Here is a 63,797-nt window from a genome sequence, read left to right as displayed (position 1 = left end):
TCCTGCAGACCATCCTAATCTCTGACTCAGAGCTTCAGGAATTTATCCCAGGTTCACACAGCTCTAATCAGCACATCTAGGTCTTGAATCCAGAGCTGATTCCAAAGCCTGTTCTGTATGCCTGGCTCTAATATGTCCCCTGGTGCTGGAACAATCCTCTTTGGAGGGCCAGGAGGTGGAATAGGTCCCAGGCCCCTCTGCCTTTAGATGGGAACCACTGCCCTGTTTCTAGAGAGTTCAGGGAGGCAGTTTACTCTGTCGTAGGTTTGTGAACTCCATGGGCATTGTTGATAGTATCTAATGTTCTCAAAATGATACTGTGGTAATCAGGACACATTAACAGGTTGTATTGTGGGTTGCCCTGTGGAACTGAGAAAATAGAAATTCTGTATCTGCTCTGAAAGTGGGGCTGGAGAAGGAATCCCTACTATAAAAAGAGCATCAAATCACACCCTGAACAGGATTTGGCCTGAATCTAAGCCACATCTGTCAACTCAGCGTCACCCTGTGCTTACCAGGCTTGTACTTGCTTCCCATCTGAGTTACCCAATAGGAAAAGTGGAAGCACTTACAGAGAAGATGTGCTTTCCTCCATGGGTTTTCAAAGCTTTCCAAATAATCTGGGCCGATACTATCAGACTTCTTGTGTATGAGTTTTTAGTAACAGGATCAAAACTATCTTTGAGTATGTATACTTTTGCTTTTTAATCTGTAAAGGACTGTTAGAGGACAGTCTGAATTTTAACAATGATGAAAAATAGAAAAATCACCTGGTAAGGTTATTTCAGAATAAGTGTCCTGTGTGATTTCTACTTGTAACAGAAAACATCAATAAACAAATCTTACCTCACTAGAAAGTAAATTATTTATTCTGAAATCAGCCTCTTATTCCTATTTGTAAGGTCTATCCTGAAACAGCAGATGGTCTTTAAAATTACTGGGTTTTCTTTTGAATGATGTAATCACATTTTCTTGCTTGATTAACCTTTTTTTATCATCCTTGCTGTTCCTTGGATCTCATCCAAAGATGACAATATTTTGACACTAGGAGTTAGTTAAGCAGCCACAGCAAAAAGTAATTTTGCAACTAAAGGAGTCTCCAGTTGTCTTGGTCAACCGCGGTGCTATGGATCCTGACCACCTCCCTCAGTAGTGCTGTGACAGGACTTACTCTCACCTATTCCAGCATCATGAGGAATGTTCTGCCCCTCCAAATATGTAATTGGCTTTGGCAGGAGATAAACAATCCCCACTGACTTTAAACTGAATATACACTCAAATCCTACAGTGAGCCTCTTTAAAAATGTCTATTGTCTCTGATTTTGGCCTCAGTCAGCTTTTTAGGGTCACTTATAGTTTATCTCTTAGGGGAGTAGAGGTAAAGTTCATTAGGTATTGTAACTATAGCTATACAGTCTTATTCATTCAAGCCAAACTAAAAACCTAGGGACAGTGATCAGTCCTAGAAGTTTAATGTCTAATTTACTTGACATTTATGTATCGTTATGCAGGCCAACTGTGAGGGTATCTCCCTAGCTTGTGCCAAATTGGTAATGATACCCACCTGATGGTCAAATGACTCTGTCTACAGAGTGCTTACCACAGAATATATGCTCAATAAATGGTATCGGTTAATATTTTGCACACTTTGCAGAAATGTATTTTCAAAGCCTGAGTCAATAGGCACAAAGTATTTTATTATGCTCACCCTATACTGAAACAGCTGACAAGCCCTCACCTCTACTCTGTAGGAATGAGGAGACAGATGGTATTACAAAAGTCATAATTATAGCTAATTGTAGTTTTTTATATCTTTGTTTGCCTTTTTTTATGTTCAGAAGTTTAAATTTTTTATGACAATGAACTATTGAGTTTTTTTCTTAGATCTACAAATTCATTTCTCAGATATATTCACCAGAATTTGGTCTTAGTTCTTATGGCTTAAGTTTCCCCCCATTTAATTCTTTAATCCATCTAGTGAGAGTTAAGAATCTAAACCGATTTGTTCCAAATCACTAAAAACGGCAAACTGATTTGCCAGTTGTGAAAATTCCTCCTCTTCTCACCACTATTGTGGTGCCTTCTTTATCAGATGTTATTATGTTTAAATATATACAGTACGTATATAAGGTTCTACTTCTGATCTCATTATTTTGTCCATTGATCTGTCCATTCTTTTGTTACCTATACTTACTAGACCTGTGTTGTGTGTTTTAATATCAACTAGGGCAAAGTCTATTCATATGTTTCCTAGCTACTCTTATCTGTTTATTTTAGGATGAATTTTAGGATCATTACTAAATCAATAAAAAATACTAGAATTAGAATTTTGTTACACCTGTACATCAATTTAAACACGTGCATAAAACATTTACAACAAACTACCAAATATGTAACAATTCCCTTGACAAAAAATGTGTAGGTTCTTTTTCTATAATTTTTAAAGTATAAAATTGTGCTAATATATAAATGAAGACCTGAATACATTGAGAAATATACCATACAGTAAGAAGATAACAGTTTTTCCTAAATTAATTTATAGAAAATTAACTTTGTACATAAAATCCTTTTCTAAAAATAAAACGTTATTACGCTAACCATGCGCAGCTAGCTAATGCAGCCATTTTTAGGTAAATTACATTTCTATATTAAGAAGGCAAAAATAAAAACTCCTTATGTGCTTAAGTTTTAACCATTGACAATATATTCATTGACATTCTTATTCTAAAGGTAAAAATAAAAGACACAGCTCGTGTGTGCTATATGCAGTCAATGAGAATCTTGGTCTAAGTTGCCAAAATTGTTTGTAAAAAACTCGACCAATTAGGTATCTGTCACAGGTTGGGTTTCCAGAGAAACAGACTGAGATTCGTGAGCAGAAAGTTTATTAAGGAGTGGTGTTAGGATCCACCCTAGAAGAAGAAAGGAAAAGAAGCAAGATTATTAGAGAAGAGAGAGAAGTTGGACTATGACCTAGAGTCACTGAAGGCCTCAGCCAACCGCACAGGGAGTCCAAGGCTGTGAGGCCCTTCAGAGTTGTCTTGAGTTAGGATGAAGGACCGAATAGTTTTACTCCTATATCCATCAGTCTTTGGATGCCAGCTGCTATGGGAAGAGAGTACAACCTTGGCCAAATCAGCTTTCTGTAGCTGAGATACTTCCATAAGAGGGCAGGTAAATGAAGGAATCTGCCAGCTGCAATTCTAGAAGCAGTTCTAATGGGGGACATGGTCAGTGTCCCACAGTGTCCTCTATGGTATAAACTTAAAGTAGTCCTTATAATTTCCACATCATGCATCAGTGTATACTCAGTAAATGTAAATAGAAAAGTAGAAAATTCTTGAGAGAATTATTTTTAAATACACACAACCTAGTGTACTTCATGTCATAAACAGATAAGAAGTATAAAAGAAAGAATTCTATGATTCTCATTGTTATGACTTATCTGCCTTGTGGACATGAAAAACTAGGCTAGAAAAATTTGAATCTCATTTCTTTTGCTTTCCATCCCCTCTTTAGTGAAGCAGCAAAGTAAAAAAAAAAGCTAGGGGAAACAGCAAGGGACCAAGGTACACTATACATTCTTGAAGAGGGAACAGTTTGTTAATAGTAACCTAACCATATTTTTTTAAATAACCCATTTTTTCTCACTTTTATGAAATGAAGTTGGGGCATGAGGGGACAGAGCAGGTAGAGGTGGAAGGGAGGATGTGGGGATACAGAAGTATGCCTGCTGAGAAAGATTGCAGGGGAGGGGGACTGAAGGAAAATGACTGAACATCTATTTGTGCTCATCTCTGGGTCATGTGCTTGCATGCTGCCTGTTTCGCCTTCGCAGCCTTTGAGATAGATACTGCTATCCTCAATTTTCAGAGGGAGGATGTGAAGGGCAGAGAGGAGGTGTAACTAGTCAAGATTTCACAGACAGCAGTTAAACTGGAATTCAAAGTCAGCTATGTCTGCTTTCAATGCCTGTGTTTCTATTATGTGCTAGAAATATGAGGAATAGAATAAGATGAAACAGTTAGAAATTGCAGGACTCCCAGCCCTCCAGAGATAAACACCCTGAAACCTGTATGAGATGACCTCAACATTCCTCATTGTTATCTTTTACCCACATACCTCTGATTCTGAAGAAGACCACCCAGGACTTCCTTGCAGACCTGGGCTCGGTGCTAGGTGCCAGAAGGAGCCTACTGTGCCCCACTAGCACCTGGCTCATAGCAGCTGAACTCGGAAAATGCTTTAGGAGTTTTAACTCATACACATGGAGATTGTCATAGACCTATAAAATATTTTAGCCAACAAGAAGGAAAAAAAATGGCGTAGATGATAGAGGCTCTGTTCATCCCTCTAGCAACCAAATCAAAGTTGTGACGAAAACAAGGAGCAGCAACAAAGAAAAATTGCCTGGGATCTAGATGAACAAGCCATACAACTAGGGAAAAATCCAAGAAATCACCCTGCAATGGGCAGAATGTAGAACGGGGCGAGGACATGGGGCTGCCCAGTCTTCAGCTGCTGAAATGGAGGCTGCAGCAGCGGCACCAGCACCGGCACCGGCAGAAGCCTCTTAAAGGGGCCGCGTCTGAGAGCGGATTTTCACGGTGACAGACCTGCTTCCTCTGAGCACCAGTGCCAATTAGGCTGCACACAGGGGGCACCAGAAACTTACAGGGAGATATGGTTGGGGTGAGGGCCGAGATAAGACTTGCTCTGTACAGAATTACCAGTGGTATCCATTGTTCCCTGTTGAGCCCTCCTCCCAGGGCGTGGACACAGCGCCGTCAAAGCCAAGAGGTCATCAAACTGAATAACAGAGGTCGTTCAGCCCAGAGGAATCCCTGAAACTCTGCCTCCCTCAACTCGCAGCCCCACCTAAGCCACATCCAGGTTTACCCTCAGCAAGTCAGGCAGGTGCATCTTACTGAGCAGCGCCTAGGCTCACACTGGAGGCAGCTGGCCTCGTTTTCTGGTGTGGTCTTTTGAGGCAACTATAAGCACAGCATCTGTGGATTGCTTGCTGAACCTTAACAGGTGACCCCGGAGGGGTAGAGGCTTGGGCTAAATTTGGTCTGCTGCTGAACCCCTCTCAGGCCTGTGCCACTGGACATCTACTTCGCAAATCCATACTAATAAGACCGGGAGACTTAGGAGCTTTGCTTAGTCCATAGATACAGACACAGAAAGGCAGCCAAAATGGGAAGACAAAGAAGCAGAAACCATATGAAAGAACAGAACAGAGATCCAGATATAATGGAGTCAAGCAATCTAACAGCTTCAGAGTTCAAAACACTGGTTATAAAGATGCACAATGAACTTTTGGGAAGTATAGATAAATTCAGCGAGAACTTCAACAAAGAGATAAAAACCATAAAAATGGAAAAGGAAATTATAAAAGGGAACCAGTCAGAAATGAAGAACACATTATCTGAGACGAAAAGTATATTAAATGGAAAAAACCAAGTGAATAAAGAAGGTCAAATAACCTATCTAGAAGATGAGAAAGCCAAAGACAATCAGAATGGCAAGAAAAAAGATGCCAAGACTATAAAAATAATTTAAGGAGCATATGGGACACTATTAAAGGTCAAAATATCCATCAGATCGGCGTACCTGAAGGAAAACAAGATGTTGAATAGCTGTTTGAAGAAATAATGATGGAAAACTTCCCTAACCTGGTGAAGGAAATGGACATAAAACCCCAGGAAGCTGAGGAAATCCCCCAAACCAGAGATCCAAAGAGGCCCACACCAAGACACAGCATAATTAAAATGCTAAAGGTTAAATACAAAGAAAGAATATTAAAAAGCAGCAAGAGAAAAGCAGATAGTTACCTGCAAGGGAACACCCATAAGACTGGCAGCTGATTTCTCAAAAAACAAAAAAATAAAAAACAAAAAACAAACCCAAAACTATGCAGGACAGGACAGAAGGGCTTGGCACAAAATATTCAATGTGATGAAGACTCAGGATCTACAACCAAGAATACTTTATTCAGCAAAGCTATCATTTAGAGTTGAAGGACAGATAAAGAGCTTCCCAGACAGAAATAAGCTAAAGGAATTAGTCACCACCAAGCCAGTATTACAGGAAAAGTTGGAGGGACTTCTTTAAGAAGAAAAAAACATGTAACAAAAACAGGAATAAAGAATGGTAACAACTACATTCCTATCAATAAGTACCTCAAATAGAAAAAAAATTAAGTGTTCCAACTAAAAGACAGAGTGTATGAATAGATAGGAAAACAAGAGCCCTATATGTTGCCTATAAGAGACTCACTTCAGATTAAAAAATACACACAGACTAAAAGGAAGGGGACGGAAAAAGATATTGCTTTGATGGACCTAGAATATATTTAAGTTAGACAGAGAAAAATAAACACTATATGATTTCACTTATATGTGGACTCTAAGGAATAAAAAGAACAAACTAATCAAAAACAGACTCACTAATATACGGGACAATTTGGTGACGAACAGAGGGGAGAGGAGGCTGGGAGAATGTGGTGAGGGATTAAAGAAGTACAAATTAGTAGCTGATGGATGGTCATGGGAATAGGGAGCACGACATAGGGAATGCAGTTTGCATTAATATGTTAGCTAGGTGGAGGGTCAAGGAAGGAGGGAGCAATTGGGGAGATCGTTTTATGAACTATATAGATGTCTAACCAATGTACTGTATACTAATTAAAACTAATTAAAATAAATAAAACTAATTAAAATAAAGAAATTATCAAAAAACCAATTAGAAATTACCTCTCCATTTTAGCGTAACTCAGTTTTATCATTTAGTGGTTTAGTGAACATTTATTGAGTGCTTACCAGGCACTTTATTATTTATTGGGATTAAATAGAGATGAGTAAAATACAGTTTTAGACATAAAGATCTACTGAGCTTATCAGTCCCATTAATTTTCAGAGTGTTGCTCCTATACAAGTGTCAAAGTAACTGAAATAGTTATCCAATTAATTGCTTCGATGGCCTGATGGAGTTATCTAAGTGCTTGTCAAGCTGACATTTGAAAGACGTTAAAACATAGGGTATGCCATGAGGTGAATTTTTGGAGACGTGAGAAGAATGTGCTAACATGGACAGGCAACCCATTTTTCTAATGGAGGCAAAATAAAAGAATGTAACATAAGGGAAGTGAAAATATGAGGTGAAAGGGACATTCTTGAATTGTTCATTGACTTTAATGAAGAACCTAAAATGGTAAGTTAGATGCCATTCATTTTTTCTTTTGGTATAGGGTCCTGGTTACAAGCATGGACTTTGCTACTAAATACGCCCAAATTCTAGTCTTGTATACATGCAAGATGCCTGTGTTGGCAAGTGACTAATCTTGAGTATCTTCAATTTGAAGACAAGAATAATAAAAGTACCTATCTCATAGGATTGTTGTATGGATTACCTAAGATTCCAGCTTAAATAACAGCTTGACACTTAGTGCTTACCACTTATTAGCTCTTGTTAAGAATTAGTATTTTTTACTTGAAAACTTATTTAACTCTTTTATATTTAATATGGGAGGCTGTAGAGTCTGGTTAAGAAAACGGTCTCTAGAACCAAATTGCCTGAGTTCAAAACCAGACTCTGCCTTGTGCTGGCTGCGTGACTTTGGGCAAGTTACTTAGCCATGTTGTCCCTCAATTCCATTCTGCAAAGTGGAGATTATAACAGTTTCTACTCATAGTGTTGTTGTGAAACTTAAGTGAGTTCGTGTATGTAGAGCCTCTAGAAATAGCACCATGTAGGAAGAGCCATGAGACTATGAGCTGTCATCGTCCTCATCACCATCATCATCATCACTGCTTGGATTTTTAAAGACACATGCTCCTCTAGACCAGTTGACATTGCAAAACACACAAGCCCTCAGATATACACGAACCCATTGGTTTGTACTCCCCACAAACACACACACACACACACACACACACACACACACACACACACAACAACACAAACTACAGACAGTCTAAGATGCTGCAGACCATTCTTTGGGAGGACCAGCAATGTACTCTTTCCCTGCTGAATTTCCCTGGGAAAGGGTGCTAAATTCTGTAACAAAATCCAAAGGTAACAAATAGCCTGTGGCATAGCCAGCGTGGGACAAAAGTGGGACAAAGGGTAACTGGTGCCTTCCTTATCAGCTTAGTTTTCTTCCTTCTGCCATTTCCTCCCAACTCTGCCCCCAGGGCCTCTCCTGTGTCCTGTCCCTGATTTCAGTGAAATTGAGAAATGAGCCCTTGGTAACGTATGAACTCTAAGTAAGGTATTTACTGATAACTTCAGGTATGAAACCTCCCAGGGGCCTTTTCATTTTCTGCAGGAGAAACATCTGCCCAGCTAGAGCGGTGGGATGGTTCGCCTCTACCTGCTGCTCCTCTGGAGGTGCTGGGGTACACGTGCAGGGTGTACTCGACACAAACCACGTCCGCTCTTCTGGTCCCTTACCAGATTTTGAGTCAAATCAAGGGTTCCTGTTTTTAGCTTAGAAAGTGTTGTCATCAGGTATCTAGTCAGTCTCTTTGATTTTTTCTCCTGTAAGAAATTTTAAGACTTTGACAAAGATCCCTGAAAAGACTAGACTTCCTTGAGCGTGCTGGTGTCAGTAAAGGTGTCAGCTGAAAGAATGACCAGATGGAACTTGAAAATATCGTAGAAAAACAGCATTCTAAGCTGGGAAGCCGGAATTTCCTCCATAACATCCCTGATAAATGGTCTTCTAGCCTCCTGTGGCTATTTTGTTTTCAGGTTATTTCATTTATCCTGTCTTGGTCCTTCACCACCCCAACCTCCTCATCCCTCTGCCACATGACAGTCACTCAGGACTTGAGCTGAAAGGACAAAATGGACTTGAAATGGCCATACTGGGTTGCAGTGAGAATGAGTTAACAGGCCCTAACCCACTGCCCATGATTGGAAAGCTGAAGCAATGTAGGGGCAGTTAATAGAATATCTTGTGGACATGTGATCAAAGAAATAATATGACAAAAAAGGATGTTGCAGTTTTTTAAAAGAAGTTGTAAAGGATGGGCTGGAACTTTTCCAAGCCTTAGTTTTCCCATCTGTAAAATGGAGGGTGATTTCTAGGGTGCATATTGTTGTAAGGAATGAAAGGAGCTTAGGCCAGTGTTGGCATGGAGGTAGCTATAATTTTTCTTGTGTGGGGATTAAGACTGGAAGCAGAGATAACATCTAGGAAGCTCCTCCAGTAGTAATAATGACAAAAACAGTGATCAGGTACTCACTGTGCGCTGGGTGCTATTCTAAAAGCACTTTACAGAAAATCACACAGGTACCCCTCATAACAGTCCTATGAGGTAGGTACTGTTATCCCCATTTGTCATATTAGAAACTGAGGGACAGAGAGGATAAATGACTTGTATAAGTTACCACAGGCAGAATTCAAACATACAGTATGACTTCAAATCTGGCACTCCCCACCACCAGGCTATTCCACTACACGTGTCCCAGTGAAGACAGGAGGAGAGGTGTGATGGGAAAAAGAGAAAAGAAGGGAGGAGCAAAATCCCATCAGTGGGGTAGAGATGGCAACGTTCTAGCAAAGAGCCCTGGGTGAATGTATAAAATCTCAAATAACTCTGAGCTAGTGAGAAGGGCCAGGAGGAAAATGGCACAGCTGCCAAGATGGAGACATGTTTTGTTTTTGGATTACCATCCTTGCAATGTTTAAGAATTGATCAAAATCTGTTGGATCATTTTGGATCTACCAAAAAAAAATTTATTTTTGAAAAATAAGATTGTTTTTGCTTTTTGGACACTCAGAAGTGGTCATTCACCTGAAGCCTGTGTGATTAGTTCTGTGCATAGGTGAGCATTTCTCTCAAGTAGCACATATTTAAAGAGCTTAAGTGGCTTTTTTTCACACTCCATTTAATTTACACTAGTTTTACCTTCCTGTACAGATGGTCCGCTTTTCCTTGTCCTGTGCTTAATTCTCACTGAGCCAGAGAGTGTAAAATGCCCATGAGGATTCAGCAGAGTTAAAGAATACAGGAAGAGGAGTCAGATGGTGCTAATATTACAACAAAACTGCAGAGAATGGTTCCTAATGTTATGACACTATGCATAAAGCATTTGAAACATTTTTGCTGCATAGTTAATAAAATGGGAAGATACAAGTAATGTTAACTGAAAATAGAGTAGAAAACTGAATAATACATGCAGTATGATTTTCAAATGGTGAACTTTTAAAAGTATATATAAAGTATGTTTTATATATGTATAGAACATACTTTTTAAAAACCAGGAATTTATTTAAAAATAGTAGTAGTAGTTATTCCGGATGAGAGGACTTAGGGTGATTTTATTTTCTTCTTAAAATTCATCTTCATTTTTCTACACAGAGTACGTATTAATTTTACAATCAGAAAAATACCATACTTTTAAAAAAGAAATGTGAATTCAGATTCTCTTTTTCTTGTTAGGCATTAAGATCTGAATTAAAACTGCAGCTTCTGCTAAGCTTTTTGCCTAGCAAGGTGGTATTAGTCCCCAAGAATTCTGCAGTCTCCATGTTTAGTGGTATGTTTCGGAAAAATCTTAAGTGCAGGAAGAAGTGAGCCTCCTTGTCTTTCACCAGCTGTTAATTGTTTAGCAGCACTAAGTAGACTTGCTCTTCCTATTAAGTGGAAAAGTCGGCCTAGAGGGACAGAGCAAGGGGGTGGCGGTGAAGGAAGAACCTTCCCAAGAGCCTTCCTCTTCAGCATTTTTCAATGATGATTACTCCGGGGACTCAGCCAGCTGCAGCCTGCAGCTGTGTTTCCAGCTGTGCCTAGTGGGGCTGGATGGTGCATATGTCAAGGGCCCCAGTGGACATTTCCTGGGGCATGTAAACTAGCTAGTGAATATGATAGAGCTGTGGCTACACTGAAACTCTAGGGAATGGGCTTTCTGGACAGTTTTCAGAAAGTTGAAGTTCTATGTTCCAGGTGTCAGAAAAATCAAGTGAGCCAATGTACATAAAAATTGAAACCTACAAAGTAGTATATTGTTCTGTTTGTGTGAGATTACATTTCTCTCCTTAAGCTCTAAAACTTTAAAGCCTTAATTACCATTACTTTCATAAATAAAGTAGACACTTTCTTTTGCTTAGCATATTTTAAAATTCTGAAAACAACATTACAATGACCATAAAGAATGCTTTAGAACAAGAAAAGAATGACAACCACAAAGAGATTAACAACCTAATTCAAAAATGTGCAAAGTACCTGAATGGACATTTCCCCCAAGATATAAAAATAGCCAATAAGCACACAAGAAGATGCTCAACATCACTAATCATCACGGAGATGCAAAAACTACAATAAGATACTACTTCACATCTATTAGAATGGCTACTATAAAAAAAAATAAAATAAAAACAAAATAACAGGTGTTGGCAAGGATGTGGAAAAATTGGAACCTTTGTGCACTATTGGTGAGAAGGTAAAATGGTACAGCTGCTGTGGAAAATAGTATGGCAGTTCCTCAAAAAATTAAAAATAAAATTTCAGTACAATCCACCAAACTTTATTTCTGGGTATACATACAAAAAATATTGAAAGCAGGATCTTGGAGGGATATTTGTAAACACATGTTCATAGCAGTATTATTCACAATAGCTAAGATGTGGAAGCAAACCAGGTGTCATTGATAGATGAATGGATAAGCAAAGTGTGGTACATACATACAATAGACCATTATTCAGCCTTTAAAAAAAGAAGGAAATTTTACAATATGCTGTGACATGGGTGAACCTTGAGAGAATTATGCTAAGTGAAATAAACCAGTCATGAAAAGACATATACTATACGATTACACTTATATGAGGCACTTAGAGTTGTCAATTTATAGGAACAGAGAGTAGAATGATAGTTGCCAGGGCTGGGGATAAAAGGAGATGGGGAGTTACTGTTTAATGGGTATAGAGTTTCAATTTTGCCAGATGAAAGTTGTTCTGGAGATAGATGGTAGTGATGGGTGATGGTTGCACAATAATATGAAGGTAATTAATACCAGTAAATTGTATACTTAAAAATGGTTAAGGTGGTAACTTTTATGCTATGTATACTTTAGCGCAATAAAATAAAAAAGTCTCCGAAAACCTGAGAAATTATCCTATAAGCAATGTGTGTGTGTTTTAGTGCATGGGGTTTATAAAATCTATTTTGACGATTTATCTGTCCTTTTTGTTCCTTTTCTGATTCTTAGCTCTGTTCTATGCAAAGAATTCGAATAGCTGAGTCTAGATAGTTGAGTTCCTTTGGCGAATTTTTTGTAGGTTTCTTTGCCCTCATCCAGGTTCATAACATATAGAGACACTATGATGGAGTGGTTAAAATGTTAGGCTCTGGAGTCAGAAAAAGTCAGAAAGACCTGGATTTCAATCTGAACAATGTAAGTAATACCTCTGAGATCCTGAGAAGTTATGCAACCTTTCTAAGTCTCAGTTTATTCATCAGTGAAATGGAGATAATAAATTACCTTTGGAGTCTTTTGGGAGGATTAAAGACAAAATGCATATGTGATGATACAATGCACCATATCTGACACCGTTAAGAGCCAATGCATGTTATCATAATACTCAGAAGCCCCAGCAGGATGTTGAGAGGATTCATTCTTTCTCATTCTACTAGGGGATGAGTTGACCATATCAGCATAATATAGCTGGCTATCTTTGCAACTGGAGTAGGCATTATACCTAGAGCATTGCTTTATCGATTATTAGATAATATCAACAAAATGAGGATTTATAATGGATTGTATAAAAGAAATGATTTTTTCAATTAGAAATTTAGAAAACAAGCAAGTAGTAAATTTAGAAAACAAGCAAGTAGTAAAAACCTTATTTCACTTGAGTTTACCCTATAATCACAAAGTAGGCCTGAGTGAGCATATGGCTTCTTATAACAGCAGCGAAATAAAGTCTTTGATGATCTCGTTGTGCAAATTTGGTCTTCCCTAAAAGACCTGGAGATCAGATATTCAAAAGAGATACATCTAAACAACATTAATATTTACATTTGAAAGTCTTCTTTCTTAATTCCTTTTTATTTACCTATTGGATGAAGCTTTTACACCCACAGCCACCCATACACCCACCCTTCTGCCATCTCCCCACACACACATACACATTCATGGGTTTATGTATGTGTGAATGTGTGTGTATTCTCATTTTCCTTATGGTTTTTTTTTTTTCCCACAGAAGAAAAGAAACATGAAATCGCGGGATAACCTTCATGAACTCACCCTTGCATTTTGTACCAGGAAAGAGGTGTTTGGGGTTCCAGGTTGCAGGTCACTCTCCCTTTTATCTCCTTCACCTACTCTTGTCCCCACTCAGGCTTAAAGAGACTGTGAGAATGTCGTTGATTATAAAGTATCTTTCTCTCAAAAGAAGGTACATAGAAGAAAAAAGCACATAAGCTAGACAAATATGTATTGAAAACGTGACTAGGATTGAAAACATGTCCAAAGATTTGTACATGAATGTTTACAGCAGCATTAGTCATAATAGCCCCAAAGTTGACACAACCCAAATGTCCATCCCCTAATAAACAGGTAAATAAAATGTGGAGTATCCATTCAATGGAAAATATTTATGTTTTATATAAACATATTTAGTACATTCAACTCTGCTATTATACTTAAAACCCACCAAGCTGTACGCTTTGAAAGTGAATTTTATGGTATGTGAGGGAAAAACATAACTAGGTTCCGATAAAACTATTATATTTTTTACCATCATATCTACATATAATTTCACTATAGAGTTATAGCATTTTCATTAATAACTTGAAGTTTATTTACATAAAGCCAACTTTTTCTGCAAATATCTTTACTTTAGAAATCAGTTTTCCAGAGAAAGCAGGGAACATTAACAGCAAATTTGTTCAAACCCTCTTGGAAGATTATGGAAATGTTTGCACTGTCTATTCACATTCACCAGTTGAAACTTCTGAGGCAATGTTTGTTTTTTTGAACACTTAAAGCTTCCTGAAGTGGTGGAAGAATTCTTATTATTAAGTGTGATGCCAAAACAGCATTACACATTTGACATGAGGAATTAAAGAGAATGACTAATAAAGTTCTAGCAAAGCTACATCTAAATTCTACCGCTTGTTCTTAATAGTATGTGTGAATTTTGTTTTCCTATGCCCAATTTATTTATGCAGTGAATTACTTCCAGAAATTGAGAAACCGCAAGCAGTGATAAAATCCACTGTAAAAAAGAAGTTGAGTTTTTGATTGTTATTCCGTCTGATCTTCTTTGAGGATTAAAATGAACAATGTTATCAATATGCTGAAGTAAGGAATTAGGTTGAAATAATATTACAGGCTTTATGTTATGCAATGTTTTTAATCTTATATGTATGGCAATTGATAGGTCAGAGCTAGGGATCATATCTAAATTGTCAATAGAAAAAAATCCTACACAGAAAAAAAATTTACATCGTGTGATTAGATTTAGAGCTTATTTGGATCATACATTTAATTATACTAATTGAGAAAAAATAAATTCTAATCCATAAAACAGATTAGAAATGACCACACAAATCTCCTTAGCCTACCAACCAGTATTATTATTAGTTATTATCAGAAATTATCTATAATATTTAGTGAGCTAATCCACTTCTAGCTCCCCTAAGAACACAGCTTCGAGAAAACAAAAATAAATTAAGAAAGGTAGAGTCAGAGTCAATCCTTTGCAACCTGTTTTATAATGAAATGAGATGACTCCTCTCTGGGTCCAAACAGCTTTCTTTTCAGCTGATGTCACTAAAGGATTTTATGACCAGCAATGCCTGAGGGCTATTACTGGAAGTGAAGGGCAAAGAGACCCTACTTTCCAGGGATAGCTACCTTATGACTAGAGACTTCTGAACCCAGGATGCCCCCACACACACCCCCCAAAGCCTTTATGACATTTTAAAACTTCTGTCCTTCCTGACTAGAGATATCTGGACACAGGACTGTGCCCCAACAAGTCTTTATGACACATTTTTAAACTTCTAAGTCACTTGTGGTAGCCCCACTCTTGATATGACCCATCCAAAGAGCAGGCACCCATGACATCTGGTCAAGAACTAGAGACCACTGCACCCATCTTGGGACTCACTACATTAATCTTCATTTTTCACCAGTGCCTCTCCCATACCATTCTGGCATCTGCAGTTCACAAAAGTGATTCTTCTAAATAGCAACCCTATTTGCTTCAATTCTCACTACCTCTCCTTTGCTTGTCAAGGTATACTTTTTCTCTCCATAAACTCAATCTCTTCATTACCCACTTCTGCCATTTTGGAAAAAATTTCAAATCTCTCCAGTAATGCATCTGCCACCCACAGACCAATGGAGCCTAGCAGAATACCTGTATCTGTGGCTAGACATTCTACAGATAGCTGGGCTAGCCTGAGTACTGTGGTATTAACAACCAAGATGCAAAGTTCTCCCTCTGTACATTCACTTCTACATCAACTATCTGTTTTTTCCCCATGACTTCTCTAAAATTCCCAGCACCACAATTTCTTTGGCACCTGATTAGAGTCTAAATGAATCACGGGCAATTAATGAGAACTTCCAGAAGAATTTCCAGTGGCTCACAGAGCACAAAGAATAAAACAACTGACTAAGAATATCCAAATGAGAGACACTGTTAGGCTCTGCTCCCAACGCATATATCCCCTGCATATATCCCAAACTGGAAGATCAAAGTATAGAAGTCATCAACTTCATCACCTTCTCAAGCCAAACCATCCTAGTTGATGTGCAATGGCCTTGACTGTTAATACACTTCTGATACACCAAGACATCCATTCCTACTATATCCCAGAGCCTGGCTCAATAATATGATAGTAGAAATCCAACTATATTATCAAAAAAGTACCAGAAGAATGGCAGTAATCGAAAACATGAACAACAAAAAGTGCTGTTGAAGATGTGGAGAAATTGAAACTGTGCTAATGGCAATGTAAAACCATGTAGACACATTGGAAAACAGTTTAGCAGTTCCTCAAAAAGTTAAAAATAGAATTATCACATAACCTGACAGTTCCACTCCTACGTATATACCCCAAAGAATTGAAAACCTATAGCCACACAAAAACTTGTACGCAAATGTTTACAGCAGCATTATTCATAACATCCAAAAGGTGGAAACAACCAAGTATCTATCGGCTGACAAATGGATGAACAAAATGTAGTATATCCATGCAATAGAATGTTATTCAGTCATGAAAAGGAATGAAGTACCAAAACATGCTACAACATGGACGGACCTTGAAAACATTATATTAAGTGAAAGAAGCCAGTCACAAAAGATGACATATTGTAGGATTCCATTTATATGAAATGTCTAAAATAGGCAAATCCATAAAGACAGAAACTAGGTTAGCAGTTGCTTAGGCCTGGGAGGAGGGAGAAATGAGAAGTGACTGCTCATGGACATGGAGTTTCTTTTTTGGGTGATGAAAATATTCTAAAATTAGATAGTGGTGATGGTTACAGAACCTTATAAATATACTACAAATAACTTAACTTTATACTTCAAAGGGATACATTTTATGATATGTGAATTATACCTCAATTTTAAAAAAGACACTAGACTCCTGGTAAAATGTTGATCAGCTCTAGCACCTGGTTCACTAGAAAGAATATAGGCCAGAAGAAATGGGGATGTACCTCCTACCTCAGAAAAGTATTAGAATGCATTAAGACTGTCCACCAATGACTGGATGAACCAGAAAAGTGCCAGCCCAGACAGGGCAGAGGTTACATCCATGTAAAAGCCAGCTATGGGTGATATCTCCCATCTCCTGTATTTGCCCAAGTCCACCTTCTCCTTTGTTTCCTCCACCCACCTATGCTGGGTAGTCTCCATTTGCCCCATCCCCAGTGTCAGTCCATTATCTGTTCTTTTCCACCCTTGAACTGTGCTTCTAGAGGTTGACCTTCACCAGTGCGTTTCCTGGGTTCTCTTCCTTTTAGGAGTCCAGTTTGGATTGGCCAATGGGAGTCTCCAAAGTTTAGATTGGAGGGTGAAATTTAAAAGATTTGAATATTTATTCTTCTAGTCTTCCTTTCCAGTGCCACTCCCACCTCTTACCTCCTTGTGATCCTGACAATAGCTTCATTCCCCTACAGCCATAGCTCTTGTCAGGCAATCCCTTTTCCACATCTCCAGATCTCCATAGGCTCTACATTTACTTCCTTTTGCCTTTTCAGACCAAGGAGTGATAATGGCTTCCTTCTATTGCTTGTCCCAGATGCTTCATCTTCCCTTGCTAATTTCTTTAACTAACATCTATTTCTTGTTGGGACAGTGGCTGATATCCTACCCCTTTCCCTGTGTATCTCCCTGATTTCTAACTCTAAGGCTTCTTGGTGTAACTCCCAATAACCACTTCTGAACTTCCTTATTCTCTAGGAATAACCACATAGATGAGTAGAGAGTGGAGAAAGGATTGCATATTTACAGTTCCTTACAATATTCAATAATATATAATTGAGAGATGGCAGCTAGAGGGACAAAGTGCAAGGCTTCCCTCTATACAGAGTATTAGCATGTTAGAGGGACAGAGACAGAAAGACAGAAAGAGGCTCAGTGGGCAGCCTGGCTATGAACCAATGGAATTTTAAGAGACAGCCTGAACCCAAGTTGCCCTGAAGCATTTAGGACTTCAGCTATTGTTATTTGTAAACCCTCTAGCATTTATGAGTGAGGGCTTGTGTTAAATAGACTAGTTGGCCTCGTTTTTCCAGGAAAGGAGTAATCTTCAGAGAGCCAAGATATTTTATGGTCAAGGCAAAGACTGACAAGAACCTACAATTATTTCATTATATAAAATACAGATCCTCCAAGGTCAAAAGTTTATAATGAGTTGAATGCCCTGTCTTAGCCCAATCAGCCCCAAATCACTAAAAACAAACCTTTTGTTAGGCAAAATCAAATTTATTGACCCATGGCTATGGAGGATATCACACAGTAGAAAAACTGAGGGAGAATCTCACCAAACAAAAGGAAAAACAGAGTCAGACTAGAATTCTGGAGAAGAGTAGAGTTTAGGTGAAATTTAGATAAATCAGTGTTTTGATAGGCTCCAAGCAAAGCAGGGCTGTGTAAAGTGGTCAACGTCATACCCAGACTGCAAAGTTGACCCGGAGTCTTGTTTCCTAGGAGAAAACAAGGAAGTGAAGATAGATATGGAATGTGGTATGTAGAAATCCCTTATCTGAAACTCTGCACCTGGGTGGTAGATCCAGCTTGCTTCTCTGTGTCACAGGAACTTAGACCATCCCAGGGAAGAGTAGGTTGTTTTATTCTTACTGATATTAGTTCAAACAGCAATTTAAATCAAATTACTTAAATTTATGAAGTCTCTGATTTTAGAGAACAGTTTCTTAGTGAGTAAGAAGGCAATAGTCACCTAAGGAAAGGGTTGTTATGATACTTTACAGCTGCAGTATGTCCTTGGGGGAAATAATATTTCCTGTTAACTTTGCAGCTGGCTTTATCTGTATCTTTTATTCCTATCTGATGGAATAGTATGGCAGATTTTTACAGTCCAAGCTATTTTTACTTTCTCATTACCTTGATGAACTGCATTGGACATACAGCATAAGCAAGAAATAAACTTTTGAAAGATTAAGCTGCTGATAGTCTGAGGTTTTTGTTTTGTTTGGTTTGATTTTACTAGAGTATAACCTAGGCTATCATGGATGTTTTAGAAATTTCTTTTTTAATTAAATTCCCATAAAATGAGATACTGGCTTAGGGGCTGGTAGCAGGTGGCAGAAAATTGTTATTACTGGAGGATGAGAGGATTCATGTCCATATTATGCAGTGGCAAAACATTTAGTAAAATTGGAATCTAAGATAATTTGGAAGGCACATCAAGTTTCTACTAATTTGTAGCCTTAGAAGAAGAGGTTGGAAAATAAAATGCTTATAGCCTGTGTTGTTTGCAGATGACTATGTTTGGCAAGGTATTATAAGAAATAATGAGCTCAGAAAACAATCGTCCAGTTTGCAAGCAGGAAAGGGAATTCCACAAATTTAGGAAATTATAAGGTTGTAAAAAGCAATCATTTCTGAGCCTCAAACAATAAAAAGTAGCACTGAGAAGTGCTCTGATAACAGTCTGATTAAAACTCAGCCCTGTAGTGAAGATCAAATCAAGGTGCAGCCATTGGACATATTGTTAAAATCCATGTGTGTGTGTTAAGGTGGCACCTGCTAGATTTTTTCAATTAGACAAAATAGCTCATGATAAATGATCTAAAGGTTTTGCTTTCCCACCAAAGATAGGTTGAAAATAATTGCAATCAAGAGCAAGAACAAGAGGGAGAGAGAAGAGAGAGAGAGAGAAGTGGGGAGAGAGAAAGAGAAGGGGAGAGAGGCAATAAAGCAAAGAAATATAGAAATATGACTAAAGAGAAATGAAAACATGTCCATTCAAAAACTTATACACGAATGTTTATAGCAGCATTATTCATAATAGCCAAAATACGGAAATGATCCAAATGTCTATCATTTGATAGATAAATAAAATTCAGGATTCCATACAATGGAATATTATGTCATTAAAAAAAATTAAGTACCAATATATGCTACAATATGGATGAACCCTGAAAACATGCTAAGTGAAAGAAGCCAGCCACAAAAGACCCTATACTGTATGATTCGATTTATACAAAATGTCCAAAATAGGCAAATCCATAAAGACAAAAAACAGATTTTTGTATTTGCCTATTGCTGGGAGTAGAGTAGGTGGAGTGGGAGAAGATGGGGGGAATTAGGGACATGACTCTTAGTGGACATGGGGTTTCTTTTAAGGCTGATAAAAATGTTCTGTATTTAGTGATATGGCTGTACGACTCTGTTAATGTTCTAAAAGCCATGAAATTGTATACTGTACATGGATGAATTATATGGTATATTAATTATATCTCAAAAAATAAACCTCAATTTAAAAAAAAGTATGTCTAGCAAAAAACTGTGGGTGTGGCTGTTGGTGTATAGTATTGACCGGAATTAGATGAAAATATTACTAAAATGTTGGGAATTAAACTGTTAAAGGGACCACTAGCTTTAAGAGAGATAAATTGACTTCTCAGGATTCAAAACAACACTTGCCCCCAACCTTTCATGAGTATGAAATGAGCTAGGAAAATTTCTTAATCCTTGAGGAAAGTATATTCACTAATTCTCACTTCTGATGAAGCTCAAGAGGATATCAGAAAAAGAAGAATCTTGCAGAAGGTTCATTCAAGGGGTATGAAGGCAAGTGAATTGAGAGGTCCCTTCTAAGGGGCAGGACTGTAGCCTAATTAAAGAACTTATCCCAACCCAGGGTAGGAAGCCCTCCTCAGGTTGATATAGCAGGATGTTAGAATTGCTACAGACCCAGACTTCCCAGTGAGATAATTTAGTGCATTTATCCTGCCCCCCTCCGATCTCCAGTGTATCGGGGGGCAGGATAAGTTATCTTTTTAATATATCAGACCTGGGGCAAGAAGAGTCACATCTAGACCAAATGCAGACATAATGAATGAAGCATCACCTCCAATGAAGAGACTACCACACATCTGCCAGAGGTCCTGGACTTTAAGTTTGATGCTGTGAATGAAACTTTTGGCTTCTCTCCCTGAAGATGAGTGTGTTTTAAATGCAGGTGGGAGAGAGAACTAAGTATTTGAAGACCAGAAGGGCAAATTGAGATATCACCAGTGCTTTGCAACAAATGCTGCTGGTTTTCCCCACTTCCAGCCACATGTTGGGATCATAGTTCTCTCTCACCTTGTGTAAGACCACGTGATTTATTTTGGCCAATGAGATGCAAACACAAGAGATACATGAACTTCCAGGTAGAAGTTTTAAGCCTCACTGCACAATTCATGTCATTCTCTTCCTACCGCTAAGATATCAAGCACATGCCAAAATGAGCTTCAGTGAGCCTGGGTGCACCCTACTGACACATATTGAACATATAGCACAAATGAGTTAAGCCGCTGAGATTTGGGGTGTTTTGTCACTGCAACATAACTTACTCCATTACATATAGTAAAATCAAATACCTTAAATAAGCAAGCTGTCATTCATGCTCTGTATTATTTTATTATCCGTAATTAACCCATTTCCAGGAGAGGTTCTTTCATTTTATCCCACCAGAATCATCTAAGCTTTCCTCTAGGCTATAGTAAAGAGGTCATTCATATACATAAAAAATCCTCATCAGCAATTAAATATTTGTTCATTGTTTTGCCCTGTGCTACTGTGCCTTTGGGTAATCCGAGAACTCTCTTTTCCATTTTCCCAAATGGCTATAGAATTCATTTGTACATTGTGATTGTTTGGCAGTGGAGAGAGGGAACAAAGTATCAATTTATAATTATTTATCATTTAGTTCCGGAGATGAACTAATTTCATTTAATAAATATTTACAGAGCATAATATGGGCTGCTACCGAGACCTTTCTAAATATGAATCTATGCTTATCAGCCTCCTTAAAAAAAAAAAATCCTTTCGCTGATTTTCTAAGTACTGCAGCAAGATGTATTTTATTAGTAGTGCAGAATTTTGCATCTTGGAATCCAGTTATAAAACTATTTGCAAAATTTAGCGTATTTGAATTGTTCTGGGAAGAAGATATATAACTCATTAGATTATCAGCTCAAACTCCTCTGTGGGAAAAGTCTTCAGACTTTAGCTGAGTTAAGCACCCTTCTTCTACATGCCCTTAGAACACTATGCTTCCCTCCAGTATTACTGCATAGTAATTGATGATCCACTTACTTATCTATTATCCTCACTAAAGTGTGAGTTCTTTAAGGACACTATATCTTTGTATTCCCAGCTCCTGAAAATAATAAGTACTCAATAAATAATAAAGACAACAACGATAACTTACTGAAGGCTTACTATATATCAGTGCTATGCTAAGTGCTTTATACACAATATCTCATTTAATCCTGATAAGTCATGTGTAGGTCTGTTCAACAGAAATATTGGTTGAATGAGCCTTCCCAAGTCTTCCAGGCTTCTGTGGTCACCCTGTCTTTTAGCATGCAAGTCAAAATAGTGTGAGCCCTTACCATAAATACTGTCTTCCTCTAGATTTCTGCACTTTTCCTATGGCATTTTTTTTTTTTTCATATTCTCTCCCTGCTTTTATCTTTCTGTTCTCCCTGAGTTCTTAACCACGCTTGGGTCTTCTTTTCTGCCTGTGTCATTTCCTATCTCTACATTAAACACAGAACACAAGCTTTTCTTTAACTTCACGGCATATTAGTAGCTTAAGGCAGTTGCAAGTAGCAGATTTCTATCTAAGTCTTGAGGAAAACAAAGTAGCATATTACATCACAGCAGAGCCCAAATTGAACATTAAACTGAATATCTATGAAAGAATAAACAAGAAACTGCTAATGCCTAAGGAGCAGAAAGAATTGGAGGGTTAGGGCTTAGGAGTGGAAGACGGGCTTTAATTTATACCATGGACTTGTATCGCCTTTTAAGAAAACAAAATAATGCTCTTCTTAAAAGTCCATTGTCCATTATCATCCTCAAAACATGTCCCCTGGTTGCCCTTTATAGTACCTCAGCCTTCTGCCCTATAGCTGGATCCTTTCCTTCCCTCCTATTCCTCCTACTCTCAACCCTTATTCTTCGCTTTCCCCGCTCTATTTTTGCTTCTCCCTTAATTGTACCCTTTTCTCTCAGGTTTCCAGACCATGCCCAGAAAGATAGAGAAGGAGGAGCTTTATTTTTCATTTCCAAAAAGGCCATCCTTCTTCTCTATAAGTTATGCCACCAAGTATAGGAAGCTGCAGTTCATTCTTATTTTAAATAACACTTATTAGGATGACTATAATAAAAAAAAAAAAAGGAAAATAACAAGTGTGGGTGAAGATGTAGAGAAATTGGAACATTTGTGCATCGTCTGCAGCAATGTAAAACAGTGTGGCTGCTGTGGAAAACAATTTGACAGTTTCTCAAAAGATTAAACACAGAATTACCATTAATCTAGCAATTCTACTCCTAGTTATATATCCTAAAGAACTGAAAGCAGGGACTCAGATATTTGTATACCCATGCTCATTGCACAATAGCCAAAAGATGGAAACAGCCAGTGTCTATCAAAAGATGAATGGATGAACAAAATGTTGTATAGACATACAATATTATTGAATATTATTAAATACTATTCAATAAGAATATTATTGAACTATAAAAAGGAATGAAATTTAATTATGTACTATAACATAAATGGACCTGGAAAACAATATGCTTAGTGAAATAAGCCAGACACAGAAGGACAAATACCATATTTTTCCACTCATATGAGGTATCTGGAATAGTCAAATTTATAGAGACAGAAAGCAAAATAGAGGTTACCGGGGACTAAGGGGAGGGAGATAAGGAGAGTTAGTATGTGATGGGTACAGAATTTTTGTTGGGGATGATGAAAAAGTTTTGAGTATGGAGAATGGTGATGGTTACACAACACTGTGCATGTATTTAATGCCACTGAATTGTACACTTATGAAAAGTTAAAATGCTAAGTATTATATTATGTATAGTTTACCATAATAACCCCTCCCTCCAAATACCATGCTTTCTCTATCACCTATGTACTATTTCTTCTATTACAGAGATGCAAACTCAAGCTTTGGAAAATAACATTCTCAAGTTCATATATCTAGGAAGTGCGGCATAAGGATTCAAATTTAGGTATAGATTCAAGCCTTCTCTAAATCATATGCTATATTAAATTATTATTCTCTCATTTTCTATACCACTTTGTGATAGCACTTCTAAAGTTAGATTGTAGTTAATGTTGGTCTGTTTCCTTGGCTTGATCGTGAACTTCTTAAAAGAAGGGAAAGCTTTCTCTATCATTGAGTGTTTGATGATTGATTATCTCAGGGTCTGACATGTGGAGTTATCTGGAAGCTGAAGGCATTGCGAAGGTTTAGGCCAAGACCCAGCTGAGAGCCTGATCTGGAATGGGCTGTGATGGATTCCATAGAGTAACTCAGTAAGCCTCAATGTAGCACTTATGCTAGGCAATGTTAGATGCTGGGGTGCAGGGACAGAGAGCACACAGCCTTTGTCTTCAGGGAACTTCAGTCTAATGGGCCAGGTGGACAGTGAAACAGAGTCTTCAAGAACAGTCAGAGTACACACAGGTACAATGGAGGAGGTGGTGCTCCATCTGAGTGTTGATGAAAAAATGGGGATTATTCAGCAGAAGAACAGTAAACAGTGTTCCAGGTAGAAGACAAAGCATAAACAAAGGCACAGAGGTATAAGAGTGTGGTAAGTTCTGGGGATAAGTCTTTGTGGTTGGGACATAGGGTGAGGGGTAGGAAATGTGCTGTGATACAAAACTGGAGAGGTGGAAAGAGTTCTGATCATGAAGGGTGACAAAGATTTGGGACTTCATGCTGATATGGGTAGGAAGCCACCGTAGGATTTTAAAAAAGAGAACTGACATGATCACATTTGTTCTGTGGAAAAATCATTCTGACTGCAATGCGGGGAATGGATTGGAAGAGGGCAAGGCTGGAGTCCAAGGTGTATTACAGAAATGGCAATGGCTTGAAACTATCTGAGAAGATTGTTGCAATCCAAGGGCTATAGGAAGGGCCTTGTCACTCAGAGAATGTAAAGCAGATGACAGAAATAGGGACCGAAAGCCATACCTGATAATCTAAGGAACTGCTGTCAGAAAATCACTGCAGAGATCAGAGATGGAGTCCAGGGGCCAGGCGTAGTCAGAAGTCAGAAAGTGAATGTCAACATGGGGCATGGGTTTCAGGACTGGGACCTCAAAGAACCTGCAAAGTGTTTGACATCACATAGGAAACTCAAAGCAGCAATGCATATCCCCTTATCATGAGAGGCAAGACAAAAAGGAGCCAATCATGTGGGCCCTGAGATCTTTTCTGATGTGCTTCTCTGTGCCCAGTCCTCTGTACCCGTTCTGTACCCAATGTAATCTTTGTCTTCTCCCATTGAACTACATAGAGATTTTGAGGGATCATTAATTCAACAATTATTCATCATCCTAGATGAAACTGTCACTTTGGCAGAGCTCTTGGGACATAGACCAATAGTTAGCATTGGCATGGCAGCACCTGTCCTCCTCTTAGCCCAGGCTCGGGGGCGTTGATAGATTCAGGGATCGTGTAGGTGCCTCATCATATCAAGCAAGCAAGCTAGAGAAAGCGTAACTAGAAGAAACCAATATTTATTGATTACATATTAGTTTAAAACATTAAATTTCATTTCATAGGTGAAAACCAGTAGAAAATGGGCAATTTCATGTGGTTCAGACTATGTAAGTCACTTTTTAATGGATCTCAGAAGTACATAATGGTCACATTCACCATTGGTCCCTATAGACCAACTTTTATCCATCAGTTTTTCCCTCTTTACCTATGAACGTCGGAGAACTAGAACACTGACAGTAACTTCGATCTGCCTATGCCCTCTCCCTTTCTCCCCCTCCAAAAATAACCACTACCTTGAATGTCATGTATATCATTCCCTTGCTTCTTTTTAATTGTTATATCAAATTTATAAGTATACTCATCAAGATATTGCTTAGTTTTAGTTGTTTTGAACTTAATAAAAAGGATATAAAGCTATATGTATGTGATATTCTGAGACTTGCTTTTTTCATTTGAGTTTTTATTACTAAAATGAACAGTAGTTCATTCATTTTCAATGCTGTATAATATTCCATTGTGCGATATACACAGTAAAAAGCACTTTCTGGGTTATTTTATTTAACCTCCAAAACAACGCTAAAAATGGACATTTAATATTCATTCTTACTTTGAGAGTAAATTAATAGCATGAGGTCAGGATGGAAGCTGAGGCTCAGCTCCACCATTTTTTAGGCAAGTTACTTAACCTCAACATTGAGGCTTAACCTATAAGCCTCAGTTTCTTCTTCAGTAAGATTCAAATGAAAGAGAAAGCACCTGCCTCAGAGGATTGTAGTGATTACCCTCAGTGCAGTACCTGGCATGTGGTAAGAAGCAGTAAATGATGGAAGTTGTGTTAAATTTTATTATGAAGTGAGCCAGCTGAGGCATGGACATGTTAAGGAACTTGCCGGAGACCACACAGATAGTACGTTGTGCACCACAAAGCATTTAGGTCAACGATGGACCACATATATGATGGTGGTTCCATAAGATTATTACGGAGCTGAAAATTTTCTATCACTGAGTGATGTCATAGCCATCCTAGCTTTATAGTGCCATGCATTACACAAACACCATTATGTAATAATTGTCTGCAGTGTTTAGTACAGTAACATGCTATACAGGTTTGTGTCCTAGGAGCTGTAAGGGAAAAGAATTTGTAACCCAAATATGTCTATTTGGCATAAGGATCATTTTAGTCTCGTTAATTTTAAGAAACAGCAGGCATGGAAGAAGATCTGAAAACCAAGTAGAAGTTATACTTTGTGAAAGGCACTTATATTTGTAAGAGAAATCTCCATTTGTAATATGTCTCCCTCACTGTATCAGGAAGAGGGGGATAACGATAACTTTATCTCTAGAAACTCTTATCAATGTAGAAGACAACTACTTAAATCTACATAACAACCTTATTATGCTTGTTTAATGGACTTTTTCTGGTTAACCTCCCATAACTAACTATCCCTACTCCCAACATCTTCTTTTGTCTTCAAGGAAGATCGTATTTAAGGTGGTGGCTTCAATCATTTTGGTGAGTTAGTTTTCCTGGGTGTCTCCATGTATACAGGAGATATTCATGTTGTTAAACTTCTGTTTGTTTTTCTCCTATTAATCTTTGATTACAGGGATGTCTCAGCCAAGAACCCAGAAGGGTAGAAGAAAAATTATTTTTTCTCCTCTACAGAGCAATAAGCTACACCATATAGCCTAGATGTGTATAATAGGCAATATCTAAGTTTCTGTAAGGGCACTTTATGGTGTTCATATGATGACAAAATTGCCTTACAATGCATTTTTCAAAACGTGACCTGTCGCTAAGTGGTGCATGACTGTAATGGCAAACCAGAACTTGAACTTTTCTCTGCACAATTAAAAGGTCATGCTTTTCCCTTCAGACCAGGAGAGCTTTCCATAAACGGAGTGGCATAGTGTCAATTAGTGTGGAGAAATTACTGGTACTGTTGATTGTTAACTCTTCAGTAAATATTGTGGTAAAATCTGTGATAGTCTTTTAAGTGTATTATTGTTTGCTTATGTGTGTGTTTGTGTGTGTTTTAAGAAGAAACAGTGCTTGTTTAAAATGCAACTTACTAGTCTTTCCACCCCCAAGCAAGAAGGAATGTTCTCCTGCTTGCTTAATTGCCTCCAACACAGGCGGTAAATATTAAACATTTATTTTTGGAGCAGTTTATGAGAGAAAAATGTTTTCAAATTTATGAGGCTCTCATGAGTTTTGAGAAGAGATTTTTATATTCTCATAATTCCTTCTTTGGACCTTTCTATTTAGAGATCAGTTTAAAAATACGGTCCCTCTATCTGGAGCAGAAGGGTTGTGAACCATGCATCCCACATTTTTTGAGACTTTCAGTCACTTTCAAGGGGAAATACAAAGAAAACAAAAGGAAATAAAAAAGAAATATAGCTTATTTTTGGCTTGGAGCACATCATGATTTCATGATAGACTACAGTAGGTTGGAGATACTGGAAGAAAATTCCAGAATTCCCCTCAAGAAAAATAAACAGTCAGTTGCTGGAATTGCATTCTTAAAATAGGCATCTTCAATATATTTGGTTCCTTTTATTGCCTGTTTATCAGATCCCTCACATTTAAAAATTTTATTGATGTATGATTTTGCCATATTTTCAGTAAGAATGTATATAACTCTGGAAGTTTTAAGTTATACATTAGGAGCTAGGAATAATTCCAAATCTCTGAGAAATAGATGATTCACAGGAATGATTTATAACTCCTTGGTCTTTTTAAAATTAAAGACTTCTAGAACTAGATCTATCCAAAGGTCCATTGTCTAAAGTTTCTTCCCCTACCTGTTTATAAAGACTACAGTTTCTTCAGCAAACCTAAGGTAACTCTCACAATGGCGTCATTGTTGACTAGGGAACAGAAAATAAATTTTTTGACATCAGCGTCTATTTTCCATTTTGATTTCTTCACTTACTCTACTTTACAGATGCCTAGAAGGTCTTGAGTATCTCCTCAGCAATACATTCACAGGCAAGGAGACTTGACCTCTATATGAACTGAGTGTCAATCTTGAGGTTATTGGGTTGTACTGACATAAAGGTGATTGGGTTGTAGACAGGAAGCTAAGGCCACCATTCTGTCAATAAGGAGAGAAAGAGGCTTTAATCAGAAAATGGGGATGCAGTAACTGAGCTTCGGGCTGGCAGAATTATTGTTATCTTGAGGTCTTGATCTCCTGAAAGAATTTAGAGCCATGTTTTTCAAACCATGTTGCATAGGGCCCCAGGTGAAGGCAGCACCTCATGGGCCATTGTGGAGAGATGAAGCTGGTGGAAGGAGGTTGGAAGGATAAGCTCTTAAGCTCTAAGACCTCATCCCTGACTATTTCAAGCAGCACAACTCTGTTTTTATCTCAGTTATAGATTGGGCTCTACATCAGATACTTTTAACATAATCAGATGAAAAAAATTGAACTTACCAGAACTTCTTTTTCGGGACAGGACTGTAAGTGGTTAGAAAGAATATTGAGATAAGTCCTTTAAGAAGGGTAAGAACAGAAGGGAGATCTTCAAAAGCAGAATGAAATAAAAATACATGGCCAGTAAATTGCCATCTCAGGAAAGTGAGTCCTTATGACTTGAAAACATTTTGTGGTTGAGAAGGATAGGCAGATTTGAGGACAGAGTTGAACTGCTCAGGAGAATAGGGGACAGACTGTGTACGGTGTGTTAGGAATGATGAAAAGAAAAAACCGTTAGTTTGCAGCACAGCCAAAAGGACTTGGGAGAATAAGTATGTCAAATGGGATTTTATAAAATTGAACACAGTGGAATGTGCAATATAAAAAATTTCCTTTGCTATCTAACCCTCCCAACACTCCACACCCCAGACAATATTTAGTAAAACTTGCTCAATAATGCTTTAGAGGCTTTAGTTGTGAATAGATTCTTCCTGGAGAATGCAAGAGATACTGAAGTTCGCAAACTGATGGTATAAAGAAAAACAGAAACCATGTGTGTTTTATTTGATGATTCACCAGAAGGATTCTCACGACTCAATAGCAGGTAACAATCACTGCTAAGATTTATTACAGCAAAGGATACAGAGCAAAAGCAACAGGAAAAAGATATGCAACAGTGGAGTCCAGAGAAGTCCAGCACAGTCTTCCGAGAGCTACCTTGTCTGTGGCCGCAGGGGAGTACTCTTTTTCTAGCAGTGACCTACAGGGACATGTGTGGAGTGTCTGCCCGGGGAAGCCCAAATGAGTCTTAAGAGGCAGGGGTGGGAAATTGGTCACCTAGGCATATTTTGCTTTGCAACCAACCAAAACCAAGGATCCCAACAATGAAACCGGGTACACATCATTAATCTTGGTGTTTGTGTAAAGCACACTTGAAAACCGGTATAGCATGGTCTGTTGCTTCAGGTGTTCATAACGAAATCATCACTCACGAACATAAAAAACATTCCAAGGACCACATTTCCAGGAGTTGGCCAGGGGTCACTCATGGTTCCCTTGAAGACACAAGTAGTAAGCAACTAGACTTGCTGTGTTATTTTTCCCTCTCAATAGGTGGAAGACAACCAAATCTGGCTAGGATTTGAAAAAGGATTTCAGTACCACCAAATCACTTATATGTAGTGGCGGTTAAAGATGGGGTGAAGAATTAAAGAAGTACACACTAGTAGTTGGTAGATGGTCGTGGGAATGGGGAGCACGGCATAAGAAATGCAGTTAGCATTAGTGTAATGGCTAGCTGGAGAGCCCGAGGAGAGAAAGAGCAATTGGGATCATTTTATAAACTACATAAAGGTCTAACCAATATACTGTAAACTTGAAACTAATAACAGTACTATAAAAAGATGGCTTCTGCCACCTGGAGGCAGATCATAGGCTAGGCAAGAAAGCCTCTTGCAGACTGCTGTTTGAAGAGAAATAAATGGTATCTTTTAAGTCAGTGTATTTAATTTCATGGTACTTGCTGTATTTGTTTTGCAAGCATTTAGTAAATTCTTGGTTAAAAGCTTGAGCCTCATCTCATCTATGGGAAATAAAGGGCATATTTATTCATTCGACAATTATCTTGAAGACTTACATACTATTTGCTAGAGACCATTATAAGTGTTGGGGATAAATTAATGAAAAGACAGATGTCTACTCTTATGAAGCTTACAAATCTGGTGAGGAAAACGAAAAATGTGATTTGAGGAAGCTATAATCCGTTGAGTTGGAGCAAAGTTATAAAAGACTGATGTTCTGCCTGGAAGTCTAGATAAAGAAATAAAAAAAAAACAAAAACAAAAACAAATGAGTTTATTGGTATCTCTAAGCTGTTTTATTAGACACTCTTTTTGCAGGCCTTCCTAACTAGGGTGACCAACCACCCCAGTTTGTCTGGACTGAGGGGTTTTCCAAGATGCAGACTTTCAGTGCTGTGACAGTTGGTGACCCAATTTCCATCCCGTGACCATTTCACTCCTCCTCTGAGAACTATCCTCCCGACCACTGTGGGGGGTCCTGGCAACCATGGTTGTGCTGTATCACCCTGTCCATCTGGTTAAATATAGTAGAGACCAGCACTCATTATTAGCCAATGTTTATCTTGAGAAGTTGGCTGAAGAAATTATTGGTATCTAATTGCAGAGCTCTACAGTGAAGTCTCACAAACTTTTGTCACGGATGTCTCCAGAACAAATCTAGTGTTTGAACTTTTGGAAGCCAGTTTATCTATTTTTTTTTTTAAGGAATTTGAATTTTATTAGTTTTGTAGCTTTAATTGATGAACACGTCAGTGTTGTTAAGAGCCAGTCGCTTGTCCAACTTTTAATCCTCAGTTATCCCATCTCCTAAATTCTCTCCCTCTGCTCCCATTTTTGCTTACGCTAATTTAAATGGATTTTTCGTACTTAACTAAGCCAATTCTCCAGGTAAGAATACTTCCAATTCAAGACAAACAGCTCTGCTTCTTTAGTTAGAAACGTTTCGAGAATATTCTTCAGGCTCACTGGAAATATCGATAGTGAATAGCTGGCTGCATATTTACAAAACTGTATTTTCATCTCCTGAGTGGACCTACCCAACAAATATATTTATAATTTTAGATTAATAAATTGGCTTTCTTATTTCAGTAATTCTAAATGGTTTAATTAAATTTATCAGATTCTGATAAAACCCATGTCTGACACTTAACCCCACCCCCTTTTCCCTGGGCATGTTAGTTGCACATGGCAGTTGCTCCGTTAAAGCTTCTCAGTTAAAACTCCACTAGTCTTTCTTCAATTCCAATTTGTTGAAAATTCTGCTGCACTTTCTACTCACAAATAATTCCTTCCCATTCAACCACCATTAGTTAACGGGATATTATTTTGCAGAAGTTGCCTTGCCTTTGGAACCACGGCCGAGCACACCTACTGTGTACTTTGCAGTATCTGCCTTTTTTGTTTCAGCTTTGGGGATCTCACTTTAGGAGTCCTAAGTTTTTAAAGCTATCAGTAGGCCACACCTGAATTATCCTGTGCATCTTAGCAACCCTCCCCATATCTGGCATCACTCAGGTACACCTATGCACCCGTTTGTCGTTCTATTAATTCCTCTCCAGCATGTCCTTCCTTTGCGGTAACTAGTTCAACATAGTGGAATCAATCTTACCTCTTCCCAGGCCTATTTCAGTACCCTTTTAACTGAGCATTAAGAATCACCTGGCTAGCTTTCTGGGGGAAAATTATGGGCTGCCCTCCAGACTGATGGAATTGGATTATTGCTGGTATGACTCCAGAAAGTTACATTTTCAAAAAGCTCTCCAGGTGATTCTGATGCACTATTGGCCTTACAGCAGGTCCAAACCTGGATCCTTGAGATGACCCGTTGCAGTTTTTTTCATTCTACCTCACACTTTGTTAATATAAGATCTTTAGGAACTTAAAAGAAACTTTTTTCCCTGACCACTCTTCCTCATCATTATAATTACTATCATTACATAGATCTAAATGCTAGGTGCTGTAAATTACAATACAAAAAGTACATCAGACATTGCCGATTCCATCACCTCAAAAAAAACACAACTCAGGATTAAGCATGTATTTATTTTAGTTCAGTTAAAACAAACATACATTGTTTCATTGAAACGGTGTAGCACTCTGCCAACAAGTCATCCTGAATTTGTTGGCCTCTAACAGTACAGTGGGGATTTGTACACTATATACAGAAAACATACCCAGGTTCTCAAAGGTCTTCCATTATGCTAGATCACATTTGATTTTGTTACACTAGATCACATTCTGATAATTACTGCATTTTGAAAATCTAGACCTTATTTAAAATTTAAGAGATCTGAACTTGCACCAAGTTTTCATGAAAAAAATGTTCAACCAGTCTGTTTATTGCAAATACAATTTAAACAATATTTAAAATTTTCAGTGTTTCACACAATTTGTCAATTTGTTTATATCGAAATCTCTGTACAGGTACTTTTGGGACAATTCATATATAATTTGAATTCATCAAAATGCAGTTAAGAAACTTACAGGAATATATACACTCAAACCCTAGACCCAAACCTGACCTATGCAATTATATACAACCTATTTACAAATACATATGGATAGACAATGTATGTACACAGATTATCATAAATATTGAAAAACAGGTTAGCTTTAATGGATTAATGCTGTTCTATAAATAACATTACAGTTATAACTGAAACATCCATGGAAGACAGTAATGCAAAATGAGGTGACAAGACAGTGGTTTTAATACTGAAGACTGCTCATTAATGGGAATTCACTGTTTAGGAACCTCAAGGCAGACAAGATAAGATAGCTCCAAGAAAATCATGCAATGGAATTTACCCTTGGCAGCTGATTTTGAACCTCGAACAGCCAAAGAGGATTGGATGAGCCTCCCCACATGGATTTACTATGAGAAGTGTTTTTTTTTTCCATTCCTTCCTGGTTGGCATAGTATCTCCTCACACATGAAGAAATGTAAACTGTAGACAACAGTTCTTTACTTGGTATTCCCTGACAGGCCTTAGATACAAAATCAGCAATTCTTTCAGGAACTCAAGTAGGAGTGCCAATTCTTAGTCTTAACTAGAGGTGAGGTTCTGGATTTGAAGGGAGTGCCAAAAGCCCAATTAAATGTAAGCAGTGCTGTAGAATCCACCTTCTCACTGCCTTTCTAGATGGTCCCCAATTATTTCATTTTCATAGAAACAAACAAAAATGGACCATTGGTTTCACCCAACGTAGCACTACAAGACGTCTTCCAGTTCCACAAGGGTCTTTAATTACAGACCGACATATCTTGTCTATAATCTAGTCACATATAATACAAGAATGTGTAACAAAAACCATGTCTGCCACATTTCTGGCCCTTGCCTAAAACTAAAAATGCTTAGTTCAAGAGAAAACCCTAGAGCCAGATGACCAATTGATGATTCCATTATTTGCTTCCCTCAACCACTAATGGAATTATCTGTTAGATTTTAGACACTATGCCTGATGAGCAAAGTACCACAATTTAAAATAATATATTCACCATACAGTTAACGTACAATAAATGCTATTAAAGCCAATTTTTTCAGTTCTAACTGGAATTGAAATGGAAGGGTGAACATGCAGTTGGACCAACTACTTACACTCAGGTTGCACTGTTTTTTTCTAGCTAACCACTTTGTTGGATGTAAACAAATAATTCTACGTTGTACAAGAATGAGATGACAATCCTGTGCAAATGAGTTTTTTTTTTAAATCTTACTGCATGAGAAACCCAGTGGCCTATATGAAGAGAACTCATACCAAATATTGGTGTATCTGTGGATTAGACCTCTACTGTAGACAAAACATAAACATGACCAAGCCATACATTATCAAGTAATTCACACTTCCAGTAGTAGATGAACATTTTGAAAAGTTGTACTCTCGATAGAAGTTTTGGCCTATAGCCATCAAATGCCCATTTTCCACTGCTGGAAGCAATGTCAAAAAAGGGCTGGCCCAAAAAGCCCAGAGCTGTTAATACAACTCTGGAGACAGATGCAACTGAATAAACCCTGTTTTACCCAATTGCACTATTTGGTACCTCAAAATTAGTTATTTTACTTTCAAAAGAAATAACTGCATTATCTTCCATTCTAAGATATTGAAACCATAAATACCTGTCTTAATGAACTAAATTATTTGGGGACTGAGAAAAAAAGTGATGAACAAAGTTCATCTGATTTGGTACAGCAATGATCAATTAAATATCCTTGAACGGTGAAGTCTGAATGGAAAAAACTAGGCTCCTATTCATGGTACAATTTTTCATTACATCATTTTCTCTAAAAATCATTTTGGGTAAAAAAAAAGTTATTTGGCTTATTATGCCTACAAAAGGCAATTCATTTCACAATACTAATATTTGTTGTTAAACATCAATAAAAAATTTTTAATGGAATTTACTATTTTTGGACAATGTCCAAAAAAAGAGCAATTTTTAAAAAGTAAAATAGTGCTTCTGAGGTCTTTAAATATTTTTGGTACAAAAAAAATAGTGTTTTTCTCAATGCTATTTGAATACTTTGCTGTAAATTAAAAATTGTTTCTCACATCAAATGGTTCCATTAGGCACATTCAAGTAAAATCATAAAATATCCAAGTTAAACAATGATACAGCCAAACATGTGGCTTGATAAAAGAGTCCGTCCATTCTCTGGAATGGAATAAAATTGTCACTTCCGTTAACCCGAGACTCGTGGTTTTGTTCTTAATGTCCATTTCTATCATACAGAATAGTTTCTTTAAAAAAAGAAAAAAAAAAATAGTTCACTTATTCTGCACTCAGAAGAACCAGCGAGGAATCTGCACTTCAAAAGGAAGTGAAAACTAAAAACATTAGGTGAAATTTCATAATAGTTGAGAGTTAACTCAACACTGGCATCAAATGGACTACTGAAGTTTTAGTGGTGCCAGTTAATGGCCGCCTCCATGAGCGTTGTGTGTCCAATCCAGAACAATCAAGGCCATGCTTCCGGTCATCACCACTATGCCACTCAGCAGGAAGAACATAGCCTGCAATGGACACAAAGAGAAAACTGATCAGCAAGAACAAATACGTATGTTCAACATTCTTCTATTTTTAAAAATAGGCTTATACTTACTAAAATTACGTCCATAATACTTTATGAGCTACAGTTTTACCTTGCTAAAGATATTTAATGGTCTTAAGTAATCAAGGGGTCATCTATAATACAAAATAACTTATCTCTGAAAACTTCCAAAATTTCATTTTCATTCCTTTCTCTCAAATGAAAAGTAATTTTCTTTGCTAAATATACTACTTCATAAAATAGAATAAGCCTGGGTTTTTTGCATTTTTTAAAGCAAAAATTTAAGTCACAAAATCAAACCCAAATCATCCTAAGATACAGCCTGAGTCAAAGCCAGAGAGAGGTCTAAGAGACAGTAGTAGGTTTACTCTTCTTAGTCCTACCCTTCAATCACTGTCACTTTGAGTAAAGCAAGATGACAGTTGTTGGTTTATAAACAATTTTAGAACTTTAATAAGATTAGAATGGTAGTGGAGAGTAAGGGCTGAAGTGGCCTTTTCCCCAAATATCCCTATAAGGATCATTTGTGCTTAACATATTATAGCATTTACAAAATTAGTTATTATACTTTAAAGTACATAATAGTATTCTGAAGTGTATGTAGTAATAGCCTCCCCCTACCACACATACCATGAGGTTTGCTTTGAAGATGGTTTGTCTTGCTGGACTAAATACCCTATCCTTTTTTATATTCTGAAGGCCCATGTAAGTGACTGTCACATAGCAGGCAGTCTAAAAAAATACTGGTTAAACAAATGTTGAAAGCTAAGGCAGTATCTTTATACTCTATCTCTATAATATCTAATAACTTTCTTGCAATTAACTTAAGCACAATAAGATGGCGAGCTGTCTTTCACCTCCTCTCCCCTAATCTTTCATCTGTGCAGTGTAATAGAAACATTTACTAGAAACCTAAAAGTGAAAGTACAACAAAGACTAATATTAAAATCAGCTAAAGAATTTCTAGTACTGGAAGATTATTACTGTTTTTACAGTCATGATCTTTTACTCACCCCAATCTTTTGTACAGATTTCATAGGTTCTTTCTTAACTAACTTGATATAGAAGGCAGATGGAAGAATAAAAATCAACATAGCAGCTGCAGATGCACCTGTAAAAGAACATTTAAATTTCTTAAAATTCAGTAAATTATTTGGCATTAATTTTTTTAAACCATAAAATTCCTGATATTTGAATTAACCCTGATATTTTTTAAAACTTACCAATGAAACCAAAGATATCTCTAATAGTTGGGACAAAGATGACAAGCAAATTGGTAAATGCCAAGATGGACACAGTAATGAGACTATGACGCCACCAACTAAAATCTTTTGCTGGACAGAGTAAGTGAGTTATAGAACCCCGGATCTGCAAAAATAAATAAAGATAAATTAAAATCCCATTTTTAATGGGAAAAAAAACAATAGAAGATATAGCTAAAACAATAAAATTGTGTCCCTATTTCTACTGTTTTCTAAACATCTGAACACTGAAAGATCATTTAATATCTTCAATTATGAAAAAAATGCCCTAGGATGCTTTGAAAATCTACAAAGCATTAAAAAAAAGCCACTTCAAAATCACCATCAACTCAGTATTGCTCTAGTAGTATTACTCTTCCCCTAGATGTAAATCTCACAAATCTTCATGTTTAAATTCATTCCTACTGAAAAGAGAGCAAGTGATTACTTACCGGGAAAATAACAACTGGTACTGTTAGGGTGACAGCCACTAACACAGCCAAACGGACAATGAGAATAAGAATATCAGTTTCCAAGACTTTAGAGTAGGTATGAAGCAATTCTGACTCAACGCGTTCTAAGGGAAAAGACAAAAACAAAAAACTTCAAAAGTGCACTGTTTTCTCTAGAGATTACGTAGAAAAATCTAACTTGTGGCAAAATTTTCACCAAAGTTATTAACTACTCACAAAATGACTATAAACTAAGAGGCTAAAAAGATTAATTTGGAATTAGGGTTAATGCAATTAAAATAACATTGAAGGAAAATTTTTCTAAATACCAAGTAGAGATTTAGCCACATGACCCCCATTAAAAACAACAGGAGCTAAATAGCTAAATCTCATGGTTTGGCTTAGTTTGTATGTGTGTGGGTTGTATAATGTGAAGGTGATGGGAGAGGAGACAGGCAGGATGAACTTAGATGCAAGCACATCATATAAAAATGGCAAATAATTAATGATATACTTCTGAACCTGACTGAATTCTAGAAATTACTGGTTAAATATACTATAGGAAAATCTAAGGTCTGAATTCAATTTCTCCTCACAAATGAAATATATTAAAACAGACTGACTTTTTTAAGTGACAGACCATATATACCAATGTATCAATTTCATTTCACGAAGTGATTTTTTTTTTTTGGTAAACCAAACATTATTTACCATAAAATGTCAGGTATCCAAAGAGGGCAGCAAGCAGGTACATGAGAAACATAGCAAAAAATGAAATCTTGGACACGTTCATCATTCTTCTACGGCTGCGGCTATGTAAATTCAAAGGAAAATATAAAAAGATATTTTAGCAGTAGTTATAGCAATAATTGAATAATATTTTTCCAACAAATTTATGAAAATAGGTTAAGCACACACCCTTTCAGCTCTTCATAAATGGGAAGAATAGCAGGATGGCAGACAAACGAAAAGGTCAGAATTGGCACAGCATAGACGGTCTGCAAAAAACGTAAAAATTAATTCAACATCCTAATGTAACAAACTCGTGTTATTAGTTTTGCAATTTTTTTATCAACTAATCTTAGAATCAAAGACTAAAATAATTAGTTTCCCTTACGTAATTAGCTTCCAATTTTCTAATTTGTTCACTACATGTGATCAATATCCTAACTTCTGAATGTGTCAATTATTAACATCATGATTATTTTTTAATCTATTTTAAGACACAACCCAATTCTTCTTAGTCCTCAATAATAAGGTAATCACGTTTTCCGAAGAGCAGCTATTGCTGTTACTCCTCCTCCCTAAACCTTGGGAGTTATTTTAAAATTTCCAGCAGATGGTTTCCCTCTTTTATTCCCTAAAAATCTTCCTTTCAGAAAATGAAGATTATATTTAGTTACCTGTGAGTTGAAGATAAAATAACGTGGTCTGCAAGAATCACCATCAGTTATGTTAAATGCCATGGCTGTTGGCCGTGTGAGGGTGTTATTTACTAAATCACTAATTATCGAAGCAACTTCCAAAGGACAAGAAATCTCAAATTTCTTGCAAATCACCTGAAAAAGTATTATTTTGCATTTATTAAACTGAATAATGTGACACGGCTTATGAAAAAAAATCTCTAGTTTTAAAGAAAAATTATACCTACCACAATCAGAAAGAACACCATACACAACAAGGAAAGGCCACTGGTATATCCCAAATATCCTATGTCAGGGGGGTGGGGTGGAGAGATGAATGTTAGTTTAATAAAACAAGTTTAGGGTAAGTATATTTTCTCTACTAAATAGCTCAGTTCTGCTTGGAAGACTTTAGTGTGACTACAATATAAAGTTCCTAATTCTTACATACTAAGATGTAGAATTACATAAAAATAGCTGCTAATAAATAATAAAACCTTTTATTCTGTATTAATATTTACAAAGTACAAGACACTATAAAATGTCAACGAAATATTTTGGGCCCTCGGTAGCAAACGTGCCAAGACTTTGGAAGACCTACAGGTTTGTATGCAGCAACTCCCAAAAAGATATGTTTTTCTGGGCTTTTTAGCTCCCAGTTTCTTTAAGAGAAAACCAACTAGCTGGTTGAGAGGTTCATTTCAATTCTCTTTAGAGATGAGGTTTGCTCACCTAAATTTCTCAGCAGTGACAAAGGAAGAATGAGCACCAACGACACCAGCAGAACCAAATAGTCACCATTCAGATACCACAATCTAAAGTAAGAAAAGAAAAACAAAGGTCAAAAACAGTCACAGATATCCTCAGAATAACATACACATCTTTTCACAGGGCTCATTTTATAGAAATACTGTAAATATACACACAAAAATGATAGGTTTGGAAAGATCACTTATTCAAAAAGCCTACAGATAAGAATAAATGTCTAACTTTCTACACTTGATGAGTATTAGCTCAGGTTAGAAATAGGGTATGAAACAGTATAACTTTTTTCCCACTGTTTGCTCTGGGAAAGCTGCCAGCTGTTTCATAACATAAAATACTTCTTAAAGACTTGCTATTAATGTAGGGAACAAAGAGGCATTGTTAACCCAGTAATCTTATCTTCAAGCATTTTTAGAAAAATTGTACACCAACTTTGTCATAGCTTTAGCTTGCAATTTTTAATGCTAGAAATGAGAAAATTTTAAAACAAGTTTCTTTCAGACATTTGTTAGCAAATGTACATACACATTACACATTTCGAGAAAAGTTTTTCACACTTAGATAAAATACATGGGCAAAACCAAAACAACAAAACCCAATCCCCCAAATCAGGACTTATTCCAGGTTGTCAAGAATACATTTTAACATTTTGACCCATCTTAACTCCAAAAATAGTCAAAAGATCCCTTTCTGAAGTTAAGAGAAAATACTAACCATGTCTCCTAAGAGTTCTAGCAATAGTTGTCCTTTTTAAGTAATCAATTATACCCTTTTAAATCACTGTTTTCAAATTCTAATTGCCCTGTGAATTCTACTCCACTCACTTCAGCAACAAAGACCCTACAGAATATATCTAAAGATCAGCTTACTAAAATAAATATCTAAAGCAAGGCGATAATCACACCTCGTTGAAATAATGAGCTGCAATTAAGTGGGGAAGTAAATTATTTTCCCCCATGTTTACTTTAGATAAAAACCTGTTAGTCCATTGGGATGAATAACTTTGCTAGAAGGATAAGGTTTTCACAGTATAGCTATACATTTTCTGGTATTACTCATTTTAAATAAATTAAGTTTTAAGAATTTCAAAGTTACAAATATCAGACAGGAACTATTTTTAACATAATTCAAAGTTGCAGTTGTAATTCCAAGAAGTTATAGCTGAATAAGATACACCCCCAACGAAGGAGGTATAACTTCTTAGAGAGTAAATATAAAGAAAAAAGTTAAATTGGGACTTCTTGGTCAGTTTCAACATTTATGAAAAATAATTTACTAATAGTCACTTTGTAGTCAACTTTGGTAAAATGTATCTAACTATTTTAGATTTTAATTGTTTCTTATGAGTAACCTTACTTAGCACCTACCCATTTGTATCTTCAATGTTCATTAATGCCTTGATCACCAAAGGTAACTCATATTTCACTATGAAGAGGTAGCTTGACATAGCTGGAGGAAAACAAAATTATACCATTACAAGTGCAAAATGTGACACGCGACACCGAAAGTTAAGGTGTCACTACTCTGTGTTATACAAAGAGCAAAAAGTCTACCCAAATCGCCTTTTAAAACAGTCTTACCTCCAATATTCTGCATTGTAATCGATCCAGAAGCTGCAAGCTTTCCAACCAATCCAAATGCCTTATGTCCCAATTGTTCATATAACAAAGACCCTATCATTTGAAGAACACAGCAGCATGAAGCAAATATTTTATAAGAGGAACAAAATCATGACAGGCATAATTGTTTTAAAAATATCAAGCATGCTACTGTACCTCCTTCATTGGCAGTCTTCAAAAGGAGATGAACAGAATACAGGGAAAATATTGACACAAATGTCAAGAGAATTCTGATGAGAGAAAGAAAAGGTATATGGTTATAAACAAGTGCAGCTCTATTTAAAGACGATACTTTTTGGTTGTTACTTAAACATTAAATATGGAATTTGTCCTAATATTTCTTGTGTTAGAATGCCTCCCGGTTAGAGGGTCGACTTACTCTTACTTGGCATTAAAATCTTGAATCATGTCTCTGGTAATAGGGTCTACAGTATTGGTAAGAGCAGGTTTTTTTAACCACTGAACAATCATGCCAGGAGACACTGGAAAGCTAAACTTTTAAGTGGTAGCGTTATGAGACTTATAATTTGATTCTGGCACCGCAATAATTATCTGTATACTTGCCACTTCTCTGCACTTTAATAGTTCCTTTTACCTGTAAAATGGTGGTAATACCTGCCAGTAAACCCAGCCTACAAGGTACTTTTGAAATGCAACTGAGCACAAATCGTAAGTAATCAATGTGACAATATATTATACTGCACCCCATGATGTGGAATACAGACTCTGCATTGTCACAAAGTTAAACAATGCCTGTGCTATCAGTCCAACTGTCTGGGTTGTCTCCTCCCTGGAATGGGGGTGGGGGTGGGGTGGAGCAGAGAGGGACTAAAGGTTCCCTAATGTCGCTTAGTTTTCCTTTAGAGCACAAGTTCTCTTATTCCAGAGTTCTATTCCCCTACTCCCAGGCAAGCCAAGAAATATATGAATTTCTTTTTAGTAAAAGGAACAAAATCAAAATCAAGGAAACTCACAGAAAACTCTGCAAACAAGAAGATATGTTACATTTTCATGATTTTTTACAGGCAAATTGAATACCGTACCATGTAAAGTCTAACAAAGAAACTGATGTCTGTCAGTTAAACATAGGTGGTGACATCGAGCTGCCATTCTAATGCCAAAAGTTTTATGGGGTTTAATCTGAGATGGAAAGTGTCACTGTCACAGCCTTGCCTCAAACTAAAGCTGTTGATTTAATCAAAAACAATTTTCAAAGTGTGTTGACAAATTCTGTCCTCCTTTCTTACACTGAAATGACAATTGAGGAATGAATGGACTTCAATAACCTTTGAAGTCACTTTCAACCTCTAGATTGATTCTACTTAATAAAGTTACCTACAGTTGTTTAACTAGGCTGTGGCAGCCATGTGGCATTTGGCCCATGTACCTCTTTACCTCTAAATACACCTTGTAAAATACTGACAGATTAAAAACTCACTTGAAGCACTCTTGATACTATTTATCCATTTCTTAAAATGGTTAATCATCAAACACCCACACCTTATTAAAGTATAAATAATTTCCAAAGTGCAAGGCTAACATCAGATTTGCTTTCACTATGAAACAGAGATGCCATTTTACCTCATGTAAATTCTGCACTATAACCCCACTTAAAAACTGCCTCCAGTTTTTATACTAAGAGTTAGGAAGAGTTTTAAATATTTAACAATGACAGCATTCAAGTTCCCCATTAAAAACTTCAAAACTCAAAGGTCCTTTCTATGTAAATTTTTGGTCCTTCATATTAGTAAGAGGTCTCAAAAAGCTTCATGCTAATGAAGTAAGCTGACTGAATGCTAGCTTCCAATGCTCAAAGCTGGGCTTAATTTCAGCACGGAATGTCACAAAGCAGAACTTTGCAAAGGTCTGCTTTTCTTTTCATGAACATTGTATTCTGCTAAAGAAAATAACTTGAGTAGAAGGCACCAGTCAGCTAACTAAAGTACATCTGTCACAAAGCGACAATTCTGTGCTATCGGCATGTGTGGTTTCTTCATCTGCACAACAAAATCACACTATCTTCCACAGAAATTGCCTTACCCAGGGGCCCAAAATAACTTAAACTAAGACATAAACATCATTGAAAATGTTTGCCCAAATTTACATGTATTTTTGCTTTTTGCCTGAAATAAGGTCTAAACTTTTCTATTATATTCTCCAAGGGTCAGTGACCCCACAATGGCTAAGAACCACTGCTCTAAAGTCTTTTATAGCTCTAAAATTCTATTCTACATATTTATGCTAGAAAGCACAGGAGGAACTAATTCTAACTCGACAAGAAAACAAGATTTTAAACAAGTATTTATTAAAATATTAACTTTTGCTATGACATGTGGCAATCACACAGATCTGGAATAAATATTTAAAAAGTAAAAAAACACACGGGTTGTTTTTCAGTTGCTTTATGACTCACTTTTCTTAAAGTAAAACATATTTCAGGTTAGGCAATTCTAACCTGAACACACTCTCTATACATTTAAAATTTAGTTGTTTTCTTTATGCATGTAAGGGGCCACAGGTCATTGGGGAGACTGTCAATTTACCAAGCTCATTTGGAAGTACTATGCTTATTAATAGTTTGCTTCTGATTTTGCCAGAACAAAATTTCTAACTACCCTGGATTTATCAATAGTATTAAAAAAAAAATTTCCAGCAACAAAATTTCTAACTACCCTGGATTTATCAATAGTATTTAAAAAAAAAATTTCCAGCCCCTGTCACAACTGTTTTAACTATTCCCATTGATTTAAAAACTTCTGGCTTAATTATCAGTTTTAATTATTGTCCTATTTTTTCCTAATTGGCTTTCTTGATATCATGCAGTTAGATACTAAAATAAAGATATTTGTTGATTTCTCAAATATTAAATTTTAAGCAAATAATTTTTAAGTCAACTACATTAACTGTAAATTCAGTCTCTGGAGCCAAAATAAGTTGTATCATCATATTAACTGCCCTGCATGGCAGACTCACTACTTACACATACTTACATAAAAAGAGCAATTCCAGTATTAGCCATGGCATAAGAAAGCCCAAGGATTCCACTGCCCACAATCGCATTGCTCAGATTAAATACTGACATTCCAAAGGAAGTAGTACCTGGATGCTACATAGAGGGAAAACGATAACCAAACATATAACAATAATTAAACGGAGAAAACCAGCTTTGGGCAAGTTAGATTTGATATCTAAAAGTAAAACTATTCTTTTACTCCATAATGCCACACACACACGAATTATTAATTTTTAACTTACAAAATCTGTTTCATACTTCTTTTTCCCCAAATTCGATTCAAGTAAAAAGTTCTGGTTTTCGGGATCTACATCTGCATAATGGCTGCGGAAAAAAAAAATTAAGTTGGATTTAAATATACAATGGAATGCTTTAAGGCAAAGCAGCCCTTTAGTTGATATACATCTTTATTTAAATGAGTATTAAATAGGAGTTGACTTTCACACGAGATAGCGTCAGTACAGTGAGACAATCGGATACTCTCTCTAAATGCTCCAGTAAGTTAAATCAACATAAGCAGAGTCCTACAATCTACCCGTTTTTAAAACTGCACACAACTACTCTCACCTCACCTTTTCAGAGCAGCTTGCTTGGTGGGATAGGAGTAGTTGAAGTCGCTGTTGGAACTGTAACTGCTGCTGTCCTCATCCGGGGAAATATTGAACCTTCCCATTTCGGCTTTCTTCATGCTGGGAACCGGGAGGAATCAGATGCTGCGAGTAACACTGGGCTCCTTTTGTCCTTGCTGGTGAACCGGCCCGCGCAGCTGCCTGCGAAGGTACAGGCGGTGCGTCAAGACCGCAGCGCCCGCCCCCCCCCCGCCCAGGTCACGTGACGCCGCCAGGCGGCGCAGCACGGCTTATTCACTCTCGGCCAGGCGAGTGGAAAAGTACCAGCCGAGCGCGAGGGGCGGGGGCGCACCGAGGGGCGGAAAAGTACAGACAGCCGAGCTGCCGAGAACAAAGATGGTCCCAACGCGGCGCCGCGCCTGCCGAGGCCCGCGCCCCCGGACCCCGAGGCCTCTCAGAGGATTTTAGCAATTCACCCTCTCCGTGACTCCAAGTCTGAGAAAGGAGCGCAGGGGGCTCGGTTTTGCTCTCCCCCAGCCTCTTTAGTCGTGCACAAGCAGGCAGGGCACACAGCCCACCCAGGCATAGGTGTGCATGCCGCCTAGGTGAACAGCTCCTTGTTTCCTGCATTTGCAATAGTAGTGCCGCGTAACCCGTCCCCAGATGGAGAGGTGCCTCTGCGGCAGTTAGCCGACTCGAGGGGGCGGGAAAGGCTGACAAGTCCTCTGCCGAGCAGGGGAGAACGCCAGTTCCCAGGCGCTCAGCGGGTTTGTTTACACGAGCACGCCCGTGCCCTCGAGCACACTCGTCCACTGGCATTTGGCTAGCGAGTGCCTCGCCGAATGGCCCCTCCTATGCCCGGAAAAGAAACTGATGCAATATCGATCGCCGATTGTCAAACGTTCCCGGCCCGTCTTCCCCAATCGTGGCCTCTGCTACAATAAAAGCCCGAGCTCGCCTCTACTCCCCCAAATTCCAGACCCTACCTCCACCCGGACTTAATTTTTTTTATTGATGCAAGCCTCAAGACTTGCCGCAGCAGACCCGCGGGGCGGCCTGCCTCCCCTCCCCCCCCCAACGGGAGAATGCAGTTCCACTCCTGGCGGGCACGCGGCCCCCAGCGCTGCGCTGCGCCCCTCCCCTGCGTGGAGGGCGGCTAATCCTCTGTGGGCTGGGGTCGAAGGCGGGCCCGCCGACCACAAACGCCCGTCGGGGAGGAAATGACCCTCGCAGCTGCCTCCGCCTGCCGCTGCCCCTCCCGTACGCCCCTCCCCCACTCCCGCCCGGGTCCCGCGCCCTTTTCACAGACAACCCCGCGCGGTTACCTCAGTGGTCTCCGCTCCTGAACTCGGAATGTCACAGGAACACCTTCTGTGGGTTTTTCTCAGTCAAACAAAAATTGTAAAAAACACACACACAAAAAAACCACCCCAATAGGCAGGAAAAATAATCTTAATAAAAAAAGAAATGACAAGTTGCCCCCCCAATCGTCCGGCGTCTGCTGTCTCAAGGGGGAGGTGCGAGTGTGCGGGAACGCGTGGTGGGGCTACTGGCGGGGATCAGAAACACAGTGCTCCACGGCGGCAACGTCGCGCGACTCTGGAGCAGCTTGGGAGCTGCGGGTTATAGCGGCCGCCCGGACGACACGTCAGTGGGCGGGGACGCGGCCTCCGGGTGCCTTCTCTTTGTGTATCGACATCACCTGGGCTCCGCCCCCGGCCCGCCCGGGCCCGCAGGCCCAGGCCCCGCCCCCGCCCTAACTCGTTCCCCTCCCGCCGGGGCGGACTCAGGCGCCCCGCTCCGCCCTCTGGCAACACCCACCCTCCAGCAAAGCCAAATCCCACTTTCTCCAGTCCCTCGGTTAACCTGGGAAGATCACCCCCGTGCTTCTCTCGGCCTATTCGTTTCAGCCCGAATTGGTGCCCAATTTATGCGGTTGTCTCCTTCAAATTCCTTTTGGTCCGTGCTACCAGCAGTCTTTGCTTTCTGCTCAAGGGTTTTTAGGGACACATCCCACCCACTCAACCCTTTCCTGCCTGTTATTTTTGTGATTCACATGAGGGTTTTCTCGCAAACTTGGGCTAACATCGTAACATTGTCTCCATGGTCTGTTTCTGTTCTCGTTCTTCTCCATCTAGACCTGCTTTCACTCTTCAACACTTAAGCCTGATTTAGGTGCATTGGCAGCATCGTTTCGGGATATCCTTTGTATATGAACATAGAAAACCTTACTAGGGGAAAAACTCCTTCCTAACCAGCAAACCAGACTCTTTGAAAGGGGGCCTGGTTTGGCCTCCGGTTGAGGAGAACGGCTCTTCTGAGGTGTAGGAGTCCCCAGTTTTCCCTTCGCAGACACATTTCACTCATTCCACCACTCCCACCCCAATTTTAGATCACTTCTCTCTCCCTCCTCGCTTTTCTTTCCTTGAATTTGTAAAGGCACTGCCTCCGTTGGAATGCTGGTCTGAGAGACTCTCCCGAGCCTGATCCTTCCTTTCCAGTGGTGATGTGGTCTCGCTGAGTCCGGCAACCCGGGGGCCCCTACGCAGTGGAATGCTCCTGCTACCGGAAAGGCAGGATCCGTCCCTTGCTGGAAACAAAAGGCCCCTTATGAGAGATAAATGTTTGTTGAATGAATGAATAAACAAATGAGTTTGACCTACTGCTCTCTTCCTTTGGGGAACGTGGGAGAGACTGAGCTGGGCATAGAGGAAAGGGTTGAGTGTGATCACAATTTTTGCTTTCAATATTTTCCTGAGGAAATTTGTACAACTATTTCCGTGGAACGTGAGGCTGCGGGTGTCCTGGGCCTGCACCAGTGTTCATGAGTGACAAGGGAGGACCCGATTTCTCCTTTACACTCCTATGGTCCCCACCCCTTTTACTGGTCAGACTAGTCTTACCTAACACTACTGTTTTCCTGCTTTAGTGCTCAACTTACCCTCACCATCATTCAAGCTTCTTCATTGAACCGAAGGAAATCCTCCCTCAGCTTTGATACCTTCCTTCTCATCCCTCTTTTTGCATGTACTATTTTCTAAGCCATGTGTTTGCAAGACGTTTGAAAATCCGTGTTGTCTCGTACTCAAAATTATTCAAGTTTGTTTGTAGTCTTGTCTCTCCAGGAAGACTGAACTCCTGAAGGTAGGTTTGGCATCTCACACAATCACGGCTGAAAAAACTTACCTTCATTCCCTGATAACAACAATCAACTCTTCTTGTCAGGAGACCAATCTTAGTGGTGGGTTAGAGAGGACTCCCTGGAAGTTCCTTTTTATCAGGTTTCTACTGATAAAAATCAAAAGGTCTTAAAACACTTTTTCATCCAAGTGAGTCTCCTGCCCAGTCAGAGGTGCTAAGGAAGCCCTCAGGGTTATGGTTGACAAGTCACACTCTCACGAGATCCCTTGTCCTTCGGACTTTTTGGTGGTTTGTATAGCAACATTACTTAAGAGGACTTGTAAAATTCAGTGTGTGTGCATGTGTGTGTCTGTGTGTTGGGGGAGGGCTGTAATCTCGTTCTGACTTCTGAATGATAAGAATCTGAATGAGAAAAAAAGAGGGGGAGGTACTGAAAGGTCTGTTTTTCTATTGCCCATTTGATTCATGTTTTCAAAGGCCAATCTGAGGTATATCTGCTAACTCGAGTGGCTTCCAACTGAGGCCTGATGTGCTTAGGTTTTTGCTGTTATATTTGGGGCTAGAATGCATGGGACACTGTGCCCTTACCCATTTACTGGGAAACTATATCACCAAATGCTTGTTGGTCAGAAGTGCCACGATTTTGCTTTATTTCTAAGTTAATGTTTTAGAAGTACAGTATTTTTCAAACTGCAGAATGTAACCTAGAGATAGATAGTGATGAATTCAATGGATTACCTTGAGCTTTTTTTCTTTAATGTGTAGAATTAAAAATATCAGTATGCCTTATATAGCAATGCTAAGTTCTATTATGTAAAACTTTAATTTCGTATATAGATAGATATATTCTGAGTTATGATATAAAATGTATTTCTTACCATGGGTTGGGATCAAATAATTTTGAAAGCTACTGAAAGCAAACCTATCTAAGACAGAAAAATAATCACAAATAGCAGTTGTCAACTCTGAACTTTCAGGAATGCATTGTCAAAATAGATTGTTAGAAGTTTTTATGGAGTAGTTATCTTCTATAGAATTATGACCATTATCACCTGATAAAATAGAGTGGTTTTATTTCCTGGGGGCTATAACAAGTCCTGTGGACATTCCCCAAACTAGTTGAACAGTTGGTCTTCAGGACGATCCTCAAAATTCTCTTTACCCAGCATTTCAATTTCCCTGAAGTAGGCTTAACTGTTAAATTTGCTTCTCTCTACCCTCCATTTCCAGCTAATTTTGTTTTCAGGTTGGCTTTCACAGCTTTCTTTGATCTGGCCCTAGCCTATAGTTCCACCCTTAGCCCCCATTATTCCTTGTGGTAGCCAGCTTCCAAGATGACTCCCAAGGAATCCCACCTCCTGGTATTTGTGCCCATTTGTAATCCCCTTTCCTCGACTATGGTTTGGACCCAGCAATGTTCTTCTACTAATCAAAAGTGATGGTATGTCACTTCTAAAATTAGGTTACAAAAAGACTCTGGCTTCCAACTTGCTTTGTCTTGTACTCTTCCTTATTTCCTTTGGGGGAAACCAGCTTGTGAACTGTCCTGTGGAGAGGCCCACATGGCCAAGAACTGGTGTCTCTGGCCAGAGCCAGGGAAAACCTGCAGTCTACCCAGAGTCACATGAGTAAACTTGGAAGCTGACCTCGCCCCATTGAACCTAGAGATGACTGCAGCCCCAGCTAATACCTTAGTGAGAGGACCCAGCTAAGTCCAGTCTGGATTCCTGACCCACAGAATTAAGATATGATAAATATTTATTGTTTAAGCCACTGAATTTTGCCATAGTTTATTACTCAGCCATAGATAACTTAATACATTCTCCTTCATATACCTTTATGCTTTTGCCAAAATGTATTGCTCAGTGTTCTTAATACAAACCATTTTCCATTCAAACTAGTCCCACTGCTTGGAGTGTTCTTACATCCTCCTCCCTGCCATTACTGTAAATCCAAACTCTGTCTTTCTTTTGAGGCTCAACTTAAACACTTCACCTGTCATTAATTTTTTTTTGTCTGATTCATTTGGAACTGATTCTATTTGAACTCTACGCTTTATAAGTATCTTTTTGTGTCACTTTTTGTGTTGTCTGTGTACTAGATTTTGTGTTAGGGTTTTTAGAAGGTAAATTCTGTCTGTCTACATCTAGCCTAGTCACCTGTAAAAGGAAGGTACTTTTTCAGTATATGGATAAATTAAATACATTTTTTCTTTATAGTACCTATTACCATCTGACTTATATTTATTTATTTACTTCTTTATTGTTGGTCTTTCTCACTAGAATGCAAGCTCCATGAGAGCAGGAGTTTAATCTGCTTTAGTCACTGTTAGCTCCAGCACCTAGAACAGTGCCTGACAATATATTTTTGTTGAATGAATAAATGTAGGAGTGAATAGTTTTGAGTTTTTCTAGGAGCAGGAGAAAATATATTATCTAATACAGGTCCCCCACCCTCACCCTCATCCAAAAGTAAAGCATACCTAAGAAACCTTTTGTAAGCCATTATGGCATAAAGCAAAGAAGCAATTACCATAAATTTATATGCTGATGCTGAGTGTAGTTCCCAGGGAAGGAGCTTGGCAGTACCACTCTTGCTGCTCAGGGTGTGTAATGCCTCTGTAACCGCTTGCTGCAAAACAAATGTCAAAATCTATTTTTACTTTTCACCTTTTCTCATAAAAGTAAAATCCTCTTACGATTTCTTTTGGTTAGTGAAAACAGGTACTAATGTAGGTCTTTCTAAAAGTGAAATGGAGTAAGGCGAACTTTTGAAAAGTGGAAATACCTGTATGTCTAAAGGACATCTATTTCATCCCTTATTGGCCAAAGCAGAACTCTTGATTTCCCTAGCAAAACTGTTCTTCTCTTAATTTTTACAGTTTAAAAGACTAACATCGCCATTCACGAAAGAGTTCAGTCCCCAGACCAGGGAGTCATCTTCAGTCCTCCTTTTCCTCACAGATCTAATCTATCAGCAAGTATTGAGGGTTCTGCTTTTAAATATATATCCAGGATCCTGCCATTTCTCACCATCTTCATTGCTCTGGTTCTAGTCTAAACGACTGTCACCTCTCTCCTGGATCACTGCAAAAGACACAGTCTAATTCATCTCTGGGCTTCCATCCTTGATGCTCATAGTCTGTTATCCACCCAGCAGTCCAAAAGATCTTCTCAGAACATAAATCAAATCCCTTGCTTAAAGGGATAAATTATTTCCCTTACTTAAAGCCCTCCAGTGCCTTCTAATTGCAATCAGAATAAAATCCATATTCCTCACTTGCCATGGCCTTCCCATGGCCTTGCCTACTTTTTCAACCTTATCTTCTATCATTCTTGTCCTTTTCACCATGAACTATCCACATTGATCTCTCTGTGCCTAAAACAGTCTAAGTTATTCCCTGTACAGGGTTCTGCACTTGCTGTTTCTTCCACCTAGAAATCTCCTTGCCTATATTTTTGTGTGTCTGCCTTCTCATTACTTAGATTTCAGCTTATATGTCACCTCCTTGAGAGAAAAAAAATCTTCCTTGACCATCCTGGCAAAAGTTACCCCTTTCATGCTATCTCCATTTCCCTACTGTCCTATTATATTTTTTTTTTATGAGTTGAAAGCATATTATTTAATCCTCTATTTCTTTGCTTATGATCTCCTTCCCTTTCCTGTATCTTCCCTCCTAAACCCCTTTCTGGCAAGTTAACTCTGTGAGGAAAAGTCTTTTGTTTTGCTCATCATTGAGTCTTCAGTGCCTAGAACAGTGCCTGATATACAGAAGTTCAATAAGTGTTAGTTGAAAGAGTACATTTAACTTTATCTTTCAGCACCTAAAACATAATAAACTGAATGAAAATCTGTTACCATGGCTTGATGGTGGAAAGGACAGGTTTTTCTTGAGCCACAAGTATGAGAATTAATTCCAAGACTTGCTTTCTAATGGCTTATTACCTAATATGAGCTTTTGCTGTGAACACAGCCTGACATTATCATCCAATGTTATTCAAAATACAAGTATGGACACTGACATTATGGAGAAATAGTGCAATTCTACCACCCCACTCCAACATCCCTCTTCAAACCACACCCTTCCCTTTATTCCAATGACTTTCATATTGTCTTAGTATTAATCTCTCCCAAGTTCTTCAACAAATTCCTTTCTCTACTCTTTTTTATTCTTCTTATCAGTTTGCATATTTTATTCTTGGGATTATGTTTAGTAGGTGCTCAACAAATGAAGCGTTGTATTTTATCTTAAAAAGGCATTTCACAAGCCCAAAGCAATAGCATTAACTCTGTGAGCACCCTCGTAACTGGCATATTTTTCTAGTGTTGAAAGATACTCTATTAGGTAGCAATTGCTGTGTAACAAATTATTCCAAAACTTAGTGGCTGAAACTCTCAAAGCTACAGATGAGACATTCGAGGGTTGTTCAGTTGTGTTTTGGCTTAAAGTTTCTTATTGAGGTTGCAGTCTGCTGACAGATATGTCTACAGTTATCTAATGGCCTGACTGGGGCTGAAAGATCTATTTCCAAGGAAACTCTCTTACATGCTAGCAAGTTGGAACTGCCCTGTTTTGGTTCCTCTCCAAGAAAGCTTCTCCACAAGCCTGATTTAGTGCCTTACAACATGGCAGTTGGCTTATCCCAGAACAAGTGATCCAAGAGAGATCAAGGCAGAAGCTGTAATGCCTTTATAAACTAGCCTTGGAAGTCACATTTTATATTTCTGCCATTTTCTATAAGTCACAAAGGCAAGCCCTGATATAACATAGGAAGGGACTCTACAAAGACATCAACACCAAGAGGTGAGGATTTTGGGGGCTTTCCTAGAGGCTTGTTACCACGGAGAGGTTGTCAGTAGCAGAAAAATTTTTACTGCAAGAAACACAATTTGCAATTAAAAATGGCTTAAATAATAAGGACACTTTCTATTTCATCTAATAGGAAGTCTACATATAGGATAGTCCCAGGGTTAATTCTTGGCTTTGATAATCTCCTCAAAGACTAAAAGCTCACCATCTTTTCACTCTGACATCTTCGGCATGCGGAGATGTCTCTTTGTCAAGGTCACATGTTGGATACAGTGGTTTCGGGGGTCATATGCAGACAGACCCATATCTGCTAAAAAAGAATGATGGAATGTAAATTTCGTGAGTTAATTTTATTATTAGAGATAGCATTTCCTGGAAGTACTACTGTAGATGACTCAGATCCTATTGGCCAGAATTAAGTAACATTGTCATGCACAAAAAGCACATTTTATTGTGAATCCAGATGTTAGCAAGCATTAAGGTTTTGTAAGTGTCACCTCATTTCTTAGCCAGAAATGGAAAATTATGGTACCCACAGAAATTGAACCTTAAAAAACAATTAAAAAATATTTAGTTTTACATTTTAGTATAAACATGTTCAGTTCTGTCAGGACTGCAGAATTTACCAGACTATAACTATTCTGTTTCTCTCACCTCCTTCCCAAATTAAGGGGAAAGGAATGGTTTGACTAATGACCTTTTGGGGCATTTACCCATTGGCCTTTTCATGTGACCCTGTAGTCCATATTTCTTGGTGCGGTACATGCTAATGAATGTGAACAAAACTGTCATAAAGATGAAGAATTTATTGACCATGGTTCTTTCACTGGATAAACTGACACCTGCTAATCAGCAATAGGTGGCTTGGAAGGTGAAATGTGAAAGCAAAATCACAGATTTAAGTTCTCACATATGTGCTTACAGGCTACTAAGAATGCACCAAGGTTATATTAAGGATCAAAAATTATGCTAGAAAATAAGATGTGTAAACTAAGTAAAAATTTTTATGTTTTATTGAATAGTATACTATGCTCCATTCTTCTGAAAAATTAAAATGTTCAAACTTACAATTTTCCAAAATAGAGTGACTTTTAAAACCTTTATTTTTATGCTTGTTAGTGGTCTGTCTTCTTGTCCAAAAAAATGACAGCAACTGAATATATTCTACTCAAAACACTCTTAGGCCACAATGGACTTACATGCCTGGCTTTCAGTTTCTGGATCTTTCTTTGCCCAGGGCTAAGATACTGAAATAGGAATTTATTAAAACTAACATACCTGTAATTCTGGTTCTTGGATGGAAAGCATTTTAATATCTGGGCTTGGTTCTGGGATCTTTACTCAGGTAAAACTCCTGGGGTTTTGGCTGCAATCTTTGGCACCTTGTGTCTGATTAAGACACCTGTATCGTTTCAAGTCACCTCATTTTGGGACACCTGGAGCTAATGCCATCTTTCAACCCCCCTCCCCAGTGACATCCACCAAGGACAGTCCAGAACCAACCAACCTGAAACTGTTAAAGGTTTTTCTTGAGGTGCACCACGTGCGTAACATACCCCTTTTTTTGTGAAATAATGTCAGAGTGGAGCCATTTGTCACCTCTGGTGGATGAGGTCAACAAAAGTTGCTGTCTCAGGAATAAATCTTATTCGTGGTTGGAAAAGCTAAGAGAGGAATGTTACGGGACAGAGAAAATAACTTATTTTCAAGGTGGTTAAGTGGGGGTAAGAAAAGACAATTGGGCCCTGTACATGCTTTGTTTAAACCACGACGCAGTGCGTTAAATGAGTAGAAGACACGACGTCTATCGGAACCGTCTTCCTCCTTAGTCTTACACTCCACAGGGAGGTACGCGAGGTCCGCGTCAAGCAGATCTGTGGTGGCGCGGCTGAGGCGCCCCAAAGGCGACGGCGGAAGCGTCAGGACGCCGCGCCTCGCCTCTCAGGACGCCAGCCGGCTCCGCGCAAGGTCAGAGGCAAGAGCGCGCCGCGGCTCGGAGCTCTAAGGAGGAGCGCGAAGAACGCGAGAGCTGCCGGCCCGTGGAGGGGCGGTGCCTGCCAGGGCTCCTGCGGCAGGCGGTCCTGCGCAGCCCAGCTCTCTGGGTAGAAAGGAAACTCTGCAGTTGGTGTGAGGGGGCGGAGGCCCGGGGGACGCAGGCTTTGGAGTTCGAAGCGGGGACGGGGCGGGGCCTTCGGCGCGGAGCCTCAGTCGGTCTCCGGAAATTTCCACTAGGGCTCTGAGCGCCCCGGCCGCCGAGGCGCAGTCCGGCCCTGCGCTCCTAGGGCCCACGAGATGGTGATTCACCAGGCGCCGCCTCGGGAGCAAGGGGAGGGGAAGAGAAGGCGGGGGTTGGGGGAGGGGGAGAGGAGAGAAGTGGTCGGCAGCAGGAAGGCAAGCAGGAGAGAACAGGAGTGGGGAGACGAGAGGCGCGGAGACGGGGGCATGTGCTTGGGCCCCGCAGCTCGGGAGCCGGGGCCTTGCCTACAGCGGTGTTACCTAGCCTCGGCCGGCTGGGACGCTGCCGAGTACGCACGCGCCTGCCGTGCTCGCCCGCAACGTGGTAAACCTCCTCCTGAAACGTCTTATTATTCCGGGGTTGAAGAAAGAAAGCCGGGGGGGGGGGGGGGGGGACTTGGAGGTCGCAGTTTCGAAAGCGCCCAGCTCACGCATGCCTTGCATGGGAGAGTGCAGTCTGGAGAAACTGTCACGCCCTGTTGGCATCTGGCCGTGCTAGTGTACGTGGCTCCTTACGTGGAGAATTGTGACTGGAAAGCGTGAACCGGAGGGATGGACGAAAGGGTGAGGCCTTGGCCCATCATCTGTGCCCTTGGGGGCCCAAAGACACTAGTATCTGTCAGATTAAATGCCCAGACCCACGAGGAAATCGTTGAGGCTTTGGCGGACGTGTGAGATTTGTGCAACTGGTTCCAGATGGCTTCCCGTTAAGACTTGAAAATCGGCATGCCAAATATTTCCTATTCTTTGTTGAGTAGATTACACAGACATCCCGCCCATATCTGCTCTTGTAAGGAAACGTTCCTTGCAGTAGTCCGACTGTTTCATCCCTTGTGTCCTTTTAGGGTCTTTCTAGTAATTGTGACCTAAAATTCATTCCATCAAAGTCTTGGAAGCTAATTAAAAAATACTAGCCTGAATTAGAAAGTTAAGCTCTTTGTTTACCAACCGCGTTGCCTGGAAAGACAGTTGTGGGTTTTCTCTTCAGGTTTCCTCACAGCCTCTTCTGGGGTCTTTTTCTCTCAATCCCACCTTGAAGCAAAAGTGCCGACTAGAAAATGCTGCTGAACCTGCCAGATGTCTCTTATTTTCTCCATTAGTTTTATCTTTCAGTGAGAACTATTTGTATTATTTTCTCATGCGGTTCTGCAATTAAAATTATTGTAATTAATTAGAATAGCTAATGTGCTTGGTCCAGGCACTATTTTAAGTTGTTTATAAATCTGTGAATATTTAAATCATCAACTGTGTGAGGTAGGTGCTGTTATTGTCTCATTTTTTACCTTACCTGGCTCCTTACAGATAAGGAGATTGAAGCATGGACAAGTTAGATAACTTGCCCAAGGCCATCCAGCTTGTAAATGGAGGTAGTGGAATTTGAACCTTGACTGCCTGAGGTAAATCCCATGCTGTGGTCACTGTGCTATAGAAATTTCCTATTAAATGTTACTGTAGTGAAATAACATTTGTGAGATTTTCCCCCCACTTTTTTTAGTTAGCCCTCCTGAAATTTATTTTGGAGAGAGGTCTAAATTTAGTTTGGATAGAAATCCACACATAATTTAAAAAAGAAATTCTTGTGATGAAATCATGCATTCCAAGGCAGTATTACATTTTTTTTTTCACATGTGTGATTATTGAAATATTTGCCCTAGGAACGTGAATTTTTTCAGGAGAAATGTTTTTTTCATGTATCTTCAGCCCCTAGTGTACGGTGAGCCCTCCAGGAAAATGACAATGAAGCTCTTCAGTTGTCAGTGTTCAGTAAATATACATTGATTGTAATGTACCCAAGAAGTGAACACCCTTGAAAAGGTCAGTGACATAATGTCAGATGAAAAGATAGTTTTAAAAAGGAACAAATATTGAATTTAATAGGAATATAATATGTTTTTTTTTTCTCTTCTTTCCTTTTTTTCTTGAAATCCCCAACTCTCCAAGACTGGGTTAGAAGCCTCTTCTGTGTGTTCCTGTGGCACCCAGCGTCTACTCCTGTGATGAGACTTGCCACACTATATTCTCATTGCTTGTTCACTTGGCTCTATCTCCCAGGAGATTATTAAGTTTCCTGAAGGACAAGCATTTTGTTCTGCTCAACAGTGTGTTCCCAGAGCTCACCACACTTGTCCTAAAACAGGAGCTCAGCAATACTGTATAGTTAAAAGGATGAGTTGCAGCCTTATCTTGTTATGATATACTTAACTGGGATTTAACAAACTGGGTACATTGGTCTCAGTTTTTTGATGTTTGTTAAATTAAAAACAACCTCTGAAAAATTTTGTGCTTGTTAGCTAACTTTATTTCAGCACCCAATTCATGGTCAGAGGCTTAGTGGCCACAGCCTTAATCCTGGCCTCACAATTTGAGATTAGATTAGAATGATAGAATCATAGGATTTTCTATTGCTGAAGGAGACCTCATAACTGGTCTGTCCAATACATAGCTACTAGTCACCAAGGTTAAATTTAAAATAATAATAAAATAAAAAATTAAGTTCCTCAATAGCATTAGTTACATTTCAAGTGCTCAGTAGCCACATGGACAACACTGATATAGACATTTCCATAATTGCAGAAAATTCTGCTGGACAAAATTGATAAGCTATCCAAAAAATAGGTAAGGGAGCATAGTTTTATTAGCTTAAATATATCACTATTACTAAAAAATATTTCAGATTGCTTAGCAATTCTTTTACATACAAAGAATATCACATTCATATTTCAGATGTTTGTTATTTAATATGGGGTAAAGTTTTTTCTTTAAAAGTTGTGTTTAATGTGCATTTAAACATTTTTCCATTTAAAAATAATCAACTTGAGTCACTGCACAAATTTGACATTCATTAGATTCGGCTGTGCATTTTAAGCTCGCATGATTGAGAAACTAAAATACTCAGTAATGTTAGTAAAGGACAAATGCCAGATAGTTTTGGACTGACCACATATATATTTAATGACATCACACATGCAATACAGACAATTCTTAATTTACAAATGCTCTATTCAGAAGCAGCCAAAATATAAAACATACTGTTGTACCTTCTTTAAATTTCTCCGAACAGTATCACCAAGGTAGCCATTGTACAAACAAATTAGTAAATCAAAAACATTAATAAAAATAAATCTTGGAATTCTTAGAGAATGTATAGCTTGAGTTGTGAGGCAAAAAAGACACTGCGAAAAACCCTGGGGAATTAGTAGAGGTTATTTCCATAGTGGAGCACATTTGCTTAAGTGGTAACCCCCTGACAAAAATAGTCTAGTTCTACCTTTCCCCACCAAGCCCCACCCCTCCTTGCTGAGTATCTTTTCTATTCCCCCAGTGTTTAAAAATTCTTGAATTTCATTTTTACTCCAGTTTCAGTTCTATCAATTCAAAGTTTTGTATCCTTGGGCAAGTTTGTTAGCTTCTCTGAGCTTCAGTTTTCTAAACTCTAAAATAGGAATAAGATGTTAATTGTCAGAATCAAAGAGAAATTTATTTGAAAATATAGATTACAAAACTAATAGAAAAACAGGGTTATGATTATGTATATTAATAAAATTCAAAAGATCCCCCCTCCCCGAGATTAGATGGCCGTCAGTCTTGTACATGTGATGGGAGTCTGGTTCATCAGAATATTTAAGCCAGTTGATGGTTTGAAGATTCTTGGTGGGGTGGGGGATAGGTGTTCTGGGAGATGGAAGAGAGATTTAAAAAAGGAGATGAAAGGCTGTGAAAGAAAATAGTTGAAAATTTGGGAGGAGGTTGGGTAAATACCACCTTTTCCTTTAAGGGATGAATGTAATTGCTTGCATTTTCTCTTAGTTTCCTTCTTTTTCATTGATTATTCCTAAGGCTAAAGTTTCTGCTTTACATTCTGAGTCATCTGACATAGCATGTTTTTAAAAACTTAGTGTTGCTTACTTTGATTTTCCAGTATTTTGCTGATGGAGCTTCTGTGAAGGGCAAATTCAAAGAACAGTTGGCTGCCACAGCACAGGGGCAGCTATACCTTTAGCCTTGGGAGAAGCAGTGCCAGTCATAGACACTTGCTGGCCTAAGGCAGAGGCAGCAGTAGTTAAAACAGACCAAATCCAACCAAACCAAGCAAACACAAACAAAAATGATGGAGGTCAGGGAATGTTGGATGAGAGGGAGGGGAAGAGGGGGAGAGAGAGAAGGAAAATGGGAGTAGAAATGGGTGAAGAGGAAGGGAAGGACACCAGAGGAAGATGGATAACATCATAGTTCTAAGTACAGTACATGTATTGAACTCACTTAATTCTCATGACAGCCCTATGAAGTAACACTATTATTATTATCACCATTTGATAAATGAGGCAACTGAGGCATAGAGATGTTGAGCACCTCTTCCCAATGTCACACAGCTTCTAAGTGGTAGGAGTGGGACTTGAACTCAGCCATTCTGGCTCTGGAGTTTGTGATCTTGACCACTGCACTAGCAGTTTGCAAACTTTTTAGTCTTAGGACCACCCTCATCCCCTTGTACTTTTTAAAAATTTTTTATTTTTCCCTTGCACTTTTAAACATTAGAGACCACAAAGTGTTTTGTTCAAGTGGGTTATTGGTATTTACCATATTAAAAATTAAAATTCATTAAAAAATACCCGTAATATAGTAAAATAACATTTTAAAGTGAAAATAGCTGTATTTCTCAAAATAGAAATATAGGGGGAAGAATGGCATCATTTTATAGTTTTGCAAATTTCTATACTATATCTCTTTTGGTATGATATAGGTTAATAAGAGGGAAGGAAATGAAAGACTGAAGGTATAAATGATGGGAACTCAAGGCCTAGCTCTCAATGCCCCAATGTGGCTTGAATCAGGAAGAAATGATAATTAAAGAATTGTCTCTGAATGGTATAAAGCAGCATCTGGATTTTCATGCCTACTTTAATCCTCAGTAGGTTTGGATTCTTCCTATCTATGTACACAGTTATATACATATATATTTACACACAAATATATATACTTCTGTATACATATCTATGTATATAGATATATACACACACATATATACACTTGAGAGTCAGTAAAAAACTTTGAGTCTAGGATAGATTCCAAATTAAAAGGGATTTTTGAGAGTCTATGACTAATCTTATTTTATGGAGGGAAGTACCTGAGGCCGGGTGGGAAAACGACATTGCTAGTTGAACTGATGGTTAATGCCAAGACTGCTGGTAGAACCCAGGTTTCATGTCTTATTCCACTTCAGAGTGTCCTATCGTAGGAATTAATAAATCTAATTATTCAGCTATTAGATAAATCTATTTCTACCAGAAAACATGTGAATTGACACTCATAAAGTCTATGGTAAATCCACATGCTTCATCAATGCCATTGTGAAAAATTGCCCTTCTCCCCACATTGCCTCTCCCAAAATGTCTTGGTCTCTTTGATATTTTGTTAGGACTCGTTACAACTTCTTGCTTATTGCCTTTTGTTTCACAAGTAGTGCTGAAGAGAATATGGAATTGATATTGGAAAGAGGGTAAGAATATGAGAACCAGCAGTACTGAGACATCTGAGAACAGTGATTGACCAGTCCCTGCTATCTGCAGGATTTGCTTTTCTTAAGGATGAACATATTTTGGTCCATAGATTTCCAAGACAAGCACATTCTTGCCAACATGATCCCTGGACAAGCTGTTCTGGAATTTGAACTTGCTACTGAAAAGGGGTTAAGTCCAGGACACACACACTCATTTCAGTGGGGGGTGAGCCATAGTTGGCTATGTTAGCACCTCATTATACAACAGTTCCAGGATAAAGTGATTCCAGATGTTCTCTCAGCAAGTACCTAGTACTTATGTGTTTAACCCATTAGGCTAAAATCTACTTTCTGAATTTTGTAGAAGCCAGTAGTTAGTTAACTAACTAGTCATTCCTAGTTACTTTATAAAGTTGCTTCTAAATCGGCTATACTTTGCACTATGCTTCATGTTAGCTGATTTTAACCATATAAAACATATATATTTACACATACATGTATTCACACATACATATATCTTTAACAATGATTAGAATTTCATTTTTGGCACTGGTTTACTGATCATTAAGTTCCCTTGTCTTGCAAATTTTATTTAAAGTTGAGAGGCTATTTATCTGAGGAGTATTCTAGTTTCCTTCTGGTTAGTGGCTTACTATGTGCATAATCAAGCTGCTTGTGATAATGAAGAGTAAATGTCATAAGGAAGTCCTGGTTAAAGGCCCCCCCTCCTCCTACCCTTTAAAACACTATTTGAAAATTTTCACTTCATAAGCTTTGTAACCTGAATTTACAAAGAAGAGTTGAAGAGAAAAGGTACTGAATACCTTTTCTGACAAGTCAGATTATTATTAAGAGTATGGGATTTTTGCATCACTTGGCCCTGGAAGGTAGGGAGCTAAGGTGAACATTTCATTTTGCTATAAAATATTTCAGATTTGTGTACAGAAATTATATTTTCTGTTGAATACAAAAGAAAGCTGGTCTTTGCTTACTTTAGTTGAGAACATTGCATCCTAATATGCTCCTCTGATATGATATTAACAAGTATTTTAAAAAATTTAGGTGTCATGCCTGCCCTCAAGGACCACAACATTTATTTGCCAGACTTTAACCTAGGGCATTATTCACTGGGTGGGATAATTAAGAAACACATTCTTCAGAGGTACCTGTTTTGCAACTAGAGTGGAAACTACAACAAGGCAATCTAGATATGAACATGGATTCTGGATTCAGATTGCCTAGTTTGATTCCTGGTTCTGCTTTTTACTAGCTGGGTGCTTCAGTTTTCATAAATGTAAAGATGAATAATAACTGGCGAGGATTTAATGAGTCTGTACTTGTAAAGAAAGCACTTAGAATCATGCCTTGCATATATTAAGCACTATGCCAAGTGTTAGCTTAAACAAATAAAGACTCTCGAATTTTGTCTTTGCCATGTCAAGTGGCACCTTAAGCAATATATCACTAGTTAAAGTTAGAAGAAAAATCCTTGAGATTAATAATCTCTTGTGAAACATCTTTTAGGTGCTTCCATCTAACTGAGGCTAAAGTTAGAAGATAAGAAGGTGAGGAAAGTTTAGATAGCAGAGTGTGAATGCCATTGCTTAAAGCCTCAGACGGGCCTTGCTAGATATCAATTTGTTTATGTTATTTGTAATTGGAGATAAAGATCCTTGGTGTTACCCATCAGCTGAAGATAGACTATAGTCCGTGTGTGGATTGTCAAACATTCGTAGTTTAATAATGTGAAGGGCTTACTTTGGAGTAAATGGAAAAGTTGTGATGTTCCTTACGTCATTTAAGGAGTCAGTACTGAGTCAGCCAGATAGGGGCCACCAGTCTGTATGCTAATTTTGTGACAATTAGCCTTGTGCTATTGTAGCATTTCAGACTCATGGGGCCTTTCGCTTGGACACTTCTCTTTCTCTTGGCTGACGGTCACATCCCAGGGTGCAGAGCTTGACAAATGGAGTACAGGCTGGATTTCAGCCCCAACCGTCTCCTCCACCCAGAATTTGGTGCACTACACATTCTATATATAGAATGTGGTAGCCCTGAAGACAGGTTTTTGAATATTATTTCTGTGCTTTAGCTCAGGAGATATATTGTTTATTCTGTTCAATCTTAGTCTATTTGAATAATTGGAATTGGGAAAAAGATGGTTCAATGGTTTTTGTCATTGAATACAAAGGTCAATTGCTAATTACTACCTAAAATTATCTGCAAGCATCTGGCATATAATCCAAGACCATTTTCTATGAGAAGTTTTATTAAGGTACTTAATTTAGGGTTAATATCCTGCTGAACCTTATATGAGTTTAAAAACAAGGAGAAAGGCACTAGAATATTAGTTACTTTTAGCCATAAATCACTTTTCTGCAATGCCATTGGTCCTCTTTGTCTACATGCACTTAACAATTTAAGATGATGCATTTTACTTCCAATGGTTTACAAGCTCTAACTGAAAGACTGAGTGTTCAGAAGAGGCCCTGGCTAAAACACTGTTAGTCTATTGACATAGAATCATGATAGGAATGGCCACTTGTTTTTCATTTACTATTTCTTTTCAGTATTATCCACAGTTAAATTCCTTATTGGACATGCGATAGATTAAAATCACATTAAAGTTTGGACTTCAACCAAACATAGCAGAAAGTCTTGATTCCTTGACATTACTTCCCTAGATTCTTCTATTACAGTCAGTGGTCTTGAACTTTGGAAGATGTGGATCAGGTAATATCTCTACTGTCTTCCGCAAAGAAAGTGCCACCTGTAGAAAGGAACTTCAGAGTTTTATTGTTTCAAATCTATTTATTCTCATTCTCAGAGAAACTTGAAATAACTTCTATGTTCTATTCTTATCTTTTTTCATTTAGAAAACTTTCATTTCCATTTCATCTCCTGCCTTCAGTCTTTTCCATTCCTACTCATTTCAAAATGGAAAAGACTCAAGGCAGGAGATGGAATATAAATGAAAAGCTTTGCTTTTTAGCTCACTCATGATATAAGCACAGCTCTAAAAAACAGTTGTTTTGATTACCAAACTTCTATATAATAATAAGCAACATGCCCTCAACACATTACAGTTTCTAAAGTACTTTTCAAATGCCTTATTACATTTATTCAACCTGAGCTTTTGAGATGGCTGTTATGATTTTCTCCATTTTTATAAACTAGAAAACCAAAGCTCAGAGATCCAAATATTGTGCTACCCAAAGGATATAGAAAGAGAAAGAGGCTTTTTACCTTTTATTGATTATAAAAAGAGATTTATCTCCATGTTTTCCGTGAGATTAGCTAATACTACAATTTAACATCTTTTGCTTGCTTAATTATATGTAGCATAGCTTGCATGGTGGGAAATATCTACATTAGTAGCTAGCCTGTGAAATTTGTCTCAATGTGTTTAGAGAACCTTTTAGAATGATTTAAATTCTTAGAGTTTTCAACTCAGACTAGATAAAAGGACAATAAACAACTCTTAGGCAAAAAAAAAAAAAAAAAAAAATTATAATAGCATATCTGCAGCATTTTAAAGTAATCAGTCAGATAACCTTGAATATCTGTTTTGCTTATCGTATGCCCCAGCTAATTTGACATTTTCACATTTCTAACTTTTTTTCGGGGTCTGTTGATACTCAAGTTAATTTTGAGCTGCTTTTTAAGAGTATTATCCAGTGCCTAGCATATAAGAGGCATTTAATACATTTCAAAGAAATGATTGACTTATTCACCATATGGACAGACGGCAATT

At 38.3% G+C, this 63,797-nt stretch overlaps 1 protein-coding gene and 1 long non-coding RNA gene across 3 annotated transcripts; one reads left to right on the top strand and one right to left on the bottom strand.

Moving 5' to 3' along the window:
• Positions 1 to 32,270: 32,270 nt before the first annotated feature.
• Positions 32,271 to 45,976, bottom strand: SLC38A2 (solute carrier family 38 member 2). 2 transcript variants are annotated; one of them, XM_039882216.1, is made up of 16 exons: positions 45,686 to 45,976; positions 44,364 to 44,561; positions 44,034 to 44,115; positions 43,769 to 43,884; positions 40,935 to 41,008; positions 40,740 to 40,832; positions 40,527 to 40,608; positions 39,127 to 39,209; positions 38,643 to 38,701; positions 38,395 to 38,550; positions 37,910 to 37,989; positions 37,703 to 37,803; positions 36,992 to 37,116; positions 36,522 to 36,666; positions 36,312 to 36,409; positions 32,271 to 35,260 (listed from the first exon to the last, which is right to left on the bottom strand). In XM_039882216.1, exons 2-16 carry the CDS (start codon positions 44,477 to 44,479, stop codon positions 35,162 to 35,164), a joined length of 1,509 nt encoding a protein of 502 aa, XP_039738150.1. In that variant the 5' UTR covers positions 44,480 to 44,561; positions 45,686 to 45,976; the 3' UTR covers positions 32,271 to 35,161. The 2 variants fall into 2 exon arrangements, with proteins under 2 accessions (XP_039738150.1, XP_039738151.1); XM_039882217.1 differs by lacking the exons at positions 43,769 to 43,884; positions 45,686 to 45,976 and having other exon boundaries at positions 44,364 to 44,544.
• Positions 45,977 to 54,964: 8,988 nt separating this feature from the next.
• On the top strand, positions 54,965 to 63,551 carry LOC120618245 (uncharacterized). Its single transcript, XR_005657192.1, has 2 exons — positions 54,965 to 56,361; positions 56,488 to 63,551. It is a non-coding gene; the product is annotated as an uncharacterized LOC120618245 (long non-coding RNA).
• Positions 63,552 to 63,797: the final 246 nt, after the last annotated feature.

The sequence above is a fragment of the Pteropus medius genome, unplaced genomic scaffold (genome assembly GCF_902729225.1).
Source record: "Pteropus medius unplaced genomic scaffold, Ma_sr-lr_union100, whole genome shotgun sequence".
In the NCBI taxonomy this organism is placed as follows: domain Eukaryota; kingdom Metazoa; phylum Chordata; class Mammalia; order Chiroptera; family Pteropodidae; genus Pteropus; species Pteropus medius.
This window is presented reverse-complemented; position numbering and strand designations above follow the sequence as displayed.

Bases quoted from the DNA above. Each gene is read 5' to 3' on its own strand.
- SLC38A2 (XM_039882216.1), bottom strand. From the start codon at position 44,479: ATGAAGAAAGCCGAAATGGGAAGGTTCAATATTTCCCCGGATGAGGAC. The intron at 40,609-40,739 runs GTAAGACTGTTT...GTTTTCCTCCAG, and splicing joins TACAATGCAGAATATTGGAG to CTATGTCAAGCTACCTCTTC. The intron at 38,551-38,642 runs GTAGGTATAATT...ATACTTTTTCAG, and splicing joins TGGTGTTCTTTCTGATTGTG to GTGATTTGCAAGAAATTTGA.